The sequence below is a fragment of the Ammospiza nelsoni genome, chromosome 3, assembly GCF_027579445.1.
Source record: "Ammospiza nelsoni isolate bAmmNel1 chromosome 3, bAmmNel1.pri, whole genome shotgun sequence".
In the NCBI taxonomy this organism is placed as follows: Eukaryota; Metazoa; Chordata; class Aves; order Passeriformes; family Passerellidae; genus Ammospiza; species Ammospiza nelsoni.
In genome coordinates this window covers 88,173,750-88,245,838 of record NC_080635.1, presented here as the reverse complement: position 1 = coordinate 88,245,838, position 72,089 = coordinate 88,173,750, and the positions used below count along the sequence as shown (strand labels likewise).

General features: G+C 40.0%; 1 protein-coding gene across 1 annotated transcript; it reads right to left on the bottom strand.

Moving 5' to 3' along the window:
* Positions 1 to 16,645: 16,645 nt before the first annotated feature.
* Positions 16,646 to 70,339, bottom strand: AGPAT5 (1-acylglycerol-3-phosphate O-acyltransferase 5). The gene is made up of 8 exons (XM_059467591.1): positions 69,904 to 70,339; positions 55,226 to 55,295; positions 54,902 to 55,017; positions 49,668 to 49,757; positions 42,206 to 42,296; positions 34,758 to 34,919; positions 20,819 to 20,942; positions 16,646 to 19,159 (listed from the first exon to the last, which is right to left on the bottom strand). Exons 1-8 carry the CDS (start codon positions 70,120 to 70,122, stop codon positions 18,934 to 18,936), a joined length of 1,098 nt encoding a protein of 365 aa, XP_059323574.1. The 5' UTR covers positions 70,123 to 70,339; the 3' UTR covers positions 16,646 to 18,933.
* Positions 70,340 to 72,089: the final 1,750 nt, after the last annotated feature.

The window sequence follows — 72,089 nt, the reverse complement described above, 5'->3', positions numbered from 1 at the left end:
GAATGAGTCCTGAAACCCTGCAGTTTTCCACTGTCCAATGTGTAAGAATTTCCATTGCCAGTTAGCCTTAGCCTTTTAATTTTATTCTTACCTAAACAGAAAGAGTCAGGACCAAGAGGGGATAATTCACTTTTATCTTGGACTTTACCCCAAGGCAATATTACCAAGTAAAATAAATACCTTGTATACTAAAGTATAGAGATTTGGGTCTAGGAAAAAAAAATACATAGACAAGATTTAGATGGGTCTATGTGAAGCTGCAATTCTAAAAATTACTCTTGTTCTGCCCCAAATTTGGAAGATTCAACAGAACTGAGCTGTATTAATTTCAAGGCATTACCTATATACAGATATATGTTCCTAGAAACACACATACATCTATATAAAGAGATTTACAAACTTGAGCAGCATCACATTTGACTCAAAGAGTGAGAACAGAAAGAGAAGATCCTTTTCCCTTCACCTCCAGTGTGGGCTCTCATGGCCTTCCTTGGCATGGAGTGGGCAGCCCACACCAAACACCAGAGACAAGTTTCCTTGAAAAATTCCTTCTGTATTTGACACAAACACATTAAGGTTAGTTAGAATTTGTGTGTCCTTTGTGAAATATATCCTTATTTAAAAGTGAAGTTTTGTCCTTCTGCATGTTCAATTTTTAAGATATAAAATATACCAGGCATTTGTGAGGTGGAAAGCTGATGACAGTCCAACAAGACAACGTACAGACAGAAAGAGGAGAAGAGATAGAAAAATATAATGCTGAATTTTTGTGTGTTTGACTCCATGATGAGTTTTAACACATTGTTTCATGCTTTAATCTTTGTTTGGTATCTCACTTGTTATTGTAACTTTGCCTAATTTTTCTCTCTCTTTTCTTTCTTTATGCTATTTCTTCATATAAATACAAAAAGCACAGCATTTAAAACAGAGAGATCAGAATGACTTCAGTTGGCTTACAGCAGGGATGAATTTTCTCCCTTGCCATAAGCAGAGCCAAGGGGAGAGAAGATGTGAGGAATGGACCTCTTTAATCAGATGCAAACTTCTCACATTCATACAGTTTTAAAATCATCAAGGCCACACTATTTATCTGTCCTCTCTTCCTTATTGTCCTTTGCTCTCACCATCAGTGCTTTGGTTTTCTTGAGATACACTTTATGTCACACTGAAATGATTGAAAGATGGTTTTCTTGGTGTAATTCATTGGCTAAGAAATGAATGTTAGTGACCACCTCTCTGCGGATTTACATGTTACTTTGGAAAGCAGACATGAAACTTTACAAAGATGGCCCAGTAGCATTACAAACCTACCTGGCAGCAGCAGTTTCCCAGCTGGAAACGAACAAGAGCAGTGAAAGGGGCCCCCAAGTTTAATACCCTGGGTAGGCAAGGGAGAGCAGGTGCCCTTTGTGTGCAAGCCAGGAACTGGTTACCTTGGCAGTCACTGAAAGCCAGATCAAAAGGCTGTTTGAAAACCATGGCTTTTAGAAGCAAAGATGGGAAAAAACATCTTTCTTTTCTAGCTCTGGATTTGGGAGATAGAGGAAACAATAGCTATTATATAGATAGAGAGTCATTTGAATTCTGCCTCTCTGCGCCTGATCAAACAGGCTGCAGCTGAAAGGCTGATATGCCATCAGGCTTCCTGTGTGATACAAACCTGATAAAAATTGTTGCACCTGAAACACCTGAAAGCACAAAGCTTAGAAGAAAACAGATTCCAGGAAGGAAAAGTAGGGCAACACAGAAAGAGTCCTGACCCAGGGACCCTGTCATTCTGGCATGCATGGATTTCAGAGAAAGAGCAATAGGAAGAGAGAAATGGTCTTTTCTCCAAGTATGCCTTGGATGGGCTGCACAAAAACACTAAAGACACACTTCCCACCTCACTTTCTTTAATCTTATCCCACAACACTAGTACATAAATCCCATGTACCCCTCTCTTATTAGAAACCCCCTCTCCAGGATGATAGTCTCCTACCTGCTACTCTGGAATTCCTAACATACTCCAACCTTCCTTCCTTGCTACAGCAGCTGGAATTCCATATCTTTTCTCTCTCCACAGTAGCAGAGTAGACAAAAGAGGTCTCTCAGCTGCTGGCCTGCATGCAGGGGCTCAGCAAGCACACCAAAGTGGTACACTGAACCCTAGCACCCCACACCAGCCTTGGAGATTTTAAAACCTGACTGGACAGGGTCCTAGGAAACTGCTGTAGGTGGCCCTGCTAGATGACCCTGGACTTGGGCTGACCACTTTTCTGAGGTCTCTTCCCACCCCAACCTTACTGTGATTATGTAAGCCCTGAGCTCCATAAGAGGCAAGAGGAGTTATGAAACTTAACTGCCCTGTTGAGAGTCACAGAGGTACAATATGAAAGGAATCACCAAGTGCCAAGCCTGGTTTTTAACCACATTTGGTGCCTAAATGAAGTCTCTCTGCAAACCTTGGTCAATTTTTCCTTTGAGAAAAAGCAGACAGGAGAAAACATGACCTTCCCTGATGCCTTGGCCAAGGACAGCCCCCAGTGACTGCCTTGCTCCTGGGCAGCAGGAGCAAGATGCAGGGATCTATGGGCTGCAGCATGAGGAATTGTGTAAACTGATGGAACAATGGGAAATGATGGGGACATGCATGGGGACAGGTGAAAAGCTGAAAACAAAATTCCAGTTTAGTCAGCACATTCAATCCTGACAGTTTAGACAACAAAGTGTAAGTCAATTCTGCATCTCCAGGGCAGCATGGGAAAGTCAGGCGGCTGTGTCTGTGTTCATTAGGAAAATTAACTCTTAAACATGAATGCTATGAAAAGTATATCCATTGTAAAGTGAAAAGGAGAAATTTGTTCTGGTAAAGAAGCTGTCAATTCTATTTAAGGGATGGTATATTCATAGACCCATTATAATCTGCTCTAGGTAAAAGAAACAAAATTACTGCATTTTCACTGAGAATGTTGTCAAAACAACTTTCAGTACAGCTATTTTGAGAAACAAAGTAATACCATGCAATTAAAAAAACATTATATTTAATAACCTTCTACATTTTATCCACTTCCACAGCTTTATCCACTTTATCAACTTTTCAGCATTATGACAATTTCAGTGTTGGCAGCCATACTGATCTTGTGTTAGCAGCAATGTGAAATACAGGGTGTGATCCCATATAGTTTCTGTCACCACTGGGTAGGGCTGTACTATTTATTTGCAGTGATCCAAGGCTGATGGAAACCCATGGCATGGCCAGCATCCACTGGGCTGGGCTGGGCTGGGCTGGGCACCACAGGCTGTTAAGCAGGTCAGCTTTGCCGAGTTGGTCTTACAGGGCCTGCCTCCTAGTTTATGTTGTTCTTTTGCTTTTGGTTTTATTTTGATTTTTAAACTATAATGTTGGAGAGAGCATTTGAACACTAGAAAATTTTTCTTTGACTGAAGCCATCAGAACAGTGAAGGGAAAAGTTTATCCTGATGTCCTGGGGACTTGGAAGGGGCTTGTAGTGACATCTATGTCATTCAGGTGGCTATGAACACATCTGTGGGAATTGTACAGGATAAGCATGTTTGAGACAGTAAAACATTGTGGCTGTGTTAGCGTGGATTAAACACAACCTTTTAAGAATGCATACTGACAGACTGGAATAGAAGCCTCACCCTACTTGCTGGCAGCACTACCAGCCCTGCAGCTCTGTCATCAGGAAGGTGACTGAAACAACTGACAGCCTGGCTCAGACTCATTGCTGTTAGCTCTGGTCCTTTAATTTTAGTGTCACATTTTTTCCTGCTCACTCTAGGCACTGTCCTGCTGACCCAAGTACAAGCCAAGGAATAAGCTATGGCAATGGAAAGTGCTGCTGAGCTGTATGACTGCCTCACACTAGAGACTGGGCTGATAGCACTGTTTTAATAAATAAAATAGTCTCCCTAATCCCATTACTTCTGGATCCTTAACAAATTATATCAGATTATTTGAACAAAGGGAGAGATGTTCTTTGTGTTTCATAGACCAGAGACAAATATAGTGGGAAAAAGAAGAGCTCTCTATCACTGACAGAGAAAAAGGGAAATCAAATGACAAGGGGAAAAGGTGATTAAATGCAGGTTGTATAATGTGAGTTTCCCCAGAGAGCTGTAGGCCAAAATTCAGTTGGAATGTGGGACTGTGTCTATTGGATGAATACACTGCTTTTCCATAAGAATGCTGGGAAGTGATGCATGTGACCTGACCCTGTATTACTTGGCTCTGGAAAGCTCAGGTGAGCTTATGGCACGCCCAGCTGCACACTGCAGTCATGCCAGCAGGTCTGCTCCTGGCTCTAGCAGGATTTCCCTTTGCAACCCAGGAATATCTACTTTAAAGGTTATTATAAACTTTCTCTTCCTCATTTTACCACTTCATGCTATCTGGCTTTTGATCTCTCCCAAATTTGATTATCCTCTTATCCATTCCAGTTCCCCTGAAATCAATGAAGTCAACATAGTATAAGTGGTGGTGAGATTGTACTAGAGATTAAAGAAATGCAACAGATTTTACATGAAAAATAAAGATCCACTCCAAGAAACAGCATGTAATTTTCAGGATACAAAAGAAACCAAGGCAAAACATGGTGGAGAAAAGAGTACCTCAAAGTGAAGAGTGGTAAAAGACAGAGGGAAGGGCCAAGATAAAGTTGCAAACATACAAGAAAACAATACACAAAGAGATACATTGTGTGTTTGGCTGAGAGCAGTGCTCTATAAAGCACAAAGAAGGGAATAAAAAGAGGGAAGACAGCATGAAATAAGGATGATAGAAACAGGACAACTGAAGAGAGAAATAAAGTTGAAAGCTGAGAATGCGGAATGCTTTTCCATTTAAAAAACCCACAAGCACAGAGAAATGTAATGAAATTGTGTGCTGAATTCATCCTGTTCAGGCTCATTTTCCCAGCAGCAGTGATTACTGCAGCAACCAGAAATGGGAGAGCTCTCAAGGTCATCTCATCTGACTGCCTGCAGAGCAGAGCTTCTCAGAGCCAATAGTCTTTTATTTGATTCCCCTAGCTTTTAATAACAACTAAATATAACCCAAGCTCTTGGCAATGTGAGTTATGTTCTCTGTGAGCAGTAAAAGCATGTGCTTGATCTTGACCATGAGGGGTACATTGTGGAGGCGAGGGAAGCTGTAGGTTGCAGTGAGTATGTTGGCAAGGACAAAAGTTAGAATGATGGCCAGTTTAGAGAGAGGTGATGCTGGTTTGTCTGTCCTTCCACAGTTCACTCAAGAAGACAGGCCCCAAGGAGCTCTGCAAAGCTCTGCTCTCATAGAGCCCAGTCCTCTGATGTGGGACAAGACCAATTCCTCCTTTTTCTGTTCCTTGGCTCTCATTGACTGTGGGCTGCACAGACAGCTGCACATGGCATGTTTTTGAGCACACACCAGGATGCCTTGGACATTCTGGCTCTGCTGCAGGTATTTCATTACAGGAGTTTGAGAAACACTATTATAATGTAATAAAATACAGCCCTGCTTTAATCATGCATCATTCTGCACGGAGAGTTAAACAACAGGAATGCTTAGGAGATCATTAGCTCCACAGAGCAAGAGATCTTGCCTGAGAGGAGAAATAAAGCTTGTAACAGTCCAGTGACTATAATTCAAGTTTGTTGAAAACCAGATAGGAGTAATTTACTCTGAACCCAATGGGGATGTGTCACAGCTGAGCCCTGTGCAGAGCCCACAGCCCCAGCTGTCTCATTGTGCCATGCTTTCAGTGTGAATAATGGTGTTAAGCTTCAAGGTTTGTTTCTTATCATCCTCTAAGTGCACCACTGACTACCTTGAAATGCATTTTAGAAGTTTCTGAAGTAAGTTAGAAGTAGATCTGCCCATGGCTTAGATTTTTCCTTCTAAAAGTAGGCACATAATTGCATTTTCTGGACTTCCTGTTTGCTTGAGCAATAGAAATTTCTGGATCAGAGTATGGCACTTAGCCATGTAGTTCACTAGATGCAGTACAACCAACATTGCCTAAAAAGACTGATCTTTTGTATGGGAACATTGCTAAATATAACTCGGCTTCTGTTGGTCTCCACAGGACAAAACAAGTAGCTCCATATCAGCTGGATATCAAGAAAACAAGGGGGCAGAGAAAGCAGACCTGACAAGACGGCAGATTCCTCCCGAGCCCATCCTCAAAAGGAGGGGGGTGGGATCCTCCATGAGAGGATCTCAAGACACACAAGCCAAACCACACACACCTTGCTTTGGCAGCTCAGTTTTTAACAATCCCTGGGAGGCTGGCACCCCACGCCACCCTCCGTGCCCCAGGCCAGGGGCAGAGGGTGGGAGGGGGTGACCCCTCTGCCCAGGGGTGGCTGCACTGCCTGCACTGGCTGCAGCCCTTCCCCCTGGGCTGCAGGTGCTGATGGAGGCAGAGGGACAGGGCCCAGCACCCACCTGGCTCAAGGCAGCCCACCTGCACCACGGGTTCTGTGCCTGAGCTGCTGGGGCTGGGCGTTCCACAGACACACAGTCAATATAATGAGTCAGGCTGGGCTGCCCTTACAGCCTGCAGACATATAATCAATATAATGATTCAGGCCAGGCTCTGTTTCATCTGGTCCTGGAATTGATGTCTAAAATTGTTCAGATGAAGGAAACACTGACATGCATTTGCTTCCCAAGTGATAGTATAGAGAAGTAAAAGGGTCTGGACTCCTCTGTCTCCTATAAGGCAGTCCAGATCTGCTCTGTGTATATCATGGATATCTCAAGTTATCTGAGACAAGTGTGATGCCAAATGCTTTGTCTGCACAGCTATAGCTTGGGGACCTGCTGATCACCACCCACAGATTTAAATCAAACCCTTTTTCTAGCTGGGACAGCCAAGAATTGACTAAAGGAATGTAGAGGGCTTGGCATGGGATCCAAAGACAAAACAGTCCACACTAGGGATCCCTCAAAAATGAGATGAGAAAGTCTTTTTTCTGGAGGAGGTGAAGCTAAAGCACAGGGATCTCTCTTCTCTTTGGTTTTTGCAGCAAAGTAGGAGATATGGGGCATGGGGGGGAAGTATTTTGTTCTGTGAGATTGGCTCATTTGGTCAGAGCCAATTTGGTGCTAATATTTGGTGCTAATAATGACAAGGTTGTGGGTTCTGTTCCTGTGTGGGCCATCCTCTTAAGTGTTGGACTTGATGATTTTTGTGGATCCTTTCCAACTCAGAATGTCCTGGTTAGTCAGTGCATGGAACCTGAGGCCCAGCTCAAGAGGCTCTGCATGGGGACGCCACCTGTGACCCACCCCGTGTTTCCTGAGGCTGCTCAGTGAGCACCGCTGGGTTTGCCTGCCTTAGTCCTCAGCCCCCTTTGATCTGGCTCAGACTGCAGCTCGCTGACCACACACCACACACCTGAGGCCACTTCTGATTCATTGCAGACCAGAGAGAACCTCATATGTAGAAATTAGGCCATGGTGCATTTATGGAGTTTCCTACATAAAGCATGGGGCATTAAGGCTTGTTACTGTCACTGGTTACTAAAAGCAGCTAAACTGAAGCTCAGAACCGCTTCACATATTTTCAGTAGGAAATCATAAATCTTCTCCATCATTTTGGCATTCCTCTTCTGCCCTGCCATGAAATTCTGTTTTCTAAACTGATTTTCTTGGTTTCTGCTGTGAATCTGTCTTGCTACTGTCACTGGTTTCATTTATTTGACCATCCCACAGAAAAAGGAGCAGGCAGATCTTTTATTCCTCCCTGCAAACAGTATTTATGCCAGCATGGGAGGAGAAGCATCATCCTCTCAGAGCACCCCTCAGGACTGAGGGCTCTTTGGAAGGCAAGTTTCCAACTGAGGTTCGGGGGGCCTGCTGAGTGCAATGAGCTCAGGTCTGTCAGGCAGAGCTTTTCGGGCTTGTCCTGGTTTGGGCACATATTGCACATCACCTGGGAATGATCTGTCCTGGGCTGGGCGCATCCCCTGGGAATGAACCCGCTGGGAATGAATCCGCTGCTGCTTTCCCTGGCTCTTGGTGCGCCCTGCTCAGTGAGCTCCCGGCCCCGCTCTGTGTGGGGGTCAGGGGGGCAGCACTGACTCTAAAATCCGAGGATCAGCTCCCTGCCCCTTCCCTTCGCTGTCGATGGTGAGAACGGCCCGGCGCTGGGATCTGCTGGTTGGCCACGAGATGGCGGAAGAGGCAAGCGCTGGGCTGGAGCTGCCGTCGAGCGCCCCCTTCCCTTCCCTTCCCTTCCCTTCCCTTCCCTTCCCTTCCCTTCCCTTCCCTTCCCTTCCCTTCCCTTCCCTTCCCTTCCCTTCCCTTCCCTTCCCTTCCCTTCCCTTCCCTTCCCTTCCCTTCCCTTCCCTTCCCTTCCCTTCCCTTCCCTTCCCTTCCCTTCCCTTCCCTTCCCTTCCCTTCCCTTCCCTTCCCTTCCCTTCCCTTCCCTTCCCTTCCCTTCCCTTCCCTTCCCTTCCCTTCCCTTCCCTTCCCTTCCCTTCCCTTCCCTTCCCTTCCCTTCCCTTCCCTTCCCTTCCCTTCCCTTCCCTTCCCTTCCCTTCCCTTCCCTTCCCTTCCCTTCCCTTCCCTTCCCTTCCCTTCCCTTCCCTTCCCTTCCCTTCCCTTCCCTTCCCTTCCCTTCCCTTCCCTTCCCTTCCCTTCCCTTCCCTTCCCTTCCCTTCCCTTCCCTTCCCTTCCCTTCCCTTCCCTTCCCGGGGCTCGTTTGGGCACAGCAGGATTTTCTGCCAAGGGCAGGAGGGAAGGGTCCGTCACAGCCCGGGCTCCCCAGCGCTCTGGCACAGGGCTCCCGAGGGAACATCTGTCCTACAGAAAGTGCCTTCTCGATATGCATTGGCTACCTTAGAGTAGCCGCTGTGTCACAAAAGCTGTGCATGCAGGGCACCTCAGGTTTGATGCTTCATTATAAACCACACAGAAAATTCTGGGATTGACTTCTTCGCTGCCGTGAAAACCAACGTGTCCCTTGTGTGTTTGCAGCTTAATGTGGGAAAACACTAGATAAGGGAAAGGAAAAGCTGCCAGTCCTCATGCCCCAGCACCCTGCATTCCCTGTGTGCCGGTGTGCTCGCAGTGTGGGCACAGTCCCGGAGTGTGCGTGGCATCAGCATGGGCGCGCTGCTGGATAATCCCTGCCCCCTGACAGCTCTAGCACCCTGGCTTACAAGCTGTCATAGCTCTCTGGTCTTCCTGTGTAGCTCAATGTAAGAGCTTCTCCCGGGATAGGAATTAGGTGTGAAATGTTTCAAAAGGCTGAGCTAGCCCATGTCACTGTGGGGGCACTGGGGATGGGAAGTAGGATAAGATGGGGCATTCAGCCCCAGGCTCCTGCCTCCAACTGAGACTGAGCTTGCAGGGATGGAGTGTCACCCACTGTGACTGTGGCTTGCTGAGAGGACAGGTGAGTTTGAGTTCATTTGAGGTCATTTTCAGGGAAAAAAGTAGTTGGTACCCCAGTTCTCCAGTTTGGTGAGTGATGACAGCAGAAGTAAAAAAGGCAAAATACACAGAGGACAAAGCCTCACAGGACTGTGGTGGCCGAGTGCCTTGGAGTGGATATGAGCAAGGGGAGGCTCGTGTCAGCCAATGTGTAAGACAGCATCCACACTGCATGTGTCAGCTGGGCCCAAATTCTGGGGTTTAATCCAAGATGCTGGCTGAGCTGCTAATGTTGTGAACAAATTACATCTTAACAAACACTGGACAAGCCCCTTGGCTCATACTTGCCTCTTCACCGAGATCTCTGCTGTTTGTCTGAAGCTGCTCCTTGGCTCTCTTCCTGTGCAAACTCAACAGAGTCACTGAGGTGGCAGGTGGTGTAAGAGGAACTCTTGGATCCAGAACAGAGAAGGATATGAGGCTTGGCAGAGTGCTAGGGTCTTACAGCTCTGCTTCTCACAACCAGCTCGCACAGCATGAGGATGCAAACTCCAGCTGCACTGGCAGGCCAGTGTGTCTGTAGGGCTAAGGAGGATACTGAAACTCCCCAGAATGAACCCCATGAGCCTGAACATCCAAGGCATGTGGCTATTGCTAACATGTAGTACTGGCATACTGTATGACTGAAGAGCTGTGTGCTGTCGGGTGCTCTTCATGACAGGAATCGCTTCTCTTTTCAATTAAAGCCTGCATTCTTTCCTTCAGCCTTAAGTCTCATGTTTCTAATGCACTTCATAATCAAATTGTCAAAATTCTTCGAGGCAGAAGTTAGTAATATCAGCCAGTTTGGTTACAGCAACACTGACCCCACCTGGGTGGCAGGACTGATTCCAAGCACTGGAGACTCATCAGTGCTAGATGATAAAGGTACACTCAGGAACAGTGTTAGAAACTGATACCCAGTGAATAAAACACAGTATTTGCTTACATGAGGAAACAAAACACTCAGATATTCTGCACATGACTTAGCTACTCTCTGCTTCAGCCCTTTGGTTTAGTTAAACCCTTGTAACCTCATTTTTATAGCCAATCTTCCTAGGCATATTACTGGGTTTGGCTCAAGTAGCCAAACTTCATTACATGGAAAGCAAATCTGAGATATGTGCAGCCATAAAATGGATTCACTGAAGACATCAAGTTAAAAACAAAGACTGATCCAAACCACAACCAATCCCACATCGATCCTTGAATCCAAATTTTCTCAGAGTTTGAGGCTGAGGGAGGGAAAGATGCAAGCTACATGGATGGCTGATAGTGCAATCCAAATTTTGGACTGCCCAATGCATCTTGCCTTTTCAATTCTGGGATTATTTATCATTTATATATATATTTATTATTTCTTACTTTTGCCCAATTAGCAAATATTTAGCCACACTTTGCTTGCCAGGTGTGTGTTGAAGGCTGGGTTTTTTCAAAGTTTCAGCCAAAATAGCTCATATTTCTGAGAGCACCTTTTTTTCTTAGCCTAATCATGGCCAGATTGAAGCTAAGCAAAAAGTCACTTTCCCCTCCCAGTACTCTGGAAATCCTTGAAAAGCAGTGGTGCTTTTTTTCTTACTGGAAGAGGGACTTGGAACTGGACAAAATTTAACCTTGATGTTGAGATGGACTTTTTATACTCTCAGTGAAAATTTGGCCAATTCATAGTGCCTTGGATAAAAACCAAGCCAGCTGCAGTTCACATGTGCTTGCCAGAGGCCAGCCAGAGATTGCAGGCTTTGTTCTCTAGTGAGTTCATGAGCATGGGACATGCTCCAGGACTTGGAGTGGGACTTCCCTAAACTTGCAATTCCTAACTGCTTCAGGCCAAAGCAGCTTTAAATCCAGATCCTTGAAAGTACAGATTTTCAGGTTGTTTTTATTTTTTAACTGCTTGTTTCCAGTCTACATGAAGGACTTCAGTTGAACTACATTCAGTGGAGGTAAGACATGCAAGAGGAGATAATTTGGAAAAGTAGACTTGGAACAGACAAAGGGAATTCTAGCAGAGAACTGGAGGAACCTGAAGTCTGTGAACACTGAGGTGGGAATCAGGGGATGGAGAGGAGACTAAAGCACAGCAAAGCATGGAGGCAACTGGAAAGTGGTGTGTGGGTAAAGGATGTGAAGGATTTCATTTTGGCCTCTTTGCATGTTATTCTGAGCTCATTTAAGAACACTTGAGCTCACTCAGGTGGTCTTCCCATCCATTACTGACTCCTTGGTAAATAAACCTGGCTATGAAGACAGAATCATGCATTTCTTTCTGATACTGTCATGATGAATATTATAAAAAAAGTGCCAAAACTTCACAAAATAAAGCATTTGTTGAACACCTTTAAAATGCAAGGAACAGCCCTGACATCATATTACAAACAGAAAACCAGAGTCTAGAAGTATTTCCTGATTATTCAATCCAAGAAGTATATTGTACCAGGTATAGTGATGTGTGCATGTTCATTATGTGTTGCCTTCTCCAGCAGCTGCAAATCCTAAATTCTTCTGCAAACTAGGCTTAATTTAGGTCAGGCACCTAAGGAATAAGGGAAGCTTATAACTGCATGTGGCAAGATTTGACCTGAGCTGAGAAATAAGAGAGGGATGAGAACTGCAGCCTGACAGACCTTTATTCAATTATTCTGCAGCATCATTTGATCCCAAAATTACTCCAAACTTGGAGGGTTCAGGAGTACTCCTTCCTTTCCAGGATGTCATATAATTTGGAAAGGACTTTTTTTTTTCTTAAACTTCAAATTTGTTCTACTATTAAAAAAGGAAAATGAAGTCTCTGTTTACTTCAGCTGAGCCTGGTGTGGCACGTGCAGTAAGGCCTGCGGTGCTGCCATGCCCACCCTTGTGCTGGGACTCGCTCTTCAAACGGGCACGTGCTTGTCTCACTGTGGCTGCAGCTCCGTGCTGGCCTGAGCTCCCATTCCTGGCTTCTGCAGGGCCAACTGATGGGCTGCCCAGGCTTTATTGCAGTGCCCCATCCTTGGTGATGGGACACGTCCCAGTTCACACCTCTGCTTTCATATGTGTTTGTGCTGCCAAGAAGGATTGTTAGTTTTAAACAGGCTCTGAAAGCAGCGGCCAGCATTCCAAAGGGAAACACAGGATGAGCTAGCGACAGCAGCCGCTTGGCATTTCCAACCCTGCAGTGCAAAAGGGGATGTGTTCTAAGCACTAAGACTTCTTGAATCTCTTGTGATTTTGTCAGGAATACAATTGAAAGTATCAGGATACGTACGCACAATCTCTCATTACTGTTTTAACTTAGAAAACAATACCATATCCTGTGCCAACAGAACTACTATGGGTTATGCAGAATTATTTGTCAGCTCTTTGGAATACCTTTCCTTTTCTGGACAATAAAATCACCATTTCTCCATCTTCCAGAGAACTTCTATTTCTTTGTCTTTAAACACTGTGTGGACAAGGTTATTCACCTATGACTACAACCAAGTCCTGCTACAAGTGTGGCATTCCCGAAAGAAGCATTTCTGCATTTTGATTTATCTCCCCTGGCTATAAAAACAGTGTGTGCTTTTAAAGTCTTTTTAACATCTCTCAGTATGTGACCATACTAATGCAATCCTTTGTGATAAACAGGAATTTATTAAAGCATCCTGATGTCAAACCAACTTTTTTTATACCTCGTGAGACAAAAAGTGAAGACTTCTTAGTTTATAGAAGCCAAAAAATACTCATAGATTATACAGATTAAGGTAAAATTTTTATAGCCTGTTTATCATGAAAGAGTTTAAAAGACTTGGGTGCAAACTAGCTTAAAGGCAATGCCATTTTCTGGACCTATAGTTTTTCTGCTAAAAGTGCAATAGGACACTGTAGGAGATGCAAATGCCTGCTAAACCGTGACAGCCTTAAGCGGTGACTGTAATGCATACAGCATGAAAAGCAATTTAACTTAATACCTCCAGTTCAGGTTTCAGCCTTGAGAAATCTGCATGTTCTATTTGTGCTTAATGATGTTGTACAGCATTCGATACTTTTTGGGATCATTACAGTGTCAACTCTCCCATCTTGGCCAACTGGAAATTAAATTCTGTTTTCTGATCCCAACTGGATGAAATAGTTGCCGAGCTGAATAAAGCCAGGGTCTGGTTATATCCAGAAATTCAAAACTGCTTTGACAATTTCAGCCTTTGTGAGTGCCCCTAAAGAAGACAGGGAAGGAGGGTCTTGGTGTGGAGTGTGGGACCCAACAAGTGTAGTGGTGACAAGATCTGCTGGTGCCCATGGTGTGCTGGACTTATTCCTAACATGGAAAGGCACTTCAAAAATATGGCACTTTAGGGTGGAACCCTTCTCCTGTTCCTTTCTCTGTAACCTCTGCCTGCAGACTGGTGTGAGACATGGGCCATCTCTGGCTCCACCTTGTTCCTAGGGCAGTTCAGAAATGTCCTAGGACTAAAGCTGAGTGCAGACATCCATGTACCCAGCCAATGCCTTTGGCATCAGGCAGTCATGCTGGTGCTATAAATCTTCAAATCTTTTCCAACCTAGCCAGGTGAAAAGCAGCACTGGGAACTCCTTGAGGGTGTGGAATTGTGGGAAAAGTAAAATATCTCTGGTCTTTCTCAGGCCAGGAGTTGTTGAGGCTGTATCTCCTATTTCTCATCCCAGTGACTGGGCTTTGATGCCCTAAAGTAGGCATAACTCTGCAACTCGTTGCTCATCCATGCTTCAAAGCACCAATGAAGCCCAGCCCACCCTACAGGGAGAACACCACATCCTGGATACTTTGCCAACAAGCCAAGTGGGTTTTAGGACCTACCACTCTGAAACTGGTTGTACTGGCAGCCCATGGTGAGGCCTCTACGGGCTGTGATGGTGGGACTGGGATTTGAGGGGCCTATTTTCTGCAGAGGTTTTGTGGGGAGCCCAACAGTTCTGATCAGCAGCTCTGTCACTGCACAGACAGAAAACTGGCAGCAACTTCTGCCCCTGAACATCTGCATCCTCTCTAGATTCTCTGGGCCTGTCAGGCAAACAGGTTGAAATGGCTCTGGTTTGAATTAGTCACACAGGGAATACAAACAAAGACATCAAAATGTCCTTCGAAAACAGAGTTCCCACCGAAGATAAAAGGCTATGGAATAGTTTGTACAAGCCTAACTAATGGAGCTTTCACATCACAAATATGACCCAGGAACAAGTCACTGTTTTTCAGGGCATTGCCTGGCCTTTGCCTTTACTCAAAGCCATGCCAAGTGCCAGTCAGTGAAGGAGCAGGCTCTGGCACAGGCAGGAGGGAGGGAGATCCATCTCAGATGTCCGGTATAGACTTGACAGAGTAGTTTGGTTGGAAGGGACCTTAAAGACCATCTAGTCCCAAGCCACCTGTCACGGGCAGGGACATGTTCCACTAGCCCAAGCGGCTCAGAGCTCAACACGCCCTCTTTCAACAGCAACACCTCCTTCCAGCCCAACAGCAACAGACCCCTGCCTTTCCACTGGCCTCTGCCCACCACATGCCAGTCCTCTAAAGGAGAACATATTACAAGGACGTGGGTGGCAGTGGTCAATCAGCAGTTTATCAGGCTGAAAACAAATAGGGGAATCCTTCAGTTCTAGAAGAATGAAGGAAACACAAGATTTGCATCAGTCTGAAAAGTATTGAAGGATTCATTAGAAAAAAGGGACTGCAGTCAGCCCAGAGTAAGGCTGCAGATCTGGGACTGAAACTGGACAGGTGGGAGAAATATTCACCATGCTAACAGGGAAACTGGTCCCCACACAGGAAACAAATTTTCCCTGGAATCACTCAGATGTGGTCATGCCTGACTAGAGCTGATATTTCTAATATTTGCTTCAGATTATTGTTCCTTTGCCTTCTCAGAATATGCTGTGTTTTGCTTGTGTGACTTTTGCTATTATATAAACTAAAGTAACAATTTCTTCTTTTGTCTTATGCCCAGCAAATTGGGCAGCACACTTCACTGGGACCACAGAGCTCCAAACTGATGAGACAGGCATGAAAATGACAAGAGAAACCCCACTGTGTTTGCTCCAAGCCCAGCCACCAGAGCCACTGTGCTAAAAAGTGACCTAGAATTGCAGGTTAGGACCAAACCCTGGTTCCCATATTTAGAATGGAAAAGCATTTATAAAGCAGGTGCCAAGATCTTGAACCTGTTAGCTGGTTTTCTATTGAATATTTGAAATTTCTGTCATTAAATGTTTTTTTTTTATTTGGAGGTGGGTATGGGAAAAGTATCTTTTTCCACTTTTAACACTAAGCCAAAAATCCCAAACCTTCTCATGGTCCTCTTCATTATCCAAACACAAAATAATTACCTCTCTCCCCCTTGAAGTAAGTATAAACATTCTCTGCAAGCTAAAATGCCAAAACAATCAGGGGCCAACTTTTAAGTACTAAAGGAAGTTTTACAGGTATGCTATATTTGACTGAAAGGAGAAAAAACAAGTATTACAGCAAAATGCTTCAGAGGAGTTAGCAAAGGATTGCATCTGGGTGGAGCCCTCGTGTCCTCCTCAGCCATTTCTTCACTCCAGTATCATGCAATGTTTTGTCACTTCACTTGTTGTGCTCTCCATCACGTAGGTTAATGCTTGCTCAGCTGAATTCTTCCCCCAAAGTAAACACAAGGATTTCATTGTAGAACTAGCATTTAGTGGTCTTGCAAGTTTTACACACAGCTTGTGTATATGAACAGAGTGGTATTTGTGGGAGGGAAACAGCTCTTATCAGAGGCACTGATACAGCTGGCAAAGGCAGTTTTTGAACATAAAGGTTCTTCTGAGATTTAACACATCACTACAACTTTGGTGGCATTGCTACCAAGATATGCTTCAGGTATTTGTTTGCAATACTTCTTCCCTGCCCCTGGGTCTGTCCACCCTCTGCCAGTGCTGTCAGGCCAGGGCCTGTTGCCACTGAGGCCAATTCCTGGGCAGAAGCTGGTCCTGCACACTAATGAACATCATTAATGAGCAGCAAATGGTGCACGTGCTCAAGGGCAAAAAGCTATTGCCACTCGACTGACTTGGTGGTGTGTTGCACTGGAACAAGCACAGATCAATCCCAACACATTTCTGGTGGCATGGGAAAAAAGACAAAGTTGTTTTCTTTCAGTTGACTGCTTCTCACACAAGTCCTTCCATCGGGGACTTAAAACCACACTTGTAGCCTTTGTTTAAAGCTCCCAATTATAAACATGAAAGTGCAGAAAAAATTGAACAAGCAGACAGGACAGAAAAGTTGAATGAGCATTGGCTCCTCTTATTTTAATGAAGAAATATTTCAAGTTAATATCAGTGCATATTTAGAAATAGCATGTGATACTCCCAATGCCAAATACGTCAGCAAATTACAGTTTCAAAACTTTATAAATTAATGGCAAGGAAAAAAAAAAAGATTAACATAGAGAATAAGGTTCAAAATAAACATCCTGTTTGTTTGCTGCACTGTGTCAATTATATTCCTGGTACTTAAACAGCAAGAGAGATCCAATATTTCATGTAATTAGGCTCTCCAAAATAGCAGTTATTTTCCTACAAATGAATTAAGCATTTTGCATTTATTTTTGATGTATAATTAAATGTTATTCTTAGCTGTTACAAAGAAATTTAGCCATGTCAGAATAAAATTTCATTCCATGACTGAAAAAAACACACTAACATAGGAACGTTGCCTTCTCATTATACCCACTGGTAACAGTCAGCTGAGAATAGGAAGAACTACATGTAAGCACATTTGGCTGTTACATAAAATGGCTTTTTTTTTTTTTTGTCTCACAGCCTCATAACAATACTGTTTTTCAACATTGTTCCCAGTCATTGTTTTTAAAATGGTTCATCAACATATCCTGAATCAATCACGGATATAAATAACTCCAGTGACAAAATCCATTATGGAAGGACACAGAACTGCAAACTGAAAGTTGCACTGAATCATTTTAAGGTGGAACTGTAATTCCTCTGTAATACTCTGTTGAAAACAAAAACAAAAACAACCCCACGCAGTAAAACCTTTAATCAACTGGCAATGGTGGAATCTGAAAAACTGAGATATAATTTTAAGAGATGTTTAACTCTAACAAAGCAAGACAAATCATACTGAAGCTAGAAAAAGATGCACATTTAAAGCTTGCAAGTGTGATATAAAAATATTCTCTAGTTTTTTAATTTTGATACAGGAGTCCAATTCCCTAATGGAAGAAGACAAAATACATCTTCTTTCCTACCCCATTGGTGTATATATAGACTATTCCCTAGAATCAGGAAATGGCTTTCCCCAACAATGATACCAGCCTTGGGAATCTCAGACTTTCATAGAGTGTGTTGATTTTGCTTTTTAAAGTATATTTTCAAGCAGGTGAAATACTGATAAGATATGCATTTCATTGATTATTATCTACTGTGCAAACCATATATATCAACCCCATAATTTCAACCTAAGTGCAGTCTGCATGGCCTAGAATGACTCAAATCTAGTGGGATACTACAGCACAGAGATGACTGCTAGCCTATGGAACACCAGGCTAGATCAGGTCAGTGGGAAAGGCACACGCTCCAGATTTACCAGGAACACCTGAGGTTCCTCATTACAGTGATTCCATGCACTTCTCAAACAACAAGGTTTGCTTCCAGAAAATTGTGAGGTAACGGGAAACTTCTGCTTATGGCACATACACATGGAGGAGGAGTGTGAGCTCAGCTGAATGCTCGTGGTGAGAGGGGTAATGCAGACACAAGGGAGGCTACAGGGGTTCTGGCCAGAAACAAAAACTTCACATTTCCTTACACTGCACACATCCCTTATGCACAAACGTGAGGTGCGCAAAAGAAGCTGTTTGTTCGGTACCATTTAATGTTTTGCATATGTAAAATAATCACCTAATACTGCAATATAATCAAAAGTCACGCACTAGATAAACAGAGCTTCTTCCCCATGAACAGTAGTTCTCAGGAACATTTTATGCTGCTTCTGGTAACATCTCATGATTTGCCAGCTTACACAGTCCCTTTTAAAGAACACAGTATTTAGTGAAAACTGAAGAGTAAAATTAAGAAAAAAAAGGAAAATTTTGATTTTAGTTGCGATACAGCTGGGATAGATGCAACTGAACTGCTGTAATGCACCAAAGAGTAACAAAAATTCAACATGAATATCAGAAGAATAAATATATACCCTAAATTAATCTCTGTAAATACATTCACAGGTCCACATAAGACACCCTTATGCATAACTCATACTTTTTCAAATCTGCAGAGAGAGATAGATGTTAGCTCATGGGGAAAGCAATTTATCACATGACTCAGTTTATCTGTCATTATTCCAGCAAAAATCAGTAGCAAATTTGAAAATCTACATTTATTTTCCCCAGACCAACCACACAGAGGCTTAAGTCACAAAATCTATTATTTCCAATATTCGATCAATAAGGCTTTATTTACACTTTTTTTCTATAAAGTCAGGAAAAAATTTGGTGTAATGTGCAAGAAAAGACTGCACATTTCACTGATTGGAGACTAACATCTGCTTATGGTTTAATGCTAACCCACAGGCAGCCAATTAAAGTTCCATATATCCATGTTTTTACATATAGTTTCCTTCCTGATTCTGTCAGAAGCATACTAGCAGTCAGGCCACCTAAAAACAGCAAAGATGGCAAAGTTTTCTTGAGGCTTAGTTTGGAATGAACACTTTTCCCAGGGAACTTATTTCTTCTTTTAGAATCCTTTGCATCATAAAATTCTATTAGTAACCTATAAGCAGAGAAAAAGGAGATGGTCAGAGTCAGACAGTAACACATTTTAAGCAAACTTACTTTCATCCAGTAACTGCTTCTAACCAAACATTTTTAGTAAATGACTTCATAATATGTAGCAGCTCCTCTGTAACAAGTTCAAACAATAAGTACACCTTACAAATATGATGCATGTCAAAATACTCAACCTGAACCCTTGGAAGCATTAAGGCCATATTTTCCTTGTGGACCAACCGCGACAGTGAATATAAAAATTGACAAGAATTGATTTCATTCAGCATTTAGCAAAAAAGTCCAGAGCACTGTACAATATTATATGACAAAACAATACACTGAGCACCGAAGGAGGAGGAAGTATCTTCATAAAATAAATTAATAAATAACAAGGACACCCAATACACTGAATATATTGGAAGCTAAACATGCAAGATGCTGCATTACTGGCTTAGTAGTAACCTTTTTCCTCCTAGTTTTTAAAAACAGTAATAAAAGGGTCTGGAAATTCTGAGGTTTTGTTTTAACTATCTCTAAATTTGCCTGACAGACTATTTGGTCCCAGGCAAGATGTTCCAGTGAACAGGAGCTTACAATGACACATGGATGATTCAGTTTTGTTCCCTTTCACTAGATAACTAAAGGGACAGACATTGGACAGCCTTTTATTTTACGTATCAGCTACTTGTCTATTTAAATTAAATTCAGACTTTCTATTTTTCAAAAGTAGTGATCCTAAATGTCTAAGACATTTTAGTAACAATGTCATGTTTACAGATAGTCATATTAACTTCATGAATTCAAAGTTCTCAGGAGAAATGAATACATTTTTTATTTCCATGGAGTGTGAGACTGGCAGAACAATATCAAAGAACCAGGGAAATTTCTGTCTCACTCAAAGTATTCAAGGATTTAGAAAGTAAACAGATTCACCTCCCTTAAGCAGGACTTCAGATCTGGCAAATTAAACCATTATCTCTCAAAGAATACTTAAATCCTACATTTAGACACAAAGTCCTTCTGGAGAACAAGGCCCTCCAGGATCTGCTGCATATACTCACTAGTGACCTTATCTGGAGATGTTGGAGGAAGCCAGGCACTTAACTTCTGCCACAATTCAAAAATGGACAAATGAAACTTCTACTTCACCTTGTTTCCCCAGTGAAGGTAGGAATTTTGGGGTTAACTGTGGTTTTATTCAGTCGTGGTCTGGATGAAAGGTTTGTAAACAATATTGGCAGAAGAGATTAGATCAAGACCTGCCCCTCTATCACTCCAACTTAACACTGATTACAAGGGCAGAATCACACTGCTTTTTCTTGCTTGCCTACCACAGGCATCTTACATTCCTGCACAGGACTTGACTACAAGAAGATGAATGGGGAGTTTGATCAGATGAATGAGTCTTGCCTGGAACATGGACTCACACTTCAATCTAAAGAAGGACAAAACCTGAGGAATCCCAACCTTCTCAGCAAAAGGTTTAACCACAAGGCCACATTATATTGTATTATAGTACATTAACAGAAGTACCAACATCACCCCTTTTCAGAGAGCCCTATAGCAGGCACCACTTGGAACACAGAAATCATGGGTATATTTATTAGTATAAAAGCAATAAGACAGAGTCTTGAAATAGAAAGTTCTCTGTATTTCTACTCACTTATCCTTTATTTCAAAACGCTCATGAAGCCACCTCCTCATATACATCTGCTCTTCTGGAATGTCCTTCAGATCAATTCGGTCAATGAAAATATGAACTCTTGGGCATTCCTTACAAAGAAACTCTAAGAAGAGAGCAAAACAACATGACTGAGTTACAAAAACACTGAGTTATAAATACACAAAAAAAAATCTGACTATAAGTGCCTTGGAAGCCCAAATTCAGTGCTCAAAAACCTTCCCTCCTTATGTTTGGATCCTGAGCACTTCACTGAACTTAGAAACCATCTGGCCTCACACTTGAAATGGTGGACCACTATCATGCACAGCATGGAAGAACTGTCCAAATATGCACCTTGTTAACTGTAAAAGGCTGTGCTTGAAAATATTACCCTCTACTTAGCAGCAATCTACTCACTCAATAGTGTCAGATACAGTAACTTTGATGTCATAAATCCTGCAATTTTGTTTAAAGTTAGTAATCCTCCTTGCTTGTCCTTTTTAAAATCTAAATTTAGTTTACTGCTGAATGACAAAATTGGAATTATAGTGATTTCCCAAAGCATCTCCAAGAGAAAGTATTCTTCAGTTTAAGCAATAATCTGTAATTAAAAAGTGGAATAGAATAAAAGACTTAGAACAAAATGCTGCTTTCTATATTGTATCCCTTCCTTTTTTTTTTTTCTGTCTCACAAAGCCTGAGACAGCCCTATTGCCTCCCCCCTGCCCCCCAAATGCCATCAATTTATCCCTAGACAAACTTACCAAGCAAGCATTAAGGACAATCAAAACTCCATTACTCAAATGGCCTTGTGGGATTTCTTACAACTAACAAGTGGTAAAAATACTGGGCATGATTACTGTAATATACTGCATGTTGTAAATGTGAAATCCTGCACAGTGTGTATTGGTAACCATTCACATTTATCAGTAGCAAGGGGTATGGCAGTAACCACAGTAGCCCCGGACAGAGATTTGCATGATGTGAGGATAGAAGTCCTCAGAAATTTGGATAGGAATCCTATTTTGAAAAGACACCAGAAGTGCCTTCCTACAATACATGCAGGCAACAAATGTAACACAGACTGGGTGGTCCCTTTAGGTTGTTGACATTTTTCGGACAGCAGTGCAGATGCACAGAAGACTTTGACCCGTAACTGTAAGGGGTATCTGGAGGAATGAATCTGCAAATAAATTGTTACAGCATGTACATCTTTATTGTTGTCTGCCAAAGCAGATATTCCCCATTTGTTTTTCATCTTTACAGGATTATTGATTTGTAAGGACTCTGCTGTAAAAACAGTCCTTATCACATACTAGAAATTGCCTTAAGGAATTTTAAAAGCCTGTTCATGCAAATGTGTGTGTGTGTACTTGCACAGGGGGAGGAAAGGAGAAGAGATAAAGAGATCCCTAAGGTCTAGAGGTGCTTGGATGCAGAAATCTGTAAGGTGCTGAGTGGCTGTGTCCGGACGTCGTGCACAGAGCCCACAGCATAAAGGGAGAACACGGCCCCACAGCATCAGCTGGGGAGCTGGATGAGGGCTCCATCCAGGCACGAGTCTACCTCTTGGCCATGGAGCAGCAAGCAGCTCTTGCCAAGAGGCTTCTGGTAGAACCTTCTCCCAGCTATTAGATGGCAGTTAAGTATATAAGATGGCAGGTTAAGGACCTGGAGTCTGGAATGATGGTACATGTAGACATTTCCTTCAGATTTATGTGCAGTGCTTTTACTAACCACAAAGAAATCTATATTATCTGAAAGAAATTTTTTTTCTCTTGCTTTAATGTGAAGAAGGGATTTTGCAGGGCTGTTTCTCTAAAGATACTATCCAGGCCACTACATGAAGGTCAGTGACTATATGGGCACCTAAAAGCGTTCTATTAATATCTTAAAGTGACAGATGTATTATCCATGTCTTAAATGCTTATAATGTTCATGATGTACAAATCCTCTTTTGAGTGGCATTACCTATTAAGTGGAACATTCTAATCATATGCAAAACTATCTAGAAAACAAATGCTTGGAAGCCAGATGATCTGGTCTTTTCAGAAAAAGTAATAAGCTCCTATATAAAGCATCTATGGTATGCATATTCAGTTAGAGCTGAAGATTGAGCTTCAAAAGATACTTAAAAAATTCTGTGCATTGTATAGTGTATGTTTCTTTTGCTTCATAGCACATGGGCTGTTCTGCATAGGAACAAATAGGTCCTTATTGATGTTACTTATAACTCTGTTATAAATTTTTAAGGAAAATTATAAACCAATCAAAACTCAAGACATAAGTATTTAAAAAGAAATGCTTTCCCCCACCAAAGCTGAAGTGTAGCAATTCTATAATTCTACTTAGAGAACAAAATCCCCTCCTCAAATACGTGAGTGCTGCTGCTGGCTTTCACCTCCGGCCCAAGTTCCAATGCAAGCTGATTCTTACCAGTTCCCACCCTGGTCTTCTTCAACTACTCTAAATTGAATCCCCATATGTGAAGGTCCTAAATTTTGTCATTATTTCCCACCTTTTATGAATCCCACTGCTTTTTCCAACAACCTCACCCTCCCTTTTGAGTTTGACTTAGTTCAGCCTCACTCAGGGCTGTGTGATCTGCTACTTCAGGTACTACCCTGGGGAAGGTCATGATTCCCACACATTGATTCAAAGTCCTTTTATCCAAAGTCTGGATATTCAGGGCATCTGCAGATGACTGTAATGCATGCAGTCAGCCAAGTCAGTCAAATATTGACTAGTATTTAATTATCCAATTCATGTCAGTGTTTAATGCAACTAACCAATCTACAGTGTTACAGCAATCACATAAGAACACCATTGGATAAGGACAACATATTGGAGGTTGATTGTGAGAAGAAACAGCTGGATTTTATCACCATAACCTCCAAAAGTTTGTGGTGGTCCCATGACCCTTAATTTCACATTAGCTTAACTCCCAAAAGACTTATGTAATTAAGCTAAGAAACAAAATCTTATTGAAGCAATTTATTATGCACAAATTACATCCAACTTCAGGGACACTAGCCCTTAAGGCCAACATCTGACAAGCTTTTCAGATTCTAAACTTGCCAGAATTTGTTATAATTAACAGCAGGAACAAGCAAGCCTGAACTTTCCTTCAAGAGACAAAACAGAAATGCACACCATACATTACAAGCAAACATTATGTTGGGGATAGCATTAGTCAAGAACCCTGTACAATTTGGGTTAAATGAACACTAACAACTTTTGTGTGGGAGCCAAATGGACTGGCTTTCGTGTGGGACATAATTTCCTAATAAAACCTTCTATCCGGCTAAATAACAGATACAAGAACAAAATGTTTATAATGCTTCTAGTGACCAAGCACAGCAGAAAGAAGGAATTGAAAATTGTAATAAAGTGGATTAAACATTTTTTGTTATTGAACTGTGACACTGAACTGTATCCCTCCTTTGGTGAGACAGGATTCACACTAACACAAGGCTTCAGAGGGGGGACCAATGCAGCACTGGAATTAACAAATGAAGTGCAACAGACTCCAGGAAAGAAATTGAATCCAAGGAATTTTTAATTGCAAGCCAATATTTGGGGCTCCTACAAAATTCTACCAGTTCTCAACTGCTCACCTTCAAATGCCAATTTATTCTCTTTGGAATTACTAGCATTACCAGGGAAACTGGGGGAGGAGAGAAGCTCCAAAACACAGATTTTCTGTAAATGAGAAGGGACAAACAACAGACTACCTTCCCCTTCTGAACCACATAAATTCATTCCATCACTCCAAATTATTTGCCTTGTCCCTTAAGAAAGTTGTGACAGCAGTGTTACACTTAAACAGATATTCCAGTTTTCAGTTACTAATGAAGTCTATTTTTATATGCACTTTAAATATGACAGCAATAAAGTAGCTCAGGTTTCAACCTCCTACACCGACTCTTCCACTGCAATGTAATTGTTGCCAAAGTCCTTCAAAATTAAGAACGGACAAACTGAGGCCTTCTGTCTACTTTGAGAGCCCTCAAGTCTCTCTATTTTAATAATTTCAGTAATGTTTGTGATAAACTGATAGTGATATCATGGGGAAAAAAAATCTGAATAATGTATATTTATTCTAAATAACTAGCATTTCAAATGTGTAAAAATACATCTCTTCAGTAAGAGAACATGGTATATTGTGATTTGTATAGTTTTACAGGCAAAGCCAGCAGAGTCACTCCTCTAAACTGTAGATTCTTTCCCCACTTCTTAAACTGCAGTCTGGACTTCAGCATTCAGCTACCAAAGCAGTTTGTAAACTACATCCTCTTCAAAGAAAGAAATCCCATCTCTCCACTTCCATTTACTTTGTACACGAAATTAACAATCAAACAGCAAAACAAACATAAATTGAAGTGCTATGTTGTTTCTCAGCTTCGTGCTTTCCATCATCCCAAGCTGAGCTGACAGGAAACTATTTCACGACTTGCTCTAACAAAATAAAGCAGCAGTAGAGCAAAGCAGCACTAGACAGGAAAGCAAACATCCCGGGCCAGTGGAGCTTGGTCACAGGAATGGCCCCGGGCAGCAGCGGAGGAGCAGCACCTGCGAGTACCTGTGAATAGTGAGGATGCAGCAAGTGTGGAGGGGAAGCTGTGCAGCCCAGAATGAAGCTCACAGCCAGGAAACAAGCCTGCACTTGAGGAATAGAGCTCTCAGGAATGCTGCCAGTACCTTGTGCAAGGACTTACATGCACACAGAGATCAGTGCGCGCCTCCGTGCACAAGGGGCACAGTGTAAGGAGGGTACAGCTCAGGAGATGGGGGATGTTTTGAAGTGAGAAATGGGATGCACTTGCATCATTATTAGGCCAAGGTGCTGACCATGAAAACTGAAAAATCAGAGACAGTTTCTACTGGCAGTTGGGCAAGACTGAAAGTCAGAAAAAGCAACTCGTTCAGGTGGATGTAACACGAGGTGGATGTAGCTAAATTCGCTGTGGGGGCAGATTCAGAAGTGCCTCTGTACCAACATGAGAAGCCTAAATATGAGGTCATTACAAGAATTACTGGCACCTAGAAATCACTTCTTCCTGTAACACAGGCATCCTGGTGGGCTTGCAGGAGTGGGCAATGTTAGGAGACTACCAGGAATGACAGAAGAAGCTGTAAAAGTGAGGGTAGGGTGCTGTGCATGAAAGATTATATGAAGTATAATAGCTTTATATAATAAGGGGACAAAAGCACAATAAAGTCCTTGTGGATAGAAAATCCAGATTCTACTAGAATATATATAAGATAAATAATAAAATTACTTCCAAGTAAGCTTAATAATAGTGAGCAGAAACTGTGAAACCAGACTGAGACCTGCAAGTTCAGGAATGATAGCAAGAGGCTGAGATTCTAGCTACCTTTATTGAACTGCATTGATACTTCAGCAGGATAAGCAGGGAAAAAAATCCCTAATAAACCCAAACCAAGATGACCCAAACAATTGGACAAAAACATCAGAGAAGAAAAAACAATATTTCCTGGAAGAACTAGTAAGTTAGAAAACCCACAAGAAAAGATGCTCTTGCTGGTGTGGTCTTGCTCTGCAACCACAATACAATTAATTTCAGAGCTGTAGAGAAAGAATCCAGCACAGAAATGCAGAATTCTTTGGGGTTGGCCTCTTCTCCCAGGCAACTAGTGACAGGGCAAGGGAAATGGCCCCAAGGCACAACACAGGAAATTCAGGCTGGATGGATATTAGGAAAACCTTCTTCACTGAAAGAGTGGTCACGCATTGGAACAGGCTTGCCCAGGGAAGTGGTGAGTTTGTAATCCCTGGAAGTGTTCAAAAAATAAGCAGATATGGCACTTTGTGATAAGGTTTGGAGGGTGTGGGTGGTGTTTGGTTGAAGTTGAACTTCATGATCTTAGAAGTTTTTTCCAACTTTAATGATTCTATGAATTAAAGGAAGTACACAATGGGAGGTAAGGCAAAGTGTCAAAACACCCTATAATATACAGTCCAAAAGAAGGCAACCTAGAAGCTATTAGAAAACTCACCAAATACCAAACCCCAGAAAAACTTGTAATAGAAGCTTGCATAAAAGATGTGTAACACTGCAAAAGGAAAAGTCTGTGTGGGTCTGAAAAAAAGCTGTATGACTTTAATGGGAAAGTCAAGGAGGCTACCATGATACTCATACCTTCTTCTCCCCTCTGAGGAATGGAAAGCTCATCCAAATAAGGAAAAACCACAAAACTACTCAGGCCAAATGTAAACATAAACTTAAGAGGACTGAAAATGAACTTGAAAAATGGAAATTTTAACTTTTTTCAGTATATTAAAAGCAATAAATTTGATAAGCCACTGGTAGGACTGCTGAATGACAAAAGTGTGAAGAGCAGCGCTCATAGTCAAGTATAAGCCCATGCAAGAGAAGCTCATATATCTGCTTGCATAATTCTTTTTTGTTGAAAATGTTTGATTCCTACACCCACAGCATTCTTTGTACCAGATCATTCAAAGGAACTAGATCAATAAGTAAACAGACAGAAAATATTAGACTAAATATAAATAAACAAGTCAGATGTCAGGAAGTCACCAAGACCAGACAGCATTCATCCAGAAGCTCTCAAATGTGGAATTTAAAAACAAAGATGTGTAACCTATCATCACAGCCATTGTGCCAGAAAAATTGAGAGTTTCCCTTTATTACCGCGCTTGAGTGGGCGCTGGCTGGTGATAGAGAGATGGTGAATTTTGTTTCTTGAATTAGAAGGTTGAATTTATTAATATAAGATATAATATATTATAGTTATATTAGAAAGAATAAGAAGAGAGGTTTTGTAGAGCAGCTAGGCTAGCTAGCAAGAGAGAGAAAAGAATTTACAACAAAGCTGTGGCCAAGGACTCAGTCTCTTGGCTTGTACTGGTGATTGGCTTTCAATTATAAACATAAAACATGAATCAATCACTAATTAAAATAGGTGCCCCTGTTGCATTCCCCAGCAGCTGATAATAATTGTTTACTTTGTCTTCGGAGGCTTCTGGCCTCCCGAAGACACAGAAATCCGAAAGAAAGGATTTCTGTGGAGAAATGTCTGCGACATCCCTTCTACAAATGAGGACTTTAGAGATGATGCTGGGAAGTACAAAAATACAGACCAGAGTCTTACATCACTGGGTAAGATAATAGGTCTGTAACAAAATCACGCAGATAATCACAGTCTGTTGAAAAAGATTTGGTGGGGATTCTGTAAAGGGAAATCCTGTCCCATCAACTTGCTGGATTTCTACAACAGTGTCAAGGACCAGGTGGATAAAGGGGATTCACTGGACATGATATTTTTGAATTTTCATAAAGCTTCTGACAGGGTTCCACATTGAAGGCTATTAAAAAAATTAAGCTGCCATAGGATTAGAGGAAATGATGTTTTAAAGACTGAAAGCTGCTTAAAGGAGAGGAAGCAAATGGAAGGCCTTAGGGATGGAGAGGACTTGGCCACTGGGGTCCTCCAGGATCGATGCCAGGACTGGTTTTACTCTGTCTCATGACTGATGAGTTGAAGAAGGGAGAAAACTGTGAATGCTCCAGTTTTTCACATTTCTTTCAGAAGACTCTGAGCTCTTTTGGGTAGTCAAATGTTGGCTGAACTTCAAAAAGCCCTCAAAGCTGAACAAACAGGGTAAAAATGTGGCAGCCAAGCTTCAGTGTAAACAAACATGGGGAAAAAAAATAACTGAAACCCTGATTACATGACGCTTAACTTGGAATTGGTGGTTGCAATCCGGGAGTTGCTGACCCTTCCCTAAAATCATCCTCTCAGCAGCAACCCCAAATCCCCCAAATACTGGGCAGCTTGAGGAAGGACATCAAAAACAAGGCAAAGAGAGCCACTCTACAGATAAAGAATATGAATCCCCATTTTAAATATGGTGTGTAGTTCTGGTCTCTGCATCCGAAGGAGGATGTAGTGGACTCAGAGAAGGCCACAGAAAAGACCAACTAAAACATTTAAGGAGGAAAAGTACCTCCATTACAAAAAAGGAGACATGAAAAAGGCAAATTTTCAGTTTGGAGAAGGGAAGAAGAACAAAGGATATGACAGCTTTAAAAAATTATATATATATATATAAAATAAATCCTGAAGATGGCAGATAAGAACTATAGATCCACAAATCCTGAAAATTCAAGGGCAAATAATCATTTGCCTGTATCTTCCTGAAGATGCTGAGATCTAAAAAACCCTAGAAAATGGTATCTATAGTTTGCTACACTGATATTAACAATGGAGAGCAGCACAGTGTCATTGTAAGTTGTCTTGCTCTTCCAAGATGGCCTCTGATGAAGACCCACAGAACTTGCACATTATAGCTCACTGAAACAATCTTTGAGTGGCTTTAATGTGTTATTCTAACAGATGCAGTCTGGCCTTTGTACTGCTCTGTAACAATATGTGAATATTGTATGTTGGCTGAGTTAGCAGGAGGTTTCCTACAAAAGTGTAACAGTTTTGATCAACAGGCTGTCAGGAACAGAACCTGGATCAGATTAGGTCTCTGGATTACATCAAAAGGGTATCCCATCACTGGTAACTAAAAGTGAGCAAATTCAGGAGATATCTGTGTCTTTCCTGGAATATTTTTAAAGTGTCAGAAGCGAAAAAAAGGCAACAAAAAATACAAGGAGTGGACCAGTTCAAAACTATGCTCTCTATAGCAAAAAAAACAGGATCTGTTAGGAACTATGCCAGTGCTGCTAGCATTGATGTTTTTGCCTTCCTTTCAGTCTGTTTTGATAACAGGGAACAGCACCACAGAGTAGAAGGAAAGGATTGTGATGCATAAAACCCCCAAAAATAAACACAGACTCTCAAAGCAGCAACATATTTTTGGCCAAATCTGACGGTGTGAAGAAGTTAAAGTTGTTTTTGTTATCCTCAGGGTTTAGATACACTTTTGCATAAAGATCAGGAGTTTCTTGAGCCTTTGTAAATAAATGGCTGCTTGGGGAGTGGAATGCTTCCTCTCACATGTGCACGAGGTCCAGGGTGCAGGGTAATTTTATGAATCTCCAGTGTAAATACTTTCAAGAGCCTCTTGTGTAGCAGAGGTTTCCTGATGACCATTTGTTTTCAAATAGAAAATTCCCAAAGGGAAGCTCCAGATGCTTACCTTCAGTAAAAGCTGCTTGGGAATAACTGAGATACACAATAATCTGGTTTATAATCAGAAAACACATGCCTGGGGCTCAGAAGGAGTTGCAAAGGGTCATTACCCCCACCAAGGGGGTGTGAGCACACAGACACAGTGCCCACAGGTGTCTGTAATTTGGGAAAAGTTAGACACATTTAGGATCACCTGAATCTTACATTCTTCCTTAGGCATCCAAGATTGTCTGATGGTGGAGACAAGAAACTGAGTTACAGGAATTCCAAACACAGCTGACATCTTTGTGTCCTTGTTTTCAGATGGATAAAAAAGCAGAGGTGCTACTATGCTCAGACTGACCTTCATTTTCTCTGATGAACTACATCAAGGCTTTCATACACTCCCATAAACTGATGCTGCTCTTCAGTGACATGTTGTTTTTGACCAGAAGTACAATGTTCAATTCTTACAGTATGAAAGGTCTAATCTACATCTTTTCTCTGGTTACTCTAAAACAAATGACATTTACTCTTCAATATTCTTCCACGCAGTAGAAAATGACAGCTAGCACAGATCTGAAAAGATTATTAGTAATTTCATAACTATAAAACTTCCTTTGGACTGTTTCATACTTCTGTTAATATTTATCAGCTTAATAATTTAGCTTTTTAATTCTTTCCTAGATGGTTACATCTGTATCCATGTGCTTGTTATCCTTCTTTGGACCTGGAGAGACAATAGATGTTAACAAATTTGGGCCACAGTCCAGACAAAGAATGTTTTCTATCTCTCCAGTTTATTTTCTATAGTCTTGTCTTTTCTATAGTCCCTGTCTAACTGGGTCCTAACCAAAGTACAAGCTTTTGGAAAAGTGTACTTTCCCTGAGGGAAGTTAGGCCAGTCTGACCTCCTCAAATTATACTGATCAAAGTGATGTACAGATTTTCAGAAATGCTCACATACACAGGCTTTCAAAGTGTTTGTTCTGGAACTGATATACAGCAGAGTCAATAACTCTCAAGAATTCCTCTGACTTCTTTAAGACAGAGTCTATATATACTTGCTATTTTTATTCAGTGTTTATCATTGTCACATGCTGCTATTTCACACACTCTTTCATCTACAATGGCCAGATAAATACCATCTGGTTACACTAAAGCCTTCAGGCAGAATAATAAAGATGTAGGTGTGTACATAATGCTCTTTCAGGTGCAAGAATGATAACAGTTCCCACATCCCACGAGACCTGCCTTTTAACACCAGACAAAGCTGGATGAACGTTTAGCACATTTATTCAGAAGGGGGTAAACCACATTCTCATCCTTTCTTCCCAAAATTATTTCTGCTTTTCACTTGATGACAGTGTAGTAAAACAGTATCAACAAATTCAAAAGTTTCTTGTCCTCCTTTTCCCTTCTAAATAGTTCTTCCAGACTTCTTCCAGACTAGGATGTCCTTCAGCTGTGCCGCAGTGCCCATATGATTATTAGCATCTTATTCTAATGACCACAAATAAATAGTGCCTAGCAGCCTGGTCCTCCCCAGGCAGGACCATGGTGTTCTGGCACTAATGATCTGGACAAGCCATCTTCAGGAGTAGAGAGAGGGGAGAAATCTGTGGGAAATTGCTATTCTTTGGAAAGGCTGCCAGGTGCCAGATTAACTTCCACCAGAAATGTACCAAGATCCAAACTTGTAATAAAGGGAATGAACAAATGGTAGGAAAAAAAAATCCATCCATTGGTTACAACTGGATGTGAAGCAACAGCAGAAAGCAACATCCCTGTGTAAAGCTAATCTAGTCTTAGTCACTGTTGAGGACTAATCAAATCTGATGTCTTCTAAAACAAACTTGCCACTGAAAAGTGCCAAAAAAATATCAACATGTGTAAGTAGTGACAAAAAGCTCAACACATTTGGAAGTATATACTACAACAATTTGCCTGCTCTAAAATGGCACCATGTTATATCAGGTATGTTTGGCATATGTTTGGCAATGTTCTTATGGTGAAACCTATACTAGCTGTGTTTTAATCCTATTGAGCAAGTCAACAGTATATTTTAAATTGCTGGACTTAAAAAAATTTTCAAAAATTGAATTTTGCTAAGAAAGACTACTTAGACTAAAAGCTGCATACTACGAAATTTAAAAAGCAATTCACCCTTTCTTCAGATTTTTTCCCCATTCACATTTTCCTAACAATTTCTCAGGCAAAGTGTGATGGTACTCCTCACACTAAAGTCACTAAAAAGTTCTTTTTAATCCGTTTTGTTTACTACTGAACACAACAGCCAAGAGCTGATGATGTCCCAGGTAAGTATGGGTTTTTCCTAAAATGGCATAGGGTCTTCTGAGGAATTGAGATTTATAGAACTGAAAGCAAAATGCATTTCAAGAAACACTGTATCTGTGTGGAATTCAGATTTCATTCACATGGGAAATGTCATAGTATGGGAAATAAAGTCCTCAAGTAAAGTTGTGTTTATCAGAAGTTTGTTTTCCATGCAATAAATTTCCATCAGTGTTGCTGGATTGAAAAAGACATGTCAACCTTATCTTTTAAAAATTACCAGGATTGCACTGCCATTTTATTCCGATGAGAATGAAAAACAAAATTCTCAACCAGCCCTGACACAAATATGAAATGTTCATATGAAATAAGATGTACTTTTCATGTGTGCATAACTCAATTTAGCACTGTGAAAGAGAAATAATGCTAAAAATTGTCACATGCATAAGTATGCCTAATTCATTTCTTGTTATGTTCCTGACAGACCAGTTGCTGGACTTCTGCATAACGAATGGTGAAATGATCTTGATCTCATACAACAGAAATTGTTTTTCTGTCACTTTGAGTCTGGAGAGCCCAAAAGAATGACAACTATGTTCCACCCTGTAATTCATAAAGTGTTCTTAATCTACATAATTTATATTATATGAAATACATGTGACTGTCACAATAGCATGGAATGTGATGTTGATCTATCACGGATCTATCATTTATCTGCTCTGTAAGGGGTAACAGCTGGTTGGCTGCACTTCATTCTGTATTACTGCCTTATTTTTACCCCATGGCTGAGCCACTAATTACCCCAGCCCTAACAGTAAGCCTGGCTGAAAGATATGCCTGGACTGCTGCCATGGAGGCTCCAAAAGGCTGGAAGTGGAGTGGCCACCCAAAGCATCCGATTCCTGCCTGACACCAGGGAAATTCAGCTTGTTGGTTCCCCTTCCATAATTATATCATGCTTCATGCAAACCATAAGGTTCAATAGGTGAAGAGGTCTTGTAAGGAATTTGAACATTTGCCATCTTATCATTAGGTAATGACATTTTAATAGTTTAATTAACCATTAGGCAGTGAGAAGTTCAGCATGAGAATGGCTGAAACTGCCTAGTAATTAAGTCATGAAACAAGATATGCTGCAGGGAAGGAGAAACAATCCTATTTGTTTTGAAGGGGGTCTTAGGGTTGGGTGATGGGACAAGAGGGAGGCTGCTCAGTCTAGAAAGGTACAATAAAAGGGTCAGAAGGCATTTAAAAAAACCAAAAAACTGTAAATAATAAAAAGAACTTTTGATATTAAAAATGCCCGTTAGGAACAAGATGTACATAAAATAAAACCATCCTAAGATATGACAGTAAAATACAAGTGTTGAGCTAATATACAGTGTTGACAGTTTTGTTTCTCACCTATCCTGAAGAATTTTAAACAGGGTGAAGATGTAAAAATAGACAACTGCAGAACTTCTAATCAACTAGCACCTGAGAAGCAGTGCATGTGACACAAGGAGTTACACCTGCTAATGAAGTGACATGGAAACAACTGCACTACAAACTATTTTTAGCAGCAGAAGGAACAAGTCCCAGTGACACTGGGTGAGCTGAGGAGCAGAGAGTTAGGTAAGTTCCCTGCAGGTCTCTCAGTCTACACCGATCCCTCAGCCAAAAACTCTGGAGAGCTCTGTGGAACTACTGTAGCTGTTTTTTCAACTTGGTATTCGTAGTGCCAAAGACTCAAAAGTGCCACTTTGAGCCAACCAGCAACAGTCAGGCACAGATACAGCTGAGTAACACAGCAACTACAAATGGAAAGAAAGATGATACCTGGCACTCCAGTAACAGCACAGGCAAATTATTTACTTAGGAATAAATTATCAGTCCACCACCAAGCATAATAAACAGCAAACCCTGAAGCTCTTTGTCCCTGAGTTTTCCCCAGCAGAAACTCCAGAACATGTTTTCTGGTTAGAATACTCAAGGAATGTAAAATCAATCTGATTTTCTTAAGGTCCTTACAGGTAGGTAGTTTAAAGTACTAAAGCAAGTGAAGCCCACTTGCATAAAATGCTGTTGAGTGTTTGTAAGATTATTGGCTGTGTGCAGCAATTTGAAAATTTGTCAGTACAATACTATTGCTATGCATTTTACCTTTAAAATATGTGCACTTCAGCAATTAGATGTACATGTGTACATGTATACATATGTAGCACAGCAGAGGAAGCGAGAGAGAATTTTAGATTATGCCAAATCCCAGTGCTAGAAGAAACATGAAGGTAAATGGACTCTGCTGCCTATGTCTCCAAGTTCCTTTTGATTGCAAAGGGCACTTGTATGTAGAACTAAAATAGGGAAGCAGAGGGCAGAGGTGTCAAAGGTAACTCCTGTAAAAGCCCAGTGATTAAAACAATGCCCTGCCAGGAGGCTATAGGATGGCTGAAGTGCTGTGGAGATTATCTTCAGAGCATTTCAAAGCACCTGAAGTTGGTTCTGTATATAAACAAGCATACAACAGCTACAGCATGTCTCATAAACCTCAACTCACCTGTCATAGATGGTGCCAGTTTTCTTTGCCCTTTGTGGTCCACAGTACCTTCATAAGCCACAGTCACATCATACACTGCATCCAGATATTCTTTCATGGAGTCAATGGCTACATGAGTCGCCTTCACCCGTGGAGTCAGCACATGCTTTAATATAGCAAGTCCTAGAGGGAAAAAATAAAAAATAACTACAGTGTTTGAAATTAAACTGGACTATATCCACAAAAGGCACATCACACCAAGGAATGTCAGCATCTCCATTCAAAATCACAAGAGCTTTATTTTCAATCTCAATTCTCAGTTGAGAGAGTGTGCATGTGTACTCACTGCTTATGCTCTACTGAACATATGTAGAAGATGAAACAGAAATCCTAAAGGACATTAACAATAGGAAGGCTGCTCAGTAAGAGGGACCTTTTTTACAACTCCTCACTAGAAGTAGTGATGGTTTCAATGTGGCTCATGAGTGATGACACAGCACTTCTCTTTACTGTTTATGTGTGTCCAGCTGAGGTGGAAAAAAAGAGCAAATCATCTGAGAAATAATAAACATACATAGCACCACCTCCTGAAATTCTGTATCAGAAAAAGATTTCACAGATAATCACAGAGAATTTTAAGCACACCTAATGCTCATCCAGCATTTTATTTCCCAAGGACAAAACAATTTAGTGAACATACTGAATCCTAACCTACTCACTATCCCAGCAGACTCTTAGCAGCAGTGGGGCAAAATACAGCACTGAGAACCAAAACCAAGGAGGAAATCTTCTGTGCTTCTCTGCAAACAATCTGTTACAATTGCCTTGGCTACTGACAAACTCTTAGCGACAGAAATCAACTTTTAACTTTTCCAGGCCAAGCCACAGAGATTGGTATGTCAAGGACACATGAATATCAAGTTTAACATCACACCACACATCTTAACAACAGTATTTCATATCCATGTTTACTTCAGTTGACCACTTCCACTTAGACCATACTTAAGAACATTAATACACATTGACCTCAAGAGTAAAAACCTGGTTCTTTTTCCAGAATTTTAATACACAATGACTTTGCAAAATTAAAACCAGCAAGCAAATAACTCCAAACCCAAAACCTTTTCTTCACCTGAACACAGCTCTTCCACATTTACTTGAAAGGGATTCTAGGGAAAAAAAAAGCATGCTATGTAAAATTTTTTAGTATTTTTCTATGTGTATCTTTCTCAAACAGAAGTATCAGAATAAAATTGTGGCTTTTCATTTCTAGTCTATTTTTCATTGGTGTACTCTTCAGTCCATTTTTAAAGAACCATCCATCAGTGAATCTACTGGTTCCTGGTGGGTGAACAGGAAATTTTTCTGAACCAAAGTATTGTGCTATTGCTTTTGATACTTTTCTTCTTGCTAAATCAATTCAAAACATTCTATATTATGTCCTGATTTTGTACTGAACTCCCTTGCTGGATAAAACATACTTTGATCTAACTTTATGAAAATATCTAGTGAACATTGTAAGATAATACTCATCTCTACACCACTCCTCACATTCTTAAGAGTTGATCATTTCAATATAAATCACTATCTTGATTTTTTAATCTTTGCTAAGAATCTCCTTGTCTAAATGCAAAGATAAAAGACTTTTTATTAGCACTCCTTCTGAAGCCATTGTTCCATGCCTTACCGGCAATAGTGATAACTGTCTATAAAAAATGTTATATGGATCATGTAAATATTTTGAAGCATAACATAGTGGTAGTGTTTTCTTAGCTTGTGAACTGTTACATCAAACAGCTAATTATGTTATGTTTCAAAATATTTACTCTGTAAATGAAGCACTGAGTATTCTTGTGCTGTGTCAGCAATGATATTAGTGTGGACATGACACTCAACACAACTCTTGCTGAGCCAAATTCCCAAACATATTCTAAAAACACTGTCATTCCTTTCCTTCCCAACTCATCTTCCCCTTCACCAAACTATTACTGTGAGGAAGAAAAAGGGAAAATTGTGAGAACTGAATCATCTAGACAAATTATTGTTAGGTATCTATGGCTATTAACTGCTAATTATTTTTTCATCCATGTCCAGTTCTGATGATGAAGATGGTCAGTGACAATCTGTGAAGTGCAAATGAGCCACTCCTATTCCACATGCTCTCAGTGTGCTCTTGAGAGTTTAAGTACAACATGAGTATGTATCTAAATCAATAAAGTCCATAATCCATTATTCAGAAACACTACAGTGCATGCAGAAACACCAGTTCAGCACATCCTTTTAAAGAATCTGTTCTATAAAAACATTATCACATATTCTTGCACTTACTTATGATCTTTGCTAAAATCAACATAACAGAATTTAAATCCAAGTAGTTAGAGTATAGTTACCTTGGCAAGCTGCCTGCATCCAATTCACAAAACACACTGTGATTAAACTGTTTTTAATGTTGTGCAATACAGTTAGGACCCTCTGTCAAAGTATTTAAGGTCATGAGATTTTATTTTAAATGCCAAAGAAAATGAACTAGATACTAGTAATATTGTAATGTTCTACCTTAAAAAGCCATAGCTTTGCTCTTCTAACTTTTGAATGATAGACAGTAAAAAAAGGAAATCTGAAGAAATATGATGAACAGTGATACTTCAAAAATCATCCATTTACTACATTATTGTAAGATGCAGAATTAAATCAGAAAGTCTGAAAGAAAACTGAATGAAATAAAATAATTACTTTGGCAAGTACAAAGGCCCAAATCATTAACATCTATAGAACTGATTTTTTCACCTAAACACAAAATAACAAAAAAGACACTAAACAAAACATCATTTATCTAACTTCATCAGGATGAAGTTACACATAATAGCAACTAAGTACAACTCTGTGTAGAAGATTGCCATTCTCTTGATCCAGGCCAGAAACTCAAAGAGCTGTTCAGTACAGGTAGGCCATCCACATTTTCAGAGTTGGACTTTGTTAGTTATATTTCTACCCTTGATGTGTACACACCACATTTGAAAAAGTAAACATTGTCAGCTCTAATTTAAGAATACTCTATGTGTATTACATCAGCATTACCACATTTCATCAACAAAAGTTCATTATTCACTGAAAGTGGATGTCAGAATTAGTTTGAGGTCTCCACACCTCTCTCCCCTCCCCATGAAACTATGTACTGAAACTCAACTTTCATGTACACAAAAAGTAAAACCAGGGTGAAAACCAATGAATTGATTTCAAGAACAATTAGATCTTTCCTTTTCCATGTGAATGTGGGTGAAGTGATTAGACAGAAATACTAATTAGACAGAAAAACTGCAGCTCTGCAGTTACGTGCAGTGTCCCAAGTACTCACCCAACTCTTGAGCTCCCACCAGCTTTCTGGAATGCCTCCAGTGATTCAAAGCTTTACATATTGAAACCAGAGTCCATAATTTGACTTAAAAAATAACAAATGGTGCGAGAGCTCATCCATTTGTATGCTAGTATTCCATCAACTTACAGAAACAGGACTCAGATGATAGCAGTATAAAAAACTGCATGCACTAGTAAAACTGTTTTTCTGTTACAAAAGTATACAGGAAATGCAACTAATCTCCACGGGAAGAGCATGACCAGCCCACAGCAAGACATGGGAGACAGCACACATTGGTACACTTTCTTCCAAGATGGGTACTTACAGAAATACAATGTAGCTTCTTGTTTTCCTATCTTAATTTCCTATGGATGGCTTTTAATAACACAGACCCTTACTTCATTCTAATGCTTGGTCTCAAATGCTACTCAAGGTCCATAACCTACTAGTTTTTAAAACTATATTCTCTGTTCACATCTCACTAAGCACTTTTAGACCAAGCCTGCTTTCATGAAAGTGTAGAATAAATACCACCAAAAGCTATTTTCTTTAGAGACAATTCCAAATAACTTTTAAAGATACTGAATACTTTGAATTACTTTAGAATACAATCGAAAACTAATGCCAAGATCTAGAAGGGAAACATTTTCAATTCCCTCCATTGAAACACCTCTTTTTTATATGACCTGTAAAACAATTTTGAGATAAGCATATCCTGCATACACAAACATCTTAGCAGAAAGCATATTTGTCAAGCTAAGCTTAGCATTAAAAAATATTTACATTAGCAACTTTTCTGCATAAAACCAAAGAAGATAATAAATGCATACCTTAAATATTTGCTTGATGAAATGACCTTTTAAGAAATTGAATGTTAATACAAAATTCCAAAAACGCCTTTCACCAGGGAAGATTGTTTTGTCTTCAATCAGCAAAAACAAGCCAAGTTAAACTTAAGAAGCTTCTCATCCCTTTGGCTTTGACTTTTCAGAGTTAGTAGCATTAGTAGTAGGAGGGCTTTGGATTATTTCTATTTATTTTCAAATTTTTTAAATGCCATTTGTTAACATGATAGAATTAATATTCTACTAAACCAAAGAAATTTGGGGTGTTTGGGATATTCTGTGCAGGGCCACAATTCAGACCCAACGATCCTGATAGGTAACTTCCAACACAGCATATTCTGTGATTCTATGACTGACTACTACAAAATGATAAGAAATCCACACATAGATATTTTGGCTACATACAAATTAAAGAAATTTTATACCAGAAGTTCGCAAAAAAAAAAAAAAAACCATCATGTATCACGGGGTTTATAAACATTTTCTCTATAGTCCAATATCATTATAAAGACCCAGGCTTAAAAGATTTACAGTTTGAATTAAATAGATCCAATAAAAATTACCACTTATATTATTATAACAAACTTAGTTAAATCCCTATGAAAATGAGTCCCACCTATATATTAAGACTGGACTCAGCAACTCAAGCTCACTGACTAGTGGGGAAGAAGTCCTGCACTTTTAAGATTTCTAAATCCATTGAACAGAGCCTGAAAGGCTTTACCAGTATGTAAGCTGAGTGACGGCATCAGACTTTGAAGACAGGAACCATGTTGGCTGACCACTCCCACACAGTGGAAAACAAAAGCAAACTTGACTACTGACTATATACTTAAATACTGGAAATTGGAATGCAAAAGCTCAGAAGACAAGGGGCAAAACCCATGCCATCATATTCTTAGCTCTTTGAGAGAGGAGAGGAAGAAATATTTTTATACTTCCTCTCTGCAAAACTACTAAAACACATAAACACACTAATGTCAAAACCAGTATTTCAGACAGCATCATAAAAATTGAGTTATGCTTGTGCTCTAGGAATAGCTTTGTTATCTTTGGGGGTAATAGCTCTGGTTCTAACATTGGTTTCTAGTTTAATTCTTCTTAATTAAATCACTTTTCCCAATATTAGACTTGCAGTACTTTGTCAACATAAAATTGAGAAAAAATGTAGGGAAAAAAATCATTTCAAAGTAAAAAAAAAAGGAAACAAATTCCCCTATGTGTCGGTCAGGCCCACACTGAAGCACCATGCTCTGTAACAAATACACTAAGATGACAAGACTAAATTATTAGCCTTCATTATGTCCCCACAAAGAATGATGTGCAATTTTATTTAAACTGTAAGTTACAAGATGTCCTCCTCATTCCTCTGGCTGGCAGAACTGCTGTGTGTTACTACCCTTCCTACAAGTGCAGAAGTGAGAAGTCTCTGGGATCTCTCGGGCAAGCGTGGCAAGGTGTGCTGGCTGGAGCTCAGCAGTTCAGTAGGAGCGCTCCTGGGGACGCGGCCGTGGCTCAGCCTGCCCGTGGCCATGGCACTCCCACGCTGCAGCCCCAGCACCCAGCCAGCACCGCGGGGACACCGGGGCTGCTCAGGGCAAGCCCCAGGGCAGGGCCAGCAGCACTGCCCAGCAGCAGGGTGGGACCCTGGGGAGCTAGGCTCACATGCTGCCAGCAGCCACGTGGAGCTCCCCATCCCCACAGCTCCCAGTGTATGGGGATGTGCCCTGGACTGGCACATGCTCGAGGCTCAGCCCTCAGAACAGCCTGGTTCTGCTCTCAGTGTTGGCCCCTCCTTCTCAACACATGTGCACGAGGGATGCTCCAGTTCCCCTGAGTATCTGTATCTGTGTGGACATGCAGGTGAGCAGAACCCCAGGGGAGCACAGACTGCCTCCCATCCTCCCCACCTAAAAAGTGGAAACAGAGGCCAACAACAAAATAATTTAGCAGTGGAGAGAAGGAGATCAAGAGGATTCTGCAACAGAATTGGAGATACTTCTTGTTTAATAATTATTTGTTGTGAGAGTTTTTAAAAGAAGTAATTGTTGCAAAATAAAAATAGATCAGTACTGGAGAGAAAACCATTACAATAAACAAACAGGTGCTCTGAAAGCACAAAAGCAGCGTTTTACTGTTTTGCAGACTGCAGAGATAATAATTAAAAGGTGAAATAAAATAATAGTAAAACAGTAAGAGCCTGTTCCCTGAAGAAGAAGGTGAGGAAAAAAAACCTACCAAACAGCCCCCTCCCTCTGAATTCTCAAAGAAACACCAACCTAAATGAAATATTTGACTTTCATTTCCGACAGGAAACTGAAGCGATGAACAAATACTTTATGACTTCAGCTCTCCTGCTCATACACGCAAACAAATTCCATTCTTCCCAAGGAGAAGAAAAGCATATATCCTTTTGGACAAGAGCTAACAATACTTAGTAGCTTGATTATATCAACAAGCTGATTCACAGACTTGTGAATTCATTTCAGTGTGTCACAGAGATGAATTTACCAGACCTATTTGTTATTCTTTGTTTACTTTTAGAGTGAATTATTTCACTTTTGGTCAACAGGAAAAAACAAAATCAGGAAACGTGCTCACTGAAGTGTTGGATTTAAAGTTTACGTGCATACGATGTGAGAAAGTATGAAAAATCTTGGGACTCTTGGATTTTCTGCAAGCCTTTCTGAAGATGAAGTAATTCCATCTGTGTTATAGAGACAATGCCAACAATCAAAGCAACTCCAGAATAAAGTTCGACCATGGAACAGTGAGACTGGAAGGTGAGAGAGGAAGAAAACCAAAATGTCATAGGAGTACTAACACTAATTAAAAGTGAAATGATGGAAGACTCTTTCTTTTAAGGTACAACAAGCTTTATGCAAAATATTCTTTATATTGACTAACAACTGTAATTGGAGCTACAATATCAACTTAGATGGACCAGTGCCCTGATTCAGTGTCGGCAATTCCTACAACCTTAAGGAGCAAGAAGATAAGTAAATATACAGCTATAGGTAGAAAGTGCAGCGAGCCTTCTGGAGTACTGCTACTATTGTACATTGTAAAATGTGTGAAATGTCTGTATATGAACTACCTTAATCTTACTCTGTAAACAAAACAGTAGTTTATACTATTCTAAAGCTTTAAATACCAAGCAGGTTTAAAAGTCCAGTTAAGGTGAGACGATCTTCATATTATGTAACAATTTTATATAATATATGTTAGCACAGTAACAAAAGAATTCTTTCAAAATTTCTTTTGCTTACCTTCCTTTTCAGCAAATGATTGACTATCTGCAATGACTTTTGGTATTTCTGGATTGTAACGAGTCCCCTCTGGAAAAATCACTAAATACATCTGTAGAATTAAAAAAGAAATAAAACAGACAAGTTCTTATAATCAGTGTAAACTGACTGCTTTTACAGAAATTATCAACACTTTATAGGTCCATATTGTATTTAGCTCACACCATTGACTACTGTAAGGATCAAAAGAAAATCAGAATACTTGAGCTAAAATTTCTTAGCTCTAAGAAACTTACTGCTCAAGGTTCATAATAATTTCCTTTGAAAATACACCATAGAATATACTCCATTTGATTTAGGAAGGGAGACAGCATGTGTCAACAGAAGTCAGCAAGTCAGGAGCAGCTGATATCAACAAGAATACCAGTTTTAAGAGATTTTGAAAAGACAGACAAATAAATCACAAAGTGACCAATTTATTTTAGTAGTGATCTTGCCTCTAGTCTTTCCTTATACTGAAATATACAATAACTCATTCATTATTAGAAATACTATAAATTGAAATTATAGGTCTGTTGGGCCTTTTATGTCTCTCATTGAATTGGATATTAAATATATTAGGAACTCAAACTCATAGTTTAGCGTAATTTGAACTTTAAAGTCACATTCCTTTAAGCATGAGTTTGTGCAAGGTTAGATTTCCCCAGTAAATTAATTTCCTTGCCTGTTCAGCACCAGATCTATGGGTTCTCAAATGACTACAGGTAAAGGTTGCCTAAGTATCTGCATACCTGACTGTAAAATTATGTATCCAAATAGGAGGAGTCAAATTTGACAATTTTCCATTTTCTTTTGAAACAGAACAGAGGGGTTTCAGGATTTTTGTGTGTGTGTGCATCATGCATAATCTCCTACAAACAAAGCTGATGCAAAACATCACTTAAACAGTGAAAATTCCATATTGGGGGCTCATCTGCAGAAGCAACTATGGTCATAAATGATTACTGCTATGGAGTTAAACACGACACATTCATAGTAAAATGCCTACTGTAAATACTTAATAAATTAGCTTTGAAGAAAGCAGTCTCAAGAAACATATGAAAGAAAATAAGATAATGGATTTACAAAACAGTCCAAGGAATATTATCAGTGATTAGACAGAGACTTTGATAATTGGAGGGCACATCACAACTCAAAAAGAGACACATAGGAATGCAACTTTGTGCTTCTGGCCCACAAAACATCAGAGCGTGCTGGTATTTGCACTTAATGATTGTGGAACAGCTACAGAAAGGGCTGAATGCCAAAAGACAGGCCCCAGCAAATGACCTCTCTAGAATCACCCCACAGTGAGGAAGGTTGAAAGATGCACTAAAATGCAGAGGTGGGAAGAAATCTAGGAAATGTGCCAACCAGAGAAGCCAGCTGGAGATCAAGAAAAAGGAGAGCTGAGTACATAGCCTAGAATCTGACAGGGAAAAAAAAAGGAAACAAACATCAAAAATAGCAAAACCAGTGTCAGCAGAGTAAAGAGAATTGGGAGAAAGACTGTACAGTATGTTTGGGGGAAACTGGCAGACTGCAGAGGCAGGTGAAGTCCAAGAATGTTCAAGGACCCACAGAAATCCAAGATGTGTATAGATCTGGTGGTGAGGGAACAAAAGAAAATGGGTTTAAGAGTCAAGGTGCTTACTTTTTCATACATAACTATAGCATAAGTATAGGGACAAGCACAGGAATCCTTAGACCCAGATGTAGTCCGCACATCCCCAGTGATCTATACATTTCATATAAGAAGTATAATGTTGAAATATTTAAGTGACTAAGTAAAACTTTTCAGAGGTAGCTGGAAAGGACATTAACATTCAAATCCAGATGCATTTTTCTTTCTTTTCATATATGTGCTTATGTGCAAAACTTGTAATTTGGATGCTTAAAATGGTACCTCAAGATGAGCTGTTCTAGTTCCACCCCCATTAAAGACTGCATTGCTCAGCTCTAAAGGGTAATACAGAGACTGTAACAGGTTATAGAGCAAAGGAAATGAAGCACACAGGACAGGAATACCAGTCTAGGTACATAGCTCAGCACTTACAAGCAGGTAACATTGTTACTGGTCTTCAAAGCAGATAATCACCCCCAAAAGCTGGTTGCACAACAGGGAACAGTATCTACTTACTGCAGACCTATGTGTAACACAAACCAGGGACTGAAATTGTATTTTACTTACTAGTAAACCTCTACAACACAAGCAGCCAAACAGGTTTGTTGACCAGAATCTGAATATCTCCGAGTTAAAAGCATACTAACAAGACAGAGAACTGGCCTTTGCATTAAATTCAGCATATAATAACCTACTATATAGCTCATTAGGACTGCTTTAACAGTAGAATTCATGAATGTAAATAGATGACCTACTTATACTCACATACAGTCCTGCACAAGACAAAGATATCCTGCCAGTGCCAGAACCACTTGTACAACTGGCTTTTCTCCCACCGTGGGCAGCAGAAGTTAAATCCTTAAGCACTATTTCCAAATACTGTAAGAATTACAAATCTCTAAGATTTTAATAACTAAATAAGCTCCCCTGAACTTGAAATAAGAACTTGTAGGAACATTTTAATTGCCTAGAAACACTAGCTGCAGTTTAGGCCATTTTTAATACAGATTTTTCAGTTAAGGCAATTAGCTACATAAAAGTTACACACTTTATTGCTGCAAAATACAGTGCTCATGTTCAAAACAGCAGTGACAGTTTTGGATTACCACAGTCCCTGATTCACTGAGACACCAAATTTAACCCAAGCAATAGGTCCCTATGCTCAGGTATGCATTTCATTCCATCTGTGGAACAGGTGGGTGTCAATAAACTTGGTATATCTCATCAATTTGAAAGTTTCAAGGAGTGGATCAGGATTCATTTAGTAGAACCCTACTGATTCTTGTTGGAGCCAGAAAATCAAAAAAGATGTAAGTCTTTTGCATTTGGCCAATCAGGGGCTACCTGAAGAGTCCCCAGTGCCACAAGCCACAAATGTAATGAATGGAAGATGGTAGCTGCATTCTCCCAAACAGCAATGCTTCATTTCCCCAGCACTGTCAGGGTCTCACAGGCAAACAGAAATGGCAATGGCATTAAGGGGGATTCGTGCTCCCAGAGAGGGGACAAGGCAGCTGAGGGAGTCCCTGAGATAGATCAGAGCGCCACAAATTGAGTTGGTGTGGGTGGAGCATGGGAAAGCAGCAAAGTGACACACAAGTCCCTGGAATACAGAACAACCACAAACATACAGCAAGAAAAGGTGGCCAAGGGCTTTGGAGAACGTCCTGGAGTGAGTATATGCTACTCTGTAGAAGAAAATAGGGCATGAAGAAGTGGTAACTACTGACTAAAGGTATCTTGCATTCACTGTGCTGCTCTCATGTGAAAAAGGGAAAACAAATGTTTTAATTTATAAAATTCAAAATTGTCTTACACAATGCATGCACTTGCTTAATTTTAATATTCTTATTACTGCTATTGTATCCTGACAGCTAAACAGATTCATATCTGCATCCCTTTAGACCACTGCCTAGAAAGTATGCTTCTGGTGAATTGGATGAGAAACACTACTACTCAGACCAGTAACTGAAAAGCAGATGGTATGAGAAAGCCTATCTGGTATAATTGGATCAAAATACAAAAGGTGATGTGGAAGAAGCAGGCAAGGACATCCGTGATTTATATAGTTGTCGGGGATTTGCAAATTAGTAATCATATCACAAAATTATTACATTAAGCCTCATAAGAGTTGTATTAATTAAACCTCTATGTTTTTATTGTTTGATTACCATTTCTTCATATGACAATGATTACTCTAGGACTGAATGAATGACAAAACCAAACCACATAGTAATCAGCTAAATATTGGTTGTACAGGGTTAAATCCCACATCTCAGAACACAGATTTCCTACTCTGGATGCATGATGAATAAAATAGAAGTGACATTTTCAGTCACCAAATTGAATAGTTTGCTGTTCAGAAGAGTTAACTTTTTTTTATAAATCAAGTAGATTAAGCATATCAAGTAACAGCTGGATACCCATTCATTGGGCTTACATTCATCTATGGCTTACATTAAAACAACATTAACACAAAAGAGTTCTTTAAACACTGTGACAGTCTCTGCTCTCACAAGACATATGATTGCAATTTGTTAGCAATCAGTCAAATTTTATGGAATTTTAAACCAAATCACATCTTGAGTGAATTTTATCAACAAAAGTCCTAACAATGCACCATTTAAGCATATAATTCAATGAGAGTTTGAAAAGCAAAGTGACTTCCAGAAACAACTAAGAAAATATATTAGTTCAAGACGCCCACTAAGAAAACACAGGTGCAGCAATGTTTCAGTCTGCTATCAGCTTTGTGCCTGTCTGACACTGCTGGGCTGCATCTGGGAAGAGGCATGGACCAGCTGCAGAGCTGAGGGCAGGAGAAGGGGCTGCTTATAGCAGACAGGTGGGTGCAAGTCACAAGACAAGGCGAGCAAGGAGAATCATGCAGTCCACTGCTGTCTACACAAAAGGAGGCATATCAGAGCACTGAGCAAGTTATACTGTGCATGTAAGAGGCCAAGAGGCAGCCTTAGTTTGCCTGTCAGTTTTAACTCAAATGTATTTGTCATACCTTTAAAAAAAAAAAAAGATACACAGAGAAGCAGTAAAGAACTTGCTATGCTAAGGAGAACAGAAGACTGGTTCTGTTTTCCTACACATCTTCAATTTCTTAATGGGAAAAGGGATGGCTCCAGACAGACTGAACATTAATCATCTGGATTCTCTTGTTTAAATTGCATGTGGAGAGAAACTGTAAATAACAACGTGACCCTTAACACAGATTCCCGTCCATCTCTTCTTTATTGGTATATAAATCTTTCCTGAGCAGCTAAAAGGCCAGCTCATCTCTAGCACCACATTAAAGAAAGAACTCCACCACGTACACTCAGAATGACTAAGCTACACCAGCTGCCCACTACAGTGAGGAAAGTCCACCCTGAGCTGAACCATACAGTGCATGAAAATTCCAGAGTCACAGATTAGTTATTTTTGCATGAAGCTGATGAGTTCAGGGCATACTTGATCAAAATGTCTTCATTTTAAAAGCAATATGGTTGCTTGCAAATGTCATGCTAAGTTTCAGATCTGCATGAATAATGCAATAAGGACACAGGTTATCATGTTCTTCTCACAGTAGTAACTGTAGGTCAAAGGCCATTTAAGAGCATCTACATTTAAATTCTCAGATAAAGTCAGCTAAAAGAAGTTTAGTCTTCCCTCAAATGACAGCTCAATGGTCTGTGTCTTTTACCCCTGCAGATGCAAACATTTGCCTCAGTAAACAGGCTTTTAACAACTTTGGTTTTGTAAATTTAAGTGTCACTCCCTATACATTTGACTGATTTTGAAAGATTTTAAACAATTAATTTCTGCAATACTTATTTCTCTTCTATACTGCAATGCCTGATAACATGAGACAAATGGCAACAGCTGCCTGCTACCCAGGTCCAGGTTCTGTGCTCATTTCCAACAGCACCAAACTCCCAGAGAGCTAAACAGCAGCAAAAAGTAAGCATACCCAAGTGGTCTCATATTTATTAGGCATTAACTTTGATAGGTTAGGTATAGGCTTTCAATCTACACACAACTCAGGAGGGAGAAGAAAGACGATTCCACAAAGACTTCTGGATTTATTTCACTTACTAACCACATGGAAAGCAGAACCCACATCAGTTCTTATCTTTAAAGGAAAGCATTATGCTTAAACCTCTCCTTACATTCCAACTATGCTAAAATGACACACTGCAGCAAGGATGAACACCATTTACAGGTTTCCAAGGACATAATGATAGAGTTTCTAGGCACATCTTCCCAAGATTGTATTAAAAGAAAAATACACATTTTTCGAAAGGAGATTAATTCAACACAGACTTCAAATTAAGACTCTTACCACAATGTAAACCTTATAATAACAACAAACTCCTGCTTTTTAGGGGATGCAGAGGGAAGGCAGAAAGCCAGACTCAAGCAGAACCTGTCTTTTTAGCTAGCAAGAAAGCCATGGGCCTATGCAGGAAAACACCTTGCTGGCTTATTTCATCCAGACTAACTAAAATGAACTTAACCAGCACTCTTCAGGGGAAAAAATTGCTTAGGGGGATGACTACAAGCATGTTTCATACATCCTGCAAGCAAGCAACCTTCACTTATTCCATTACACTCCAAGTTTTACAGCAAGTAGAATCTTTACCACTGACATATGGCAAATAATGAGGCAACACAAGCTCTTTACATCCCAGAACCCTCCCTGCTAATGAGGGTGCAGGTTGCCACCACTGAACATGACCATCTTCTCCATGGACATCATTGATTAGATACTGTTTAGTTGTTGTAATGTATTTCTGGCCTAACTTATATGCTAACAATTGGAACTTTCTTTTCTTAATTATAACACAAAAAGATAATATCAAATCTTAACTGAAGACAAAATGAGTTTGAGCACTGTCTGAAATAGGGACACTACTCATTTAAGCCCCTCAGTAAGCACAAGGTCAATTTACTTTTTCAACAGAGGCACATGCACAAACAAACTCACCATCTCCAAATAAGAAAAAAAAATACTATTATGAATGTCAAAACAGCCCATGAATTCTTTTTACCCAAGTCTCAGGATATAAAAGTTTTGACAATATGGGGAGTCTAAGTCCTAATAACACAATTTTAAATAAAATGGAAGTTTAACTGTTCTATATCAAGGCTTGCTTAAGTTGTTTTCTTTTAGCTTGCCAAAAAGGAAGAAAAAAATCTAATGCACAGCAAGTAATGGAAGCAAAGTACAGCAATTCTAACCACTGAGCCACAAACCATACAGGGAGTCATGAGAAAAGTCACTTGGCAGTAACAGTCATTCTTCAAATAGAAAATTATCAAGAGTTTGTTTTCGGTATTTTTCCCTCCTCCAGGCATAGCAGACAAAGTTATTGAATTCTAAGATGTCATTGCCATTAAAAATGATTGATCATTGTGATGACTAATTAACATTTGGTAGGAAAGGTTCTTGACTTTTAGAAGTCGAGTGTATCAGTCTCTGACAAGCACACAGTAGTCAAAATATTGTCTTTTGAAACAGAGGGTTTCTCCTTTGAAATAGAGGTTTCTCAAGGAAGGTACTATAGTTCATGTCCTAAGTCCAGACCCCCCTTGTCCTCTACAGAGAGGACCACAAAGCTGCTGTCAATCATAAGGAACCAGTCAAACTTTCCTCAGTTTAATTAGAGGTATCACTCTAATCACAGAAAGTAACTGTAAAAACACAGAAAGAAAACAAATCCATGATTACCATCTTAGTAGTTTGTGGATATCGAGCATGGCTCTTTTCTCCAACAAGCCTTTGCCATTAAAAAAGTCAAAGAAATGAGAAGGAAGGTATAAGCTTACTGGAGTCTCAGCTTTCATCTGGGCCTGCAACTTCTCTCTCATTTCCTTCTCATTGAATTTGGCGCTTCTTTTTACATAGACTCCTCCATGCTATCAGAGAGAAAAAAAAAAGGGAAAAGCATTAAATATTTAAGTAGTTTAATGTAGAATAGCTGACAGAAGAACAAACAAGAGACAATGACAAGTCATCTTTATGACTCACGCTGCAAATTGCCTACAAGAGTTTCTCTTATCGCAAAAACATGTGGAACTAATTTTACATTTGCATATACTTCAGCTCACAAAATCCATTTAAATAAAAATCAGATATAAACCCCCTCCCCAATGCATTAGACACTTGAAGTGTCTTGTTTAAAGGTGCTAAGTAATGAATTAGAAGATGGCATTAGAAGTGACCCCAGGGTGTTTATTCCTGGCAACACTGACATGCAGCTTCCTTTTGTATATCAAGGGAAAATCACAGAACTGAAGTTACTCACATGTAAGTACTTACAGGTCAATGCTTTCAATTCTATGTGCCCTCTCTTAAATAGTAACTAATGCAAATACTGGGAATGCAAGTATCATACTTCTACATACAAAATTTATCAATAGCATAAAAGTAACCAGCGTAGTTTTTGAAAACCTCCATGCACTTTACTAGAGAACCAGACTTTTAATAAAGAAGTTATATACCAAGAGAATAATTAAATAAGTAAACCAAAGTCTTCACAAAGCAAAGAATTCTGTAGAAGTATTTTTACTGAAAATTATTATAAAAAGTAAAACTATGTCCTGGAAGAGATTAATTTTATAACTTGTTGCACACAATTTATCACAGAATTTCAGTAAAAGTACACACAAAAAGAAATTTGCCCTATCATTTCCCTCTTCCACCACGTTGTTTTATCTACACAGAAAGAGTATGTAAACAAACATGCACCAGCTATGAACTACTGATACAATGAAGTCTGGAAAAAACATGATTAGCTTCCAAATAACAGAATTTCAGGTTTAAGGTACATTGTTTTCATGGTGACTCCGTAACTTGGTAATACTCTTTTCTGTTCATCATAACAATTGGTATTGGGATTTGTCAGACAACTTCTGTTCATTTATGGTTTTGCATGCTCTTAACAGAAAGATGACAGCAAGATTAAAACTACTAAGAGCTGAGCCTCACTCAAATACCTGATCTCATGAAAAGATACAGTACATGGTAGAAACAGGGCTGGTGGCTGTGTGCAGAGCTGTGTCCCTGGCATGGACAGGAATAAAATTGGAGGGGTTAGAAGGAGGCGGGCAGAAGAGATGGTCATGCAAAGTGCTTTCAGCATTTGCTTTTCATGGTGTGGAGAGATGGCTGCTTAGCTAGTGGTGTTTGATGTGACTTTTGAGTTGTTCTTCAAAGACTGCAGTGACAGGGAACAGAAAGCTAATGACCCATTAACTCCATACCAAATATTCTGTCTTAACTTTATCATGTGTGGTTCCCTCCCAAGGTGAATTAGCCAGCTCTAACACTCAGCTCTGCTGCTGTGACTGGCAGGGGACCAAAGCCATGAACAGAATTCCCCAGCTTGGCTGTGGCATGGTGTTGGGACCATCTCACAAGCAGTTTAACAGTTTCAGACAGAAAGCACCATGAACAGAAAAACATTTCTGCAGCTGTGTAGTAAACAGAACCTCATGTTATCTCCACACTCCACATGTAAGACCCTTTTCAAGATCTGACACAATTAAAGGGAAACAGAAGCTGAAGCAGACTTAAGTACAGCTGTATTCTGACACCAAACACAGCCATCCCTTCCAAAGGGACAAATTCAGTTCGGTATGAGAAAAAATTCATTTACTATATAAGACTTCCATGTAATGGGTAGGTCATCATTCTCTGCGAGCTCAGCTAGGTCAAGCCTTGATAAATAAGTGAAACCTGGAATTGAGGCATTCCCCTACCATCAAATTACTAATCAGCTGCAGTAAACTGGAAAAATACTGAACCAACTTTTCCTTGTTTGATTTGTCAACTTGGACAAATGAAGTTACTATTGGACTTTTTGGTCACAGACACACACCATGGCACCAAAGATAGATCTGGTGTTGCATGTCAGACATTTTAATGCTCAGAAATAGATTTGCACTTCTCAAGTAAATGAGCACAGAGTCATGTAACATAAGAACAGACAAAGTATCACAAGATCAGCGTTCCCTGCATTCACTCCAACTCCACCACTATGGCAGGTCCCCATGGCTCAGGGGTACAAAGCTAAAGAGAGGCAGGATATGTGGCTAAAACTCAGGAACAGCCAAAAGGGTGGACAAGCTGATGCTGGATAACAGTAAAGATAAAGATATATTCTCTATGTTAGAAAGTCAAGCAAATTGTGGGGTATCAAAAATACTTTTCAAAATTACATCCCAGCCTCATCAAGGGCATAAGATAAATGGGAATGAATTGGATAGTATAAGCAAATAGGAGCGATGGGATGCATTGGTAGCAAATGATAGGAGCAAAAAAATATTTCAGATCCACCCAAAAATAATAAAGACAGCTTTAGGAAAAGAAAACAGTTCTACTTAATAAATCAGACTTGGAACATAATAGGTTAATTTAAGTGTTTCTTTTCTTTCCTTGCTATTAGATAGCTGCCTCAAAAAAGAATGCTAGTTATGTGATTGTATATAGCTCAAATTCCCCAACTTGTATTGTATTTCCTTTTCAGTAAGAGATCAAATATATGAACGCTCTTCAAAACAGATTTCTGGAAGTACTGTTTTTTAAGGTTATAATTTTTTTCCGTTGTACTTTAAAAGCCCCTCTCTCAGTCAACAATGGACTGTGTTTACAAATATACTTCCTTTGTGCCTGAATTTTGCTCTTCTGGACATCCAGACCACGTTTATTTCCAAACAGGATGTTTACCTGAGGAAGGGAATATGAATTCCGTAAGCATGGCGTAATTATGTGGCTCTGGAAACTTTTAGTGGAGTGTAAGTGACATCACCGACAGAACATCAACAGGAAGGGCAGGAAGTGTTTTATGTTTTTGCACTGTTTGGTGTGATAAAAACAATAAAAATACCTATTAGCTTGCACTGCAGGCCTTCTGCATCCCGTCTCGGTCATTTAGCCATATATGCATCACCACTGCCTGTCAATTGTGTCACTGATTTAAATATATATATATAAATGTATACATAGTCACCCCCCACTAAATCTTGCAGAAGTTTTCTTTTTTGAGGAGTTCAAATATATATTTAATATATACATGTTTTGATTAAAAATGTAGGTGACATTCAGATTAATTTCCACAGGAACCTCCTTTTAACAGTCAATATACAGCTCAGGAAACTGAGCACCGGATATTCCACATAGCAAAAGTAATTTTCCAAAATCTTGAAAAAAATAATTTCCGGAAATCTAGTGATAGTGAATGGAATATATATCCTGTTTGTATTTTAATTAAAGCAGACTTAAATCACCACCAGTGTAATGACTAAAGGCAAGGACAAAGACCAAAATATTTCCACGCAGCACATCAGTCACTTTGGTGGACAAAAATTGTAACAAAGCATTAAGGGCAAGCATTAGACAATTGAGAATTCCATTTTCTCCTTATGCATACCCTTAGTGAGGTATGACAGGGTCTGACAGTTTGTAGTTATTCAGGGGACAGGGACAGCAGACCTACCAAAAAAGAAATTGTGAACAGTTTTCTCATTTTCTCTGCAGCATACACTTCTCAAAACATACCTATTTTACCAGAAACTATGGCAATCACCCATGCTCCAGCCTAGATCTATAGCCTACTCACTAAAGTGCTCATTCAAAAGACAACAAAGATTTTCAACCATCAAGCTGAAGACATTGGATGTGCTGCAAAGATGAGGGAAAGAGTAAATCCTCCTATTTGGACATACACCTGTAGTTGCCTACTCTTCATACACTCCATTACAAATTAATATAGTTCCAAACATACCTAACATAATATTTTTCTCAACCTTCTCCACCTTCTTGGCCTGTTGGACAGGGCTGGCAGTCAATTCAATCAAACTGTCTAATTCTATTAGAAATATTTTCCTAAGCATGTGGGGGGTTTTGTTTTGGTTGAGATTTTGTGGTTTTGTTTGCTTGTTTTGTTGTTTTGTTTTGGTTGGTTTGGTTTTTTTTCTTAATTTTTTTTGCCTGGGCAATGGGGTGAGGGACAGAAAGCAGATTAATATTCAGAGAACACATGAAGAGAAAATGCAAAAGACAAAGGAGAGAAGTCTTATTGAACAAGCACTTTGGAACCACTACCCAAAACTCTATCCATTTCTATTCTAATAGCTAAGCACCCATCTAAACCCTGAGATAAGTACCATAAAGCCATTTCTGCTCACCTAGAAAAAGGACAGTACTTCCAAACCCATCCATCTCTACATTTTATTTTGTTTCACATAGAAATAGTTCTGCTTTCAGAAAAAGCAAAGAACAGACATGACAAATTCACAGGGGATTTTAGAGAAGTAAGCCATCTACACTGGTCTTCACCATTTTAGACTGCATATCATATCCACTCAGTATGTTGGCTGCTTAGTGACCATGACCCACTGTTTCTCAGTATTTGTATAAAACTGAGTCACATCAGGTTGAGCTCTCAGACTAGAAGGAACAAAAGGAATATTATGCAGAAAGAGAAGAAAGAAAAAGGTAGGAATACTGTTAGACTCAGGTTTTTGCTTAACTGAAGTCCAAAATAACTATCAACATTTTCATGGACGTGGGATCTGTCTTTCCTCCACACTACATTAAAATCCAAATTTTCTCTTTTATATAGTGCTAAAACCTAAACAACTGAAAAATAAAGAAGTACATCAAACAGTAATGCCAATTTCCTTCCAATTTGTAGCATGATACACAGAAAAATGAGTCTGTTTACACCTGCTAACCTTCTGAGAGCATGACTACAAACTGGAGTTTTAGATTGTAAAAAGAACAAAGTTTTAGAATATTCTGAAATATTTAGAATATTCTGAAATACTCCTAATAGACTCCACAGTTTCAATTCTATTATAAGTATTCATTTAGAAAAATAAGCTGAATTTTTAGTAACTGTTTCTCAACTTTGATGCACATCTAACTACACTGAGTGAAGCCAGTTGCTTTCATGTTCAAATAATTGAATGTCAACTCAGCATGCATGGAAAATAGGGACAAAGTACATCTTGCATGTTTGACTCACAAACAGCAAGGAAAGAGTGAAGTGGCTCACCTGTGAAAAGTACCACCCGTAGAGTGGAAGCCATTTTAAGCCATCCTTCAGGACATAGCGGACGTGCCCGAGCGCGTTCTGCCTGATTGCCAGCATGTCCGCGATAATCCAGTCAACTGCAATGACAAAATCCCAAAGCAATCAGCTAAATTACCTCCTAATTGCCACTGATGAAACAAAAAGTACATGTTGTATGTATAAATGTCATTAAAGGTTTCTGAACTAGAAGTTCTTGCTTGTTAGGGCAAGCCTGGAAAGAGACACAGTAAACAGACAAGCAGATTTTAAAAATCTATAAAAGTGTTAAGCAAAAGAAATACAAACCTGTACACTGATGATTTGATAAATATATTACATTTTCTTTAGTTTTTGGCAAATCCCCGTAGATAATTACCTAAAAAAAATTAAAAAATATGCAGTATTACTTTATAATTTATTTTCATTGCATTAGGCAGTGATGAGATCCAATGCAGTAATAGGCTTTTTACTACAAAAACTGTCAGCAAGTTAGCATCATTAACAGACAAACACCCTATCACTACATCATTACCCACCACACAGATAACTGTCTTATCAACAAAGCTATAAATATCAATTAAGGATGGCTTAAGAAACTTATTCTGTTCTTGTGCCATAGCCCCAGAACTGGATCCATGGAATGTGACCTTCAGCCACAAGCTCCCTACATGAATATAATTGAAGTTCATTTAATTTACACATCTAATGAAAAAGACATGCTTTATCCAGACACCTGCCATCATTCAACCTAAAATGGTAAATTTTCCTGGATTACATCAAGAACAAAATCTCAACCATTTGCCATTATTTTAACCATCAAGAGTGAACAAAAAAAGCATGAGGTTAAGGAGTGCCTTTAAATTAGTCTATGGCTTCCAAGTAGCAGGTTTTTTAATATGTTTTTCCTCTGCTACATTAAAGACACACTTCAACCTTGTAGTGTCTCACCCCTGAAAGGTACTGGTCTACTAGAGAAATAATCTTCTGAGAGCATGACTACAAAACAAGATTCTGATGCTAGAATCTAGGTCACCCTTTTAAAATGGGTTCATTCAATTAATTAATTTCTCATTTTATATTTGAAAATAATTTAAATTCTGAACTGAAGAACTAATTCACCTATTCAATTACCTTTAATAAACATTTTCATTACTAAATGAAGCATAGTTTTTCTCACCAGTACATTCTAGGTAGGCTTTCACCCTTGTTCTGCCAGTGGACACACTCCTTGTCTCTAGAAGTTGGTTGTATCAGACATACATGCTACTTTGAAATTATTCCATTTACCAAAAAAGCAAAGTGCTATATGGAAGGTTTACCCACTTATTTTTATCACTTCCCTAGTCTGGGCACTAACGTTGATCTCTTAAATGGCATAACTTAGTATGCCAAGTCTCATATTGATCCTTACAGGAGGTCTCTACCAATATCTCTGGAAACTCTGTGCATCTCTCAGGTAGCCTGTGATATTGCAGGGCTAATGTCTCATATTGTTAACTCTAGGCAAAAACCCCACAAAAACACTATATGTTTCACATTCCTGCTGTTTCTTCTTTGAAAATACAACCACACTGTTGATCAAGTTATGTTTTGAAGGCCAAAATCAGATATTGGCAAACTGCGATACTCAGTTAATATGTGAACAAGAGATCATTCAACATAGAGTAAAAGAGGATATAACTTGAGATATTTTTTTCCAAAAATGAAAAAGGCATGCACAATAAATTCTAACTGAACAATACCTGTAACAAGTTAGTTGACAAGTATATTCTGAACAGTATCTGAGAAATTTGAACAAGATTTGAAATTTGAACAAGATTCTGCTATAGGAGTAGCCTTCTCATTGAAGTACCAGAATTTATAACTTTACTGCTGACACTAGGTACCACTCACAGTTTAGAGCAAGGTAGCAGTCTAAGGGTTGACCTTACAGTTCAGGTGCACAAATTCCTCTGAAATAAATCTTCCTACTCTCACTTATAGAGTTAAAACTTCATTTTACAAGTGTACGCTTTCCTAGCACTGTTATGCACAATGTCCATAAATTCTGTTTTCTTTAATTTCAAGTTAAGACTCCACTATGCAGTTTCTGGCAAAGAGAATTTTAGAGTAAGAGAGAAGGCCCAATACAACAAATCATTAAACCAGAAGGTCTTGAATGTTATTTGAGCTTTTCTAAAATGTAGAGAAAAAATAAGAACAAGAATAAAACAAAACTTAACCCCAAGAGCTGCCCCACACAAGAAAAAGGATTTGAAATACACAATTTATAACTTCAACTTGTAAATATTTCCATTTTAATGTACCAAGTCAAAATCTCAGTGCAATCAGACCCACAATTTAAAGCACTAGCTTTGGATTATTGCATGGGTAAAAACAAATATAAAGGATCATTCCCATAAAAAAATATATATTTGCTGGTGTCTGCCAAATATAACAGTTAATCTGCGTAATTTTTTATTTCAGTAAGATTGGATCTAGTTCACTTTTTAACCTCAGAGGAACACCCACTCACTGTTCCTGTAAACAACTCCTATGCACAACATTATGGCTTACCCTAAGGGTTAGATGTGTTTACATGTAATGGACCAAAATCTTTTACTCATGATAAAACACACAGCCAAACTGTTGTACAGAACTAAAAAAGAAAAATAAAAAGTCTCATTTATATTAGTTCTCATTAAATGCACAAAAACTGGATGTTTCATTTCAAAGCAAAGGTAAGAATGAGAAAATCTGAAAGCTCTATGTTGCTTGCTCAGATGGCTCAGCCTAAGAGGATGCACCAGCTTTATCTGCAGCATCATCCACTTCAGCACCGCCCATCTCACAGATCTCCAGGGAAGGCTTACACAGTTCATCAAAGGCCAGCAAACAGCCATTCACCTTAGACACTCTCAGTTAAAGAACTGAGAAACAAACTTACAACTGTTACTACAAGTAGCTAAGAATGGCAGCTTCCAGCCTGCAGTCCCAGGAGACACCTACTCTGGGCACCCACGCAGCTCTCCCTCTGAGACCATAGCATTTTTGCTTTATCAGGCTTCTGAAAATATTCACCATACACAACTGAATGGCAACAGTTAAGAGCTTTGAATCCTACAGAATGTCCTTTTCCCTTTGAGATGGTGTCTGAGGAATTAACCTGCCTGTGTATAAGCAGAATAATCTACTCAGGACAAGACTCCAATTTCTGGCCCTCTGATGTGTTCAGGTAAACCAGAGCACCTCATGTATATTATAGATGCAGAAGGAAACAATACAGTACTCTTCTTCATGGCCTCCAGACAACCTTGGACTCCCTGCTGTTTTTCTTAGCTAACTTTGCAGAATTCCTTGCTGTAAAGGCTGTGCAGCCTCCTAACTCTTTCTCATTTTGCTGGTGCAGATGTTTGGGGGCCACAGTGAATTACAAAATCAGGATATTCTGAGTTGGAAGGGACCCACAGGGATCCTCGAGTCCACCTCTTTAGTGAATGTCCATATGGGGATCAAACCCATACCTTGGTGCCTCAAGCACTGTGCTCTAAGGCAGCACTTGAGTGACTCACCCGGGACAGCAGGGCAGAAACAGGAATCCACAGTGCCCACCTTTATTCAAGCCCCTTTGGATGTAACCTGAAGACATCTGAGTGGCATAAAGACTCCCAGCCCTCCTCAGAGGAGCAGCGCTGCTCCCAGGATGCGCACAGCATCAGCAGGGCTGGTCTTGCCCCTGCAGCCAGTGCCAGGGAAACAGCACAGGACAGGCAGGACATGCTTGGGAGGCAATTTGAATTTTAGTATAGTGTTTCACATATTTCATGCATGGCTGTCCAGACACTACAGTATACATATATTCTACCTATCTATCAGCTTAATGAAATGAAAAGTGCCCTGCCAGCCACAATGAAGCAAGTGAGGAACCTGTTCATTTAGAATAGAATCTGCTGTTAAAAAAAAAAAAAGGCACAATGAAGTCAAGCAAAGAAAACAAGTCAATAGGGAGAGCAACACAGCAAGCCAAAGTAAGTAGAAATTTAAGGGAAAGTGTTTAAAATGCAGATGTACAGTCTAACACTGCAAACATTACTTGTGTACACAACACTGAAATGTGTGCTTTTAGCCAGGTTTTGGTTGCTTAGCAGTCCAGTCTGCAGTAATGGGTAATATAGTTAATGTGGGCCTTTCACCTCTGTTTACACAGTAGCACTGTCAAACTCAATACAGTGAGGTCTCAAATACAGGAAACTGGATGCTATTGGATCCCTTCTGTGGGAAGGCTGGTAACCAGCTTCCATGGATGCCACACACCAAGCTGTTCACAGGCTCAGCAGCCACAAGACACACCTCAGGGTGTCCTGTCCAGGTGAAGCTTTGATGAATTAGCAGGAAATGACAAGTAGTTCTGCTGGGAGAATGTACTGATTCAGTGATAGGCTGATCTAGGCATGCAAATGGGAGCTCCTGGGGGATCTGGTGACACCAGGTTCAGCTTCCCTACCAGACTGCTTTTTCCAGTGCAACATACTTAACTATGGCTGTGCTAATTGTGGTAGCTCATGTAGCAATATGGAACAGTCCTGCATGGCAGCCACACCCGAATAACCCATAATATGCACACGTTTTCACTGAAACAAAGTGGACACTCCTAATTTAGAGTTAAGAATTTTATTTCTTGCTTATGAAATCTTGACATACCAAAGAAAATTAAATAGATGATTTCATCACATGTTAGCAGTATTAGCTCAGTAAACACTGTCATGGCAAAAATAACTGTAGGTAAAAGTAATCATACTATCAGAAGATCTGCTGGTCAATTTGTGATCACATCAAAGTCCTAGCAAAGAGATTAACTTAATATTGTAATTGGATGTGGCTCATAATGGGAGCAGTTAGAGGCTGATCTGCAAGCAGATCTTCTGATAGTGTGACTTCTGCTTCAGCAACATTAAGGCAATACAACTGGTTATTGCTGGTAAAAACTTGGGCCAACTCATCTGGTGTCTATCAGTCCACCAGCACACTCAGTCTTGGTTCCCCAGACTTCTTAATCCTCCTCCCTTCTCTATTCAAAGATACCAGATGTGAATTAAAGAATGATGTCCCCATCTTTGCTGCTACTTCAACAAAACTTACGTTCACTGGAGCACTTTGTGAAAGCAAAGCACTGTGTTAAGGAAAAACATCAGCTTCAAGCACAGGCAAGAGAAACTGGGAAGAGGGATAAAAGCAGGATATCAGGGGAAGAATATTCCACCCCTCTTCTGGAGAACGAGTTAAGACATCAACACTTAAAAAGGACCACACAGACTTCCTACTCAGCTGTACTATCCTCACAAAATGCACCTCTCTCCACTTCACTATTTCTTCACAATTACTAATGGGGACTGCATGGGCCGAGAGCATCTCTGTTAGCTGGGCACTATACAACACATCTACTAAAATAAATAGTATCCTAAAACGTATTTCTCATCTGTTTCTTACAAACTCTGGATACAATTTTCTGGCGAAAGGGTGGAGCTTGCATGACAAACCACCAAACCAACTAGCACGTACCCGTGCAAGCCGACCTCTGCAGCCATCAAAAACCTGTCTCGTGTCTCAAGTCCTTTGAGCTCCCAGAGAAAGCACCTCACACCATAGAATCTATTTACACTGTTTGACTAGAAGCAGGCTCAAGACAGGACACAGATAGGGAATCTCTACTTGGGGCTGACACATTTCTTAAGTTTTCAGATGTCTTACTATAAGAATTTTAAATGCTTATATTTCTTCACGGAAGACAAAGGAGCACTTTTATTCACATTTAACAGATACAGGTTTCACTTGCCTACAGCATAAGGAATACGAATAGAACAGAAGAGGAAGGACTTTGATGTTATTAGTTGCATTTTTTCTAGATCTGAAAAAAAAAGTTTATAAATTTTCTAAAAAAACCTTTAGGACACATAGCTCTAAGGTAACGATCATACTATTGTTACATGTCATAACCTCTTTAGGGACTATCTGCTCAACACAGAATTGCACAAGTCTGAAGTCTGCTGCTCAGACAGCTCTAGCAAGCTCAGCAGCAAGCCATAAAATCACAAAGCAATCCATTTTATTGAAGCAGAGTTCATTCAAACATTCTGCAGCTATGTATTTTGCTGGGGTTCAGTGGGAAAAAACCTTACTAAGAGATTAATCTCTGGAGAATATTGAAAAGATTCCTATATGTAATGTAATTCAATTTTTTAAAAATACATTTGTGATTTGATTCAATCAGAGAGCACAGAACTTTAGAAAATACACTTCTTGTCATTTAATTTCCTTTTTGTACGAAAACTATAATAACAACCTATTTAGATGAAATAGAACTATATTATATATGAAGCCTGTACATTCTTATTTTCATACTAGTTTTTAGCCTTATGGTATAAATTGACAAACTTCTATGAGTGTTTGGTTATACTTCATTCCATGTACTAGATACATGCATAAAAGTCACTTTGTTCTGATGCTGACTGTAAAGGCTTTACAGATTATGAGCTCAATTAAAGATAATTGTCCTCTGTACTCCTTAGCTCTCAGATGAATCCTTAACAAAATTTTTAAAAAGCATCTGTGTATCTTAAATGTTCCAGTCTTGATAACAGTTCCAGTCTTGATAATGCCCCAAGATTTGCTATGATTTTAAGATTCTGACATCTAAAGTCTGAAAAAATCCTATTTTCAGTGCCCAAATAATTTACAGTTCTTTCTCCAAATTATTTGCTTTTGATTACAGTGCAGTTCAATGGCACAAATCCACCATTACAATCAGTGACCATCTGGGAAAAATCAAAATTAGAGTACCTAAATTTCATCATAAATCACCAGTAATGAAATTTTAAAAATAATAACTGCATATACTTCAGACATATCTGAAAGGTAATTATTTGCATGATGAGATTTCAACAGGAGTGTTTTTCCGAACATTTGGCATTTCGGCATTATATAAAACCTGAACATGGCTTCTAGTACAAGAGTGGAAGTAAGTATTGCACCTGTTTCAATAAGAGAAAGTCTCCTTTATAAGCTTTTTGCATCTCTGGAGACTTCCTCACGCACATTTCAGTAATTTCCTTAAAAGAAGGGCAAAAGCAACTCACATACATGTAGCCATTGTTTACTTTATTACCTTCTGTAGTGGAAAATATGTAACATCCCTTTAAGCTCACTCTGGAAATACCCTTTGCCCACCACACAAGAGCAGGAAACCTTGTAGCAGTTTGCAGTGTTTCCTCCAGCCACAGCTCTTTGTAACAGGAACTTGGCTTTTAAATGCCTTGGATTTCACGGAGAAGTTGTTTGCATCTCTATTTGTAATATTGTTACAAGTGTTTGTAGCAAGTAGAGACTGAAAGCTGCTGGGAAGCTCTCAGCGAGTCGATATGAATGAGGATGGTGATGAAACCTCTCTAGCCTCTGCTTGTGATTGTGAAATAGGATTTCTGAAAGCTTCTCCACACATCATCAGCAGGTATTTAGAATTTAAGCACTCTGGACTTTCACAGTAAGGCAAAGAGATCACTACAGAGCATAAGAAGATGTAGGGAGATATCTGCAACAATTCTGCCTCCAGAACTGAACACAGCGAACTGATCAGCCTCAAAAATCGTCACATTAAAATCACTCTCATCTATCTGCTCACCAGCACAGTGTGCGAATGAGCCGGTTCACCTGCAGCTTGCTCAGAACTATGCACTGTTTGCTTACTCAAAAAAAACATGCATGCCCCCAGATTCCCATGCAGCCCTATGAAATGGAACAAAGTAATTCTTCTAGTCAATCTGTAAATTTGCCAGGTAAAATTATTTCAACTACCACAATCAGTTCAAAGCAATCCAAACTCGTATTTTTTTATATCTAGTCATGAACTAAAATACAAAATTTTACCAAATCATGTATAGTTTATTTTACATTTAAAAAAATCAAACTAGCATAAACGCTATTTCCTACTCCCACAGAAGATCTAGTTGTAACAGAGAAGATGACAAGTAGTATGTGACAGAAAAGAAATGAACAAAAGAAAATAATTTCCCTGGCTTTTTATACCAAATCCCTTCATAGGGTTCAAACTGACAGAAAAGAGATTAAAGAGTATTTTCCCCCTGAGAAGATCTGCTTCCTCATAACTGTAATGTCAAAATCCCTGACATCTGAGCCAACTTTATCTAACACAACTAAAACTGAAAAAAGAATACCCCACCTGCAAGCCTACGGCAAAAAATTTGAAAGAAGTGCACACAAATGTTTAACAATGAACAGAATCTTCTGTTGGCAAGAACAGGGTCTGATGGTAGAGTACCAGGAGAAAAACCATCTAAATTAACAATCATCCTTACATAAAGTACCTGGCCATATTATGTAAGCAGAAGAAAAGGGCATGGAAGAGCACTGTAAAACTCCACAGCCCAGCATCTACCAGAACAGAGTTAAACACAAAAAGAGTATAGTGTATAAAACTAATGCTGGCTAAAAAATTAGCAATAAATATCTCTTTTATTTATTAATGTAAAAAATTACACTAAGCACAAATTGTAATGAAAAATCCACATACCAAAAATCTTAAGATATTTTAAAAAAGTATATTTAAATGGAAAATTTTAAAACCAAACCATAAGATTGCAAAATTTACTGGTCAAATACTTGGAATCTGAATTTGTAAGAGCATTCAAACTTGTCCATGGACTCCTTAGCTTTTCCTACCTGACACATACTCTCCAATATTTTCATAAGTACATGCAGCTAACTTAAAATGTAAACACCTATATTTTAAGTTGTGGACTGAGACAGATAAGACTCTATAAAATTCAGATTCAGTTGTGACTTGCCATTTATGAAACACATGCTAGGCAAATCTCTACACAAAGCTACTAGTTTATGAACCCAAACAGCAGTTTTGGTTCAGGTAGCTGATACTTGATTTCTAAAAATGCTAACTAGACCTCAGATTTTATTTATTTTATTTTCATATATCAGGCAGTAAGTGGAGGATGATCAGGACCAGCACTGAATGCAGAGCCTCTCCATACTAAATTCTTTCCAGATTGCCCCAAAGCCAGATCTGCAACAGACTGGAACTCTCGATGGTATATTGTTGAACAAGAGTCCTGAAGGACACCACTTTCACCTTCAGATCTATAGTCAAAGGCACAGGATAAAAATGAAGATATATGCAAATATTTGGTTTGCAATATCTAAAACAGAAAGAGCACAAAGTTAACACACCTAATCTATTTTTGCTACCTCATACCACAGTTGAATGTAAGAGTCTAAAATTAGGCATGCATCTCAATTTGAAAGCTGCATCCCTCAGGCTTAGCAGGTATCACTTAATTTTTGTTCTAATAACACAGAGAACTTAGCTGCGTACTACAAAAGACATATATGCCTGGAGACAGCTGTACACTGAAATCTCTAATGAAATGAAGCAGGGTAAACCTTCTCAATGGAGCCAGAAAAATTTCATCACAGCAGAAAAATTTCACTGGGCTTCTTTCAAAAATTTATCACACAAACATGATACGCTTCCCTACCTTCTCCTAACTTCTTTCCAGTCTTTGCATTGCACAAGTCCCCACATTTCTATCACTTCCCCAAGACCTTTACTTCACTATTTCCACCATCGCAATTAAGTTACAAGCATGATTATTTTAATCTCTCAACACACCTCACAAGAGCTAACACTGTTTCACAAAGCAGCAATGTAACCAGGTACTAACTGGGGTTACTGTCACAAGCTACATGAACGAGGAAAGCTCGAGCCCTCAGAGGCTGCTCAGCTCCAACCTGAGCTTAGAGGTTTGCCTTGATGGCAGCTCTGCACATTCCTGCTCAGCTCCCACACCATTCCAGAATCCTCCCACTCCTGAGCTGCCACACAGGCAGGAGAGCTCAGGAAACTCAAGAGCAGGCTCGTATACCCAGGCCCATGCCAAAATGCAACTGCCAGCACTTTCCTTCCAAACACAACTGAAGAAGGGTGAAAAGTTCTGTTTCCTTTGGACTTTCTGGTTATGGCATTTGCCTGGGAAATGGGTCCTCATCTAAAGAGGAGCCAAACCCTGTCACTCACATCTACTGACAGGAAGCAGTCAGAAACCAAACCTTCACCCTGCTATGATGAACCTGGTTGTGATGTCTCCCCCAGTGCAGAAAGGGAAGAACCAGGTTCCTGAGAAAAGACAAACTACCCCACCAACAGCAACCAAAGCACCTCCTTGTATGCTGCAACTTGGCTGTCAAACTTGCACTACCTCTTGCCTTCCCACTTCTACCTTGGGCCCTCAAGAATTACCTGCTGGGCAGCTGAACAGCTTCAAAAGGAAAAGCAAGAAGTAAGTAAAGATTATCTTGCCTGGGAAGGTCACTGTCCTGGGAACGGAGATGGGCACAGACACTCACTTGCACTGCAAACTGGTCAACAGCTTCAAGACTAAGCATGCATCCCAATCTCAGACACCAAGCTCTCCTCACATATTTCCTAGGAAGCCAAGATATGAAAAATATCCCAGGCTCTACTCCACTGGAAAGTACTGTCAAGAGTTCTGCAGTACATTTGCTCTACAAAGTTTTAGTTTGCTCTGAACCTAAGTAGTTTTCAACCCTATTGAAACACAGCAAGTCCAAGCTTCAATATCAATCCAGGAAGCACTTCACACTGTTAAACAAGCATCTCTTGTATTTTATAAAATAATTGTTTAGCTCTACTAAACAACACTAAGGTATTATTTGATTCTTACAGCCTTTCCAGAGCCCTGTAAAGACAATGAAGACCAGAATTTCATTATGTCTTTATAAAGACACCGCTTCCAAAAACTTCTATTAATCGGGAAGTGGGGGTAGGGAACACAGCTGACACAAGTACTGAACAAAATCCTTGAGCATTAATTCAATTATGGATTTCATTCAATTGTCAAAACCTTTCAGATGAAAATGATCCTTTAGGAAGCAGTCTGAGTGATTATTTCTTCACCAGCATTCAGTACAAAATATCAAACACAATTACAACAAAAAAAGTTGAAGAACATTTAGTTCTCATCTGATCTGAAACATGTTCACAAACACAATAGGCATTAATTTCATTACCCTGACAGCAATTGGGATAAGATGCTCAGGGTCAGAGAGAGATGAGAGCATTCATCATATTCAATTACCAGTCCTTTCAGCCTTTCAACCATTCTAATCACACACACATTTGCAGCATCCTGGTTTTCACATTCTATGGCAAGACTCAACTGTTTATAGTCTGTTTGAAATGGAAGAGACCAGACTTCCCTGACACAGTAAAGAGAAAAGTAGTACAAAAACCACAGTTCATCAGCTACTTGATGATTCAGAAACCTGGGGCCAAACCATCTAGCACCTGCAGATGGAAGTCCTTCAAAGTGCATGAATTGTACCTGCTTGTACCAGGAACTGCTCTAACCCATCACTGATAAAATTAACATCCTTTGCTCTCTGAGACTCTCTTAACATGGAATCCTTTTCACTTTATACAATATTCCTCCTAGAAAACAGTACTGTAGGGCACCTGCATCTTACAGCAGGACAGGTGAGAAGTAACACAGGGCCAAAGCAGGGACGTGCTCTCTGTGCCACTTTCCAATACCACTTCTATACATTTCATTACTCTGAGTATATAATCCAAGAGATTGTTGAGGAGCACTGTCACAATGCCACAATTAATTAATTAAAAATATTTACAGCTGCTTAATAGAATTCATGGATGCCCGCTAAACTGCAATTGCACTGACAAATTTACACAGCATTATAGGGTTTCACTTTATAGTCACACTGGCTTTGTCAAGTTTACCTCACAGCACTGGGATGTTGTTGTTGCTTTTTGTACTCTCAGTACTGGTTCTTCAGTCTTCTGCTGCCAACTCTTGCATGACAGTCAGCAAAAAGGACTATTTTTGGCAATTCGTTAATGAATTCTAATATTATTGGAAAACCTAAACTGATGCCAAGGAAGCTTGAGTTCTCTCAAGCTTTGTAAAACAAAATTGTTTCAATAGAAAAAAAGAGTCTAACCAAAATTTAAAAAGAGAAAGTATTTACAACTAAATACTTTTTTACTTACCAAGTAAAAAACTTTTACAGTCACTTCATAAGCCACTCTCTAGGACCTAGAGCTCACAGCAATTATAGCTCTGGAATTATTTTATATCTCAAGTCAAATACTTAAGAAAAAGAGAAAGACTAATATTTCAAGATTTTCTATCATGCAGATCAGGTTATCACCTTACTTAGTCACATTTCAAAACAGAAGAGCTTGCTATAAAGATAAAAAGCCTTCCTAGCATGAACTACAGTTTTTGTTTTTAAAGAATTGGCTAAGAACTTTCAAGTCAAGAACAAAGAAAAGAAGAAAAATACACTTGTGCATGCAGCTGTGAGACAGATTTAGAAGCTTAATTGATTAACAGCAAATGATAGAGAGAAACATCACCTTTTGACAATAAATAAATAGAAAAAAATATCACAATAGACTAGTATTTGAATCAAAAATATAGTCAGCCATGTTTATGTTCATAACCAACTCTACCTTATTAATACCCACTCACATTACTGGGAATTTTGGAAAATTATTTTAAGATCAGACACTTCAAATATCCACAACTGGTTTAGCATGTTCTTGTATTGAAAAACCACAAATACCTTAAGTGTAAAACCAAAGAATGCTAAACAGTACATAACATTAAAGGCATTTTAAAGCAACAGTGTTAACAAAAAGTCACTTAAGCATCTGTAGAATCCTAATGACTTGAGTGAGACTACAAGTTCCAGTATTCTGATGGATGAGGTTGTCTCCTATTTATTCAGGTACAAAATTAAACATCCCAACACTCTTCAATTGATTGAATAAATTAATAGATTTGAAAGAGATGCAGAATTCCTCCCTCCCATGGCTCTTATGGCGCCTTAGTGCTGGTAGAGCCCTACAGCTGCCTTTATGAAGCTACTATTTTTTGCTGGTTTACTGGAATTAAGTTTAATGATGCCATACTTCTGCATCTAATTACATGCCTGAAGACAGCCCATCCACAGTAGGTCTCAGGTTACCATCCCAATCTCACACACTCAGGCACATGGTTAACTTTCCACTGTGAGTTTCAAGTTAAAACACGTGCAGCATTCACTAAAGTTGGTCTAAAAGGACACCCTGTTTCTCTCCCTTAAACAAGTGGGGACTATCTTCCAGTTAAATGACACATGGATTTTAAAGGTTATAGCTCTTACCTCTCTACACATGTATTGTATTTTCCAAGCTTTTATTTGCCTTCCAGTCATGGTTACTATTTTATTTATCATATGACACATGCCTCCTCCTCCACAGTTTCTTATCATTATTTGTTGCTTACTGTGACAAAGCATCTCTATTTCAATATTCTCCTAATCGATCTCCTGTTAGTGGCCTATAATCGATCATCACCATTTTTCTGTTTGTATGAAGTTTATCAGTGCAATAAAACAGGCCAACAGATGATGGCTGCCTTGCTGTTTCTTTTGGTTAGCATTTTCCTTTCTTTAATATCACAGGCATTTTTTGGATAATCGTTCCTTTTAAAAATTCTAAGCGTTTGGTACTGTCTGCACAGCAGTTGTAAGCAGCTTGAGCAGCTTTTCCATTACAATTTGTACACTGATTTTTGGCTCTCATTCTTGGAATAGGTCAAGTTAAACTTCTGTACTACTACTTTCAGCACTTAATGACCAAAGTGTGTTACTACACATTAAAGTATCTGCACTAGAGACACTACATAAAAGAGAAGGCAGCTAAAACTGTAAGTACCTGTGAACTACTGCTCCTTCTCCTTTTTTTTTTTTTTTTTTAGTATATCAAACACAACACAAATTAGCTTATTTGGACAAGAGGTAAGGTGAAGCTACATAAATTACAAGCTGAATCAAAAATTACCACCAAAAGAAGATCTTGTTTAATTTTGTATCCGCTCTATTTACTCTGATGTCAAACTGCAACTCTTGTATCTTTAGCTGGCTTAGAGGGTTTCCCAAGAGTCAGTACAGCAAGGCCTACAACTGCACTCAAGAGGGGAAACTAGGGGAGATCCAGCCTGATTCCGAAAGAAATGCTTCATTACAGAGTGGAAAAAGGCCTTAGCCACGAATATGAGAAGTCCTTATTTGTACGAGCTCTGTCTGTCAACATATATTGCTATTCCTTGCTCTCAAGCACCTAAACCTGACACTATCCTCAAACAGCCTTCTATATATAAAAAAAATTTTGAAGGTCATGTTTAGACACAGGAAGTGCCTGTCATTTATTACTTTTTAACATGTAGAATTAAAAATCTCCTTGCCTAATTTCCAAATTACAGACAAATTACAAAAAACCTCTCAAACACTGAGCACTTTGTGAGGTATTATCATCTGAATGCAAATACCCCTCTGATCATACAAGAGAGGCCTCCAATTTCAACTTATTAACCTGAAACTTAGATTCTGAATAATCACAATCCATGACTGATCCAAAATTTAAGGGCCAAAGAGTGACATGAGGCAGACTGCACGAAAACTAAAAATCTGTACTAACGGAGAGATTAAGCGATCTATTTATTAAAACCTTGTACTTGTATTATGTACAATTATAGCTGACGACAGCTTTCTCATCTGCTGCCAATTTAATGCTACAGATGTGCAGCACAGGCCACAGGGGTTCAAAGTGTGCAAAGGCGGCTGCCATTCAAGTGCTGGTAGAGCACGACCGGTGTCGCATCTCTTCCGTTTCCCGACCTGCAAAACGAACACAACACCAACACTCCGTGAAAAGCATCACCAGAGGAGCAGCGGCGGCTGCGGAACGAGGCGGATCCTCTGCGGTGCCGGGCCCAGGCCACGGCCGCACCTGCCCGCGGGCCCCACGGCGGCCGGCCCGAGGGACGAGCCCAGAGCCGGCACCACGGCCGGCCGCTCCCCGGACCGCCGGAGCCCCCCTGCCCTGCCCGGCTCACCTGCACGCCCGTGTAGTTCTCGAAGAAGAAGAGAACCATGCTCTGGTAGATGGTGTACAGCCGGTCATCCACCTCGCGGTAGAAGCGGGCGGGCAGCACGGCGGAGAGCAAGCGCCAGGCGCCCCAGGCCAGCATGTAGGTGGGCGCCGTGCCCATCATGACGGCGGCGGGCAGCACGTAGCGCATGGAGTAGGTGTGCAGCACCAGCGACAGCAGCATCTTCCCGCTGCCCCCGGCCTCACCGGGACACCCACATGGGCGGCGCGCTCACACACAGCCCCGCAGCCCCGCCGCCCGCATCGCCCGCCGCGCCGGGCACACCCGCCAGGCGCCCGCGAAGCAGCAGCGGCGGCGGCGACCGCGGCCGGGAGGGACGGGGAGAGAGCGCGGCGTGAGGGGCACCGGCTCACGGCTCCCGCAGCGCCGCTGCCGCCACCATCTTGCCCGGCGGAGGCGGAGCCGCGCCGCAGGAAGGCGGCCCCGGGCCCGGCGCTTCCGGGCGGGCGGGAGGGGCCGCGCTGGCGCCGGGCCGGGCCCGGGCCGGGCCCCACGAGCAGCCCCCGGTCTGGGACACCCGCTCTGTGGCACCGGCCCTATGTGCGTCCCCCGCCCCGTCCCGGCCGCATCCCCATCGCTCCTCATGCAGAACCGGCAGCAGTGGGGGCGGGCTGCTCGGCTCCGTGCAAAACGAGACACACGTGTTTATAACTGATGAGCTTAGTTTGTATCAATTATATCTTAGCATAGGTTAGAAGAAAATTTAGTCCTTTCCCCTGGCCGTCCCCCGCCCCCTCCCCACCCTCGCACTTTCGGCCTGTGAGCCCAAAGTGGAGCAGTGCAGCGCAGCTCTGCCTTTGCCAGCTCCAGGCAGCGATGCTCGGGTTTAGGAGGCATTTCACGTGCCCCGCACTAGCAGGCAGCTGCCGGCCTCGCCTCTCTTCTCGCACCCTCGGCCTCTGCCCCCCAGTACCCTGTTGGCAGCAGAAGCCGGAGGCACCATCTGCTTTTGAAGAAAATGCAAGAAGTCTTGCTGAAAACAGTCTAATAACCTTCCCAGAAGAAATTGCTTATTGAGCTCTAGTCTGTGGTGAAGTGCTTATTCCTTGTCTCTAAAAAATAAGTTCTATCCTGAAGCTTGTGGAGCTCTCACTGTTTTGAAAGGAGTGGGTGCGCAATACGTTCTGCTGAGATCTGCTTCCTTTGCCAGGTTTTAACTGGGACAAGCTTTGTCCTTTGCTGTTGTTGACCTCCTGCTAGCTGGTTTTTAGTGTGCATTGAAAATGGCATCCTTCAGTTCATTAGTCTTAGGTACAAAAGTTGTCTTTACCAGTTTTAAAATGTTTCATTTTTATTCCTTTGTATGTTTTTCATCATATTACAAAGATGGCCTGTATTTTCCTTGGTGCATTTTTTGTTACTGTTTGAATTTGTTTTTTCCTTCCACTTTATGCTTTTTCAGAACTCTTAATCTTTTACCATGCCATACCACACACACATGCCCATGTTCACACATTTTTTTTCTGCTTTTCTTAAATAGATATTTTCTACAGGATCTTTTAATGTATTTTCTCTCTTTGTGAAGTATATATTATCTGACATATAGATACCATCTTAGTTACATAAAAGGTACAGAGTCCACGTACTTGGGCTTAGGGCTTGATTTACTAGTGTAATTATATCAGTATGGTGTTGTAATATAGGGTTGTAATGTCTGCAACTGAATGAAACTCAAACTTTTCCATTCAAAAAACAAATATACCACCGTGATGAGATCTGGGACACTGCCACCAAGTCCTTGCTTTTCTTGATTCACAGTTGCTTTTTATTGCAGATCCCTCTGAATTGTGCCATGGGAATTTCAGTACCAGTCTTTCACCTTATAGACTTCAGAGGAAAATAAGAAGAATGTTATGATATTTGCTATAATTTGTAATTTCTAAGTCCTATGAAAGCTTAGGCCCCAATTACACCTCCTTTGACCAAAATGCTCTCTGAGCATTTTACTTTCAGGTGGAACAAGAAAAATCACCCAATTTAGAGCAATTAGTACTCCTCAGTTCAGATATTAAGACTTCAAACCTGTTTTTATTTTCTTAGATATAACAAACTCGATATTTAAAAGAATAAACAATGTTTCCCCTCTGAAATTTTGGGGGAAAAGCATTAGTGAGCCATCTATAAGGTGC

Bases quoted from the DNA above. Each gene is read 5' to 3' on its own strand.
- AGPAT5 (XM_059467591.1), bottom strand. From the start codon at position 70,122: ATGCTGCTGTCGCTGGTGCTGCACACCTACTCCATGCGCTACGTGCTG. The intron at 49,758-54,901 runs GTGAGCCACTTC...TCTCTCTGATAG, and splicing joins ACGGGTGGTACTTTTCACAG to CATGGAGGAGTCTATGTAAA. The intron at 20,943-34,757 runs GTGAGTTGAGGT...CTCTCTTCTTAG, and splicing joins ACTGGCACCATCTATGACAG to AGTTTCTTTGTAAGGAATGC.